Source organism: Delphinus delphis, chromosome 2 (genome assembly GCF_949987515.2).
Source record: "Delphinus delphis chromosome 2, mDelDel1.2, whole genome shotgun sequence".
Lineage (NCBI taxonomy): Eukaryota > Metazoa > Chordata > Mammalia > Artiodactyla > Delphinidae > Delphinus > Delphinus delphis.
In genome coordinates this window covers 129785779-129855665 of record NC_082684.1, presented here as the reverse complement: position 1 = coordinate 129855665, position 69887 = coordinate 129785779, and the positions used below count along the sequence as shown (strand labels likewise).

At 53.8% G+C, this 69887-nt stretch overlaps 2 protein-coding genes across 3 annotated transcripts in view; both read left to right on the top strand.

Annotated features, from left to right (window-relative positions):
- TBC1D21 (TBC1 domain family member 21) overlaps positions 1-10007 on the top strand; it is a 13009-nt gene extending 3002 nt beyond the window's left edge. Inside the window, exons 2-11 of one of the 2 annotated variants that reach the window (XM_060003693.1) lie at positions 3795-3902; positions 4041-4144; positions 5047-5141; positions 5659-5769; positions 5882-5982; positions 6877-6973; positions 7325-7425; positions 8704-8820; positions 9508-9591; positions 9975-10007. In XM_060003693.1, coding sequence (XP_059859676.1) covers positions 3795-3902; positions 4041-4144; positions 5047-5141; positions 5659-5769; positions 5882-5982; positions 6877-6973; positions 7325-7425; positions 8704-8820; positions 9508-9591; positions 9975-10007 — 951 coding nt within the window. The remainder of the gene's footprint in view (positions 1-3794; positions 3903-4040; positions 4145-5046; positions 5142-5658; positions 5770-5881; positions 5983-6876; positions 6974-7324; positions 7426-8703; positions 8821-9507; positions 9592-9974) is intronic. The other variant, XM_060003694.1, reaches the window with a different exon arrangement.
- Positions 10008-40500: 30493 nt separating this feature from the next.
- LOXL1 (lysyl oxidase like 1) lies at positions 40501-64026 on the top strand. The gene is made up of 7 exons (XM_060003692.1): positions 40501-41957; positions 55526-55634; positions 58410-58547; positions 59039-59195; positions 59785-59880; positions 61490-61605; positions 63696-64026. The coding sequence occupies exons 1-7, from the start codon at positions 40805-40807 to the stop codon at positions 63700-63702; spliced, it is 1776 nt and encodes a 591-aa protein (XP_059859675.1). The 5' UTR covers positions 40501-40804; the 3' UTR covers positions 63703-64026.
- The last annotated feature ends 5861 nt before the right edge of the window (positions 64027-69887 follow it).

The window sequence follows — 69887 nt, the reverse complement described above, 5'->3', positions numbered from 1 at the left end:
GCTTCCACTGCAGGGGGCATGGTTCGATCCCTGGTCGGGGAATTAAGATCCTGCATGCCTAAGATCCAACACGCAGTGCAGCGCAGCCAAAAAAATAAAATAAAAAATAATAAAGTGAATTAAAAGGATAACGTTCTATTCCTATAAATCTCTAATTTTAAAAGTAAAAAATAAAACAATTTCTTCTGACACTATCCTTCAATCTAATAAAAAATTGAATTTGTAGTTAATAATCTTTCCACAAAGAATACTCCAGGCCTAGATGGCTTCACTGGTGAGTTATACCAAATTCTGAAGAAAGAAATAATACTAACTCTATACAAACTATTCTAAAAAATTGAAAAGCCGGAATACATCCCTACTTATTCTATGAGGCCAACATTACCCTGATGCCAAAATCAAAGACATTACAAGAAAACAAAATTATAGACCAATATCTCTCATGAACAATGATGCAAAAATCCTAAATAAAACTGTAGTAAATAATAGCCAATGATGTCTAAAAAGGATAATACAGGGGCTTCCCTGGTGGCACAGTGGATAAGAATCTGCCTTCCAATGCAGGGGACACAGGTTCGAATCCTGGTTCGGAAGATCCCACATGCCATAGAGCAACTAAGCCCGTGCGTCACAACTACTGAGCCTGTGCTCAAGAGCCCGTGCTCTGCAACAAGAGAAGCCACCGCAATGAGAAGCCCACGTACCACAACGAAGAGTAGCCCCCGCTTGCCACAACTAGAGAAAGCCCGCGCTCAGCAACAAAGACCCAACACAGCAAAAAACAAATTAAATTAAAATTAATTAAAATTTAAAAAATTAAAAGGATAATACATCACCAGCGCGGTTTATCCAAGGAATGATTTAACATTCAGAATAATTCAATATAATTTACCATTTTAGCAAACTGCAGAAAGAAAAACCATATGATCATCTCAGTAAATGCAGAACATCCCTGATAAAAACTCTCAGCAAATTAGGAAGAGAAGGGAACTTCCTCAACCTGATAAAGGGCATCTACCAAAAGCCTATGGTTAACATCATACACAATCATGAAAGCCTGAATGCTTTTCCTCTAAGATTAGGAACAAAGCAAAGATGTCTGCTCTCACCACTTTTATTCGACATTGCCCTTGAAGTTCTAGCCAGTGCATAAAACATGAAAAAGAAATAAAAGGCATCCAGCCTGGAAAGGAAGAAGTGAAACTGCCTTTATTCACAGATAACATGATCATCTATGTCAGGGTTAGCAAACTTTTTCTGTAAAGGTCAAGATAGTAAGTACTTTAGTCTTTGTGTGCCATACATCTCTGTTGTAACTACTTAACTCTGCCATTGTAGCATGAAAGCAGCCATAGACAACAAATGAGTGAATGGGCATGGCTGTGTGCCAATAAAACTTTATTTAAAAAAACAGATTAGATGCCTGATTTGGCCCATGGGTTGTAGATTGCTGATCATTGGCCTATGTAACAAATCCTATGGATACACCAAAAAAGCTACTAGGACTAATAAGTGAGGTTAGCAAGGTCGTAGGATACAAGATCAATATATAAAAATCCACTGTATCTGTATATACTAGCAATGAAGAGTTGGAAGTTGAAAGTTTAAAAATAACACTTTTACAGTAGCATCCCCCAAAATGAGACATTTAGGGATAAATCTGACAAAATACATGAATAACCTACACGCCAAAAACCACAAAACACTGCTGAAAGAAATTAAAGAAGACCTAAATAAATGCAGAAATATACTGTGTTCATGGGTCAGAAGATTCAATAGCGTTATCAATTTTCCCAAATTGATCTATAGGTTCAATGCAATCCCCATCAAAATCACAACTGTCTTTATTGTAGAAATTGAGCGGGAGAGGCCACAGCAGTGAGAGGCCTGCGTACCACAAAAAGAAAAAAAAAAAAAAAAGAAATGTATTGTAGAAATTGATCAATTGACTAAAATTCATGAGGAAATGTATTCCTAAAGTTCATGCACTCCCTTTTACAATTAAGGATCCCAGGACACAGCCCAGCTCTGCCTGTTCCCTTCTGCTTCCTGCTGAGTGTTGCAGTCTCTGAGTATAGGTTGGGAGATCATGATGGCTGTCAGGGGGGCAGAAGCCTGGCTCTGCTCAGCTCAGGTGACAGTGCCTATGCAGTCGGGACATGGCATCAGGGCAGACCCTGCTTCTCAAGGTTAGGCGAAGGCCAAGATTTTTTGTACCTTCTAGGGCCCATATGTCCTATTTTGGTTCAGAAGATGGAACATGTATGAGTCATTAAAGTGTACTGCTCAATCCATCCCAATAGAACATGGAACTAGTGGAAATTATCCCCAATTTGGGCCTGTGGGCTCTAATTTTTAATTTCCAGGGCTGTTTTACTTCTAACACCTTTCTACACATGTGGTCAGTGGACCAGCCTCAGCAATCCCCTGGGAGCTTGTTAGAAATGTGTCATCTTGGGCCCCACTCCAAACCTTCTGAGTTAAAAACTGCGTTTAAAGAAGATCCTCGGGTGACTCGTAAGCAAATGTAAATTTGAGTCACACATGTGCACATTCAGGTATATATTAATGGGAAGTTGGGAGTTATACACATCAGATATGTCTAGTCACCTGCCAAGCTCTGTCCATCACCACACTTTCAAGTCTGCTATGTGGCATTTCAAGATATTCTCTCCAATACAAGACTCCTAGGAATCTTCCCCTGTTCCAACAGGAATTCAACTCCTAATTATTGTTTTATGAGCATTTTAAATTACTTTGTATGCATTGCACTCACTTTCCACACACACACACACACACACACACACACACACACACACACACACACACACACACACACACCCCTGATGTAAACCAGAAACCATTCCTTATGATGCATTGTTCTGCTCTTTTAGGAAAGCTAAAATGGAGCTCCTGGCTGTGTTTAATTAGTGCTTGTTTTATATTTTTCCATTATCAAAGCAGTATATATTATTATAGAAAAGTTTGAAAATATAAGAAAAAGGGGAAAATTACTTATAATCCTATCACTCAAAGATAATCACTGTTTTGTTTTTAGGTGGGTTTTCTCAGGGTTTTTTTCTAACAGGATTTTTTTTTTTTTTTTGCGGTACGCGGGCCTCTCACTGTTGTGGCCTCTCCCGCTGCGGAGCACAGGCTCCGGACGCGCAGGCTCAGCAACCATGGCCCACGGGCCCAGCCGCTCCACGGCATGTGGGATCCTCCCGGACCGGGGCACGAACCCGTGTCCCCTGCATCGGCAGGCGGACCCTCAACCACTGCGCCACCAGGGAAGCCCCCTAACAGGATTTTTATAGTGGTTAATTCGCTCTAAGACTATATAATGTGAAGCTTTTATAATATGTAACAGATGTATGGAGTATGGTACACAGAGAGAGTAGATACTGAATACACAGTTTTGTTTTCTGCTTTTTGTCCGTTAACATTTGTATTTTCTCAGATTATTATTCTTTCCTTGTAAGCATCAATTTAAATGCCTCACACTATTCCATTAAGCATATAAACCATAGTTTACTTAACTATTCCCTTATTGCACAACAGTTAGAGAGTGCTTGCATTTTTCATTTTGGTAAGTAGTGTGCAATGAAAATGACTGTGCATACAGCATTTTTCTATATATTTTCAGTAATTTCCTCAGGATAAATTTCCAGAAGTGAGTCAGAGGCTGTGAACTTTGATTCACATTGCAAAATCCAGAGTATATCACTTAAAAATCACACTTAAAGAAAAGCCAAAGGTTCCTAACAGAGGGCTGAGGTGGTTGTCCTTGGCAGGTGAAGAGAAAACCACCCATTGACAAGACGGAATGGGATGGCTTCTTTGACGAGAACGGTCACTTGGCCAAGTCACGAGACTCCATTTGTGTTAACATCCTGGAAAGGGTATGGTCCTCAGCTACCCTTGGCCTCACCCCGGAACTGGGGGACATGGGCAGGCAAGGGGACAAGCATGGCATTGGGAGGGGCCCTTTTGGCAAGCATCTGGAAGGCGCACGACCTCTCACCTCCACCCCTCCCCAGGGTCTGCACCCCTTCGTGAGGACGGAAGCCTGGAAATTCCTTACGGGCTACTACTCATGGCAGAGTTCCCAGGATGAGCGGCTCATGGTGGACAGCACAAGGAGGTAGAACGTTCCAGATCCTGTCAGGGGAGGGTGGCTGGCGGTGCAGGTGGGAGGGGGTGCCCACCCCAGCCTGGTAGGTTCAGGCTTCTTCCTTCAAATGGACTTCTCTTTCCAAGAGACAAAATCCCCACGGCTCTGCCGACTCGGGGCCCACATTCAGGGGGCATCGGTACCTTCCCCCATCCCCACTCCCGACCCCGCACCCCAGCCCGGCCATGTTTACCAGTCCTCACTCTGCTGACTTAAGCTGGATCCCAGCACCTCCCAGCTGTCCTCCCCACACCGCCCAGCTCAGCCCAGCCCAGCCATCCCTAGACCTGTGCAGCCTTCTTGAGGTGGAGAAAATTCAGTTAAAGATTTAACTTTAACACAGTATTTAACTGAAGATCCTTCGATTAAATACACCTGCAAAGACCCTTTTCCCAAATAAGGTCATATTCACAGGTTCCAGGGGTTAGGGCATGGACTTCCCTTTGGGGGTCACCATTCAACCCACGACACCACCTAAGCTCGTTCTAATGATGGGCACAAAACACTGCTTCATCCAGTCCTTCTAATTCTGAGGCATAGGTGCTAGTGTTAGCCCCATTCTACAGACAAGGAAACTGAGGCTTAGGGAGGGCTGGTGATATCCCCAAGTCTTGACCCTAGTGGCAGACACCCAGTACTTAAGTTGTAATCCAGGATTCAGGTGCAGTGGTCAGACTGCAGAGCCAGAGGTTAAACCTGTCACCCCGCTGCACTCCAGGCAGACATCAGATGATGGTTAGGGCTGGCAGAGGCGGGGAGAGGGGAGGCAGCACAGGTAGCAGGCACTGCCTGGGTGAGGGCACTGCTCAGGGTTACCCCGACTGGCCTGGAAGGGAAGGCTGCCTCGTTCAGCCTCAGTTCCGTTCTCACAGGAAGAACTACAAGGCCTTATGCCAGATGTACGAGAAGATTCAGCCCCTTCTGGAAAACCTGCACCGGAACTTCATAGAGACTCGGAATAACATCGGTGAGCCAAGGAGGGTGGGCTGTGCTGGGCAGAGGGGAGGGTTGGAGGTCATCCCTGCACCACCTCAGTCACATCTGTGCGCTGGTTCCTGGGAGCTGCCTTGACATATGCCAGGAATTTTGCCAGCTAAACCTCGGTTAGTCTGTCCGCCTGGCTCTACTGGCTGCCCCTAGATGCCCAGCACTGTGTATCCCTGGGTGTATGTTGTTTCTGCTGTTTGTCTACATCTCTTCCCGCCTTGGCCTTGAACTAGATTGAATTAGTTCAATGGGGGGGTGGGGGGGTGGGACATACCTGGCAAAGGGTACAGCCTGGTCAAAGATTTGGAGGTGGGAAAAAGCCCAGGCAGCTCAGGTTGTGGTGAGAGGCAAAGCCTGGTGGACTGATGTACCTTTTTCATGGCCCCCTTCCCAGGATGTCCTGGGTCCTAGCCTCTTGGAATGAGGGGAATAAACTCACCCATGGACCTTCTGCTGGAGGTGATCTGGTGCCTCACCATCCCTTGCCCCCCACCTAGCATACGACATCCAGAAACTCTATGACAAAGACCCCCTGGGCAATGTCCTTATTGATAAGAAGAGGCTGGAGAAGATTCTGCTCCTGAGTTACGTCTGCAACACCCAGGCAGGTGCGCCAGAGGGCTGGGTCTCCCTTCAGCCCCCTCTTCTCAACCCCTTCCTGGGATAAGGCCGGTCCAAGCCCAGGCTCCGCCCCTCCTCACTAGCTCCCCTCCACCCCAGAGTACCAGCAGGGCTTCCATGAGATGGTGATGCTTTTCCAGCTGATGGTGGAACATGACCATGAGACCTTCTGGCTTTTCCAGTTCTTCCTGCAGAAAACGGTGAGAGCTGAGCCTGGCTTAGGGACCACCCCCATTCCTCAAACGACCCCTTGAGGTTCGGCAGGCACTGGCAGCCCCAGCCATTTCCTCCAGCCCTGAAGCAGCCCTCTGGGTCCCAGAGGAGCTTCTCCCATGGAAAGACAATGCCAGCCCCGGTGGGGTGTGTTCTGGTTGGGGGGTGGCAAGCATTGGAACTGAGAAGGTGGGTAATGATGCTCTGGGTCCAGCTCTTGTCAAACCTTGAAAGGTTTGGCAAGGCCCAGTGAGGCCCACCTTTCTCCGGGCATTACCCTCCCAAAACATGGCTCTGCTCCTGCAAATCCTCTACGGCTCCCCACAGCCTCCAGAATAAAATCCAGAAACCGCAGCCAGACATTCAAGCTTCTGTCTTCAGTCTTGTCTCCCACAGTTACCTTCACACGACCTGCATCCGGCCCCCCAGGACGCCCCCCACACTGTGAGGTGGAGGGCTTTTGAAGGTGCTGCCCCCCATTACTCCCTTTCTGGAAAACCTTTCCTCATGAGCTGTGAGAAGCTACCCAGAACCCACCCCCATCCCTCTCTCCATCCCTGCAACAGTGTGCACACTGCTCTTTCCTTGTCCTGATTGGTCCAGACCCATGGCATGTGTCTGGAGGAATAACTGGTCTCACTGCATTGTGAGCCACTCCTGAGACATCTCCACATGCCCACCATACACACACACACACACCAGACACAGACATGATGTGTGTTTGCAAACACACATACACTGACACTCAGACTCACACAGAGACACGTGCCCGGCCCAGAGCCAGACACGCACAGGGCCTCCAGAATTGGGGAGCTGATGAAGCAAGACTGACTCTTCTGATGCTTTCAAGGGGTTCCCTCCCTCCCACCCATCTTCCCCAGGAGCACAGCTGTGTCATCAACATCGGGGTGGGCAAGAACCTCGACATGCTCAACAACGTGATCAACTTCCTGGACCCCGTGTTTGCTGAGCACTTAAGTGAGTGCGCCCCTCTGCCATCTTACACGTCCTCCAACCAGAGCAGGCGTGGGAGGGGGCCGGGACACAGTCCAAGGCAGTGGCGCCCAATCATGTGAGAGGGAGCAAGGTCATTTGGTCTTTTCTTTGGGCCCCAGCGAGAGGGTTCATCTGGATGGGGTTGAAATCTGGACAGTTGAAAATCCACCCCAAACAGTCTCCAAGGGCAGATGGAAAAGTGACAGCCCAGGTCTTTGTATTTTCCAGCGTGTTTATGTGCTCAGTTGTTTGGCCTCATCTGTCTGTCTTTGCTTTATCTCCTGTTCCCCTGACCATGGCCCCCTGGCTGGCACCCTGCTTCTCTCCCCACAGAAGGGAAGGGTGCGGGGGCCGTGCAGTCCCTCTTCCCCTGGTTCTGCCTCTACTTTCAACGTGCCTTCAAGTCCTTCGACGACGTCTGGAGGCTCTGGGAGGTGAGGCGCTCCTCTGGGGCAGAGGATAGACCCTACCCCTAGGGCAGGCGGCAGGGAAGCCCTTTTCCTTGCCTCCCTTGATTGCTGGCTTTGGATGGAGTTCACTGGGATATATTGGGCCACTGAGCCTGCTTCCGCCCTGTTGGGAGATGACAGAGCATCAGTTGGTCCCTCTGTTCATCTAATCCCACCACTGTACCTTCTCAGGGCAGCGCAGGCAGGAGGGGCCTCGTGGCCTGTGCGGTGGAAGCCTGGCCTGCGTTCAGCTTCCCTGCCACCCTGCCTGTGCAAGGGGCCTCACTCTGCTCTCACTTTCCCAGCCACCTCTTCCTCGGCCTTCCCCTCCACCTGAGCACCCACTTCTTCTGAGCCCTGACTTCTGGAGAAGGTGGGGCCCCCAAGGACAGGTCGCACCTGCAGTTATTTGACCCTAGTCTCCGGGGCATCAGCAGATGAACCTCCCCGCGAACAGGCCCACCGCCCATCACTGCCCTGCCCAGTGGCTGCCACTGCCTGCAGGATCCGGCCCACCGCTCAGTCTGACATTCAGTGCCTCAGAAATCAACTCCCCCCACCTCACCCCTCCCTCCTGGCCTGCTGGTCTCCATGCTCAAGTCCATGACCACTGCCAGGCCTTTGGTGACACCCCTGGATTGTTGACTTTCCATCAACTGTTGCTTTGCCAAAGCTCCACTCAAATGCTACAGAGAGGGCTTCCCTGGTGGTGCAGTGGTTGAGAGTCCGCCTGCTGATGCAGGGGACACGGGTTCGTGCCCCGGTCCGGGAAGATCCCACATGCCGCAGAGCGGCTGGGCCCGTGAGCCATGGCCGCTGAGCCTGCGTGTCCGGAGCCTGTGCTCCGCAGCGGGAGAGGCCACAACAGTGAGAGGCCCGCGTACCGCAAAAAAAAAAAAAAAAAAAAAAAAATGCTACAGAGAGTTACCCAGTCATTCTTGGCATTCTCCCTCTCTCTCTCTCCCTCTCCCACCTTCTGTCTTGCTCCCTCCCTCCTTCCCTTCTTCCCTCTCTCATTCTCTCTCCCTCCTCCTGCCCTCTCTCTAGTGAATTCCCTGAAGGCTTTTTCCCTGAGTCCCCCAACAGAAGCACCATGCCTAGAACCCCAGAGGTTGAATGAACGAATGACTGAATGAATGAGCACGTCGGCAGCAAGGCCCAGACATGATGGACGGGGCCACGTGGCTGGTGGGTACCGCACCATCCCATAGGCGTCTGCGGTGTCAGGCCACAGGCCAGGCTGAGGCTCGCCCACCTCTGCAGGTCCTGCTGACGGGAAAGCCCTGCAGGAACTTCCAGGTGCTGGTGGCCTACAGCATGCTGCAGATGGTGCGCACGCAGGTGCTGCAGGAGAGCATGACGGGCGACGACATCCTCCTGGTGAGAGCACCCTCGGGCCCGGCCCGGCCCCACCGGCTCCTGGAGGCCCGCGACACCCACTCCATCCCTGGGGAAGGCCCCTGGGTCGGGGGCCCTGGACTCCAGCAGCCCCTTTGCCCCTGGGCAGGAATAGTGACGAGACTGACGTACCCCGAACACTGTGCTGCATGCTTTTAGAGACCAGCTTGTTTAAGCCTCATGACACGCCTGGCACAGAGGGGCCATAACGCTCATCGTCATCATCACCCGTGTTCAGCAAATGGGGAAACTGAGGCCCTGAACAGTTCTTAAGCTTTAGGCTTGACAGACTGACAGTGAACTCTTTGGCCCTAGGGTCCTCCTGTGACAAAAGACCTGGAATTTTCCAACAATTCTAAAAAGCAGCGGAAGGCTTTGTCAAAAACATCTTAGAGAGCACCCCAATCAAAAAATGAGTCATCCTAGAAGCCCATGAGACGCTCGGTGGAACCCCAGGACTCCCTAGAGCCCAGAATGAAAACTGCATTTACCATCTTCCCAACAGAGAAAATTCCATTGGTACAATTTCAGGCAGTGTGCCAAGCTGGTGGTGGGGGAGATCAGCTGGCCCCAGTGACTGCCGTGAGCAGCGGTCTTGTCCCCTTGAAGCGTCAGGTCGCTGCCTGTGCCCGGGGAGACCTGATTCCGCCCCACCTTCTCCCGGCACAGGCGTGCAACAACCTCATAGACCTTGATGTTGCTGAGCTGGTCTCTGCTGCCTGCACAGCCTACGCGGAGCTCGTCCAAAAGGATGTAAGTTACCCCGATTACTTGTCCTCCTTCCCTTCCTCCTCCAAGAAGCCCTCCCCAGTCTCCCAAGCCCAGCCCATGGCAGGTGTATTCAACTTCAGGGACACAGCTTGTGCTATGTTCTCTGCCACCAACCCACAGGGCTTGCTCTGCATGGACTTCTTACAGGTTTGCCTGTGTAACTCCTGCCTCCCCAAGTAGATAGACTGTGCTTCCCGAGAACATGGCCCTCTTCCCTCGTTCCCTGCGTCCATCCCGGCAGATCTGGGCACAGGGCGGGGCACCCAGGGGCTCAGGAGAATGTCACTGGCTGAATGAAGCGAAGAATGAGAGCGACAGACCAATGTCTGTCTGCCTCTACCTGCCGGAACCTTCCTCTCCCCCAGGTTCCTCAGCCATTAAAGGATTTCTTTCTCTGAGGATACTCACAAGGAACAGACGCCCTCAACAGACAGAATGAGGTGGTGCTTCAGCCGCGCGGTCAGGATCAAGTCCGATGGGGCGTTCGGGTGAGGGTATAGGTAATACAGCTGTGACAGCAACAGCCTCCTGGAGTCATGGTTCATGGTAAGCAGTGTGTTTCCCGGGGGGGGGCGCATAAGAGCAGAGACAGGATTGTTTAACGAGACGAGAGATTGCGAGGGCTAGAGAGAGGGCACACACTGGGAGGAGACTGTGCTGGTCGGCCATCCCTCAGTGGCTGAGGGCTTTCCAAGGCTGCAGTGGTTCTGCACCAGGAAACAAATGGTTGAGGGTATAACCGACCTTGAGAGCTGGCTGCCTCCTGTGGAAGAAATGGACGTGTCTAACAGGCTTGCTCCATCCCTGGTCCAGAGAGGAGGGCCCAACCCCCTGGCTCCCCTTACTCCCAAGGTACCAGTCTCACGTGACATTGTTTTTCCAGAGCCTCCCCAGCAAACTGTGGAAGGTCACAGCCCAAATCTCTGGCTAGCAAGCGACTCCTCTCTTGGTTTCAAAGCCCCCTCACAATTGCACCTTCATTTCTCAGCCTGGATGCCGCCTCAAACTAAACTCTCTTTTGCAGACTTAATCTCTCCAGAGAATGCCATCTTTTCCCTGACCCGGGCAGTGCAGACTCTCCCTGGAGCAGCGGTGCCTGCCACCCGCTCTCCCCAGACTGTGCCCCAGCCCCGGGCCCCCCACTCTGCCTGCCCATGCTCTGAGGGGTACCCTGAGGACAGACATGAGGTTGGCCAGAAGGGGCTGAACCAACAGAGAGACAGGGGGCTGGCCAGGTGCCCCCATCCCCATAGCTGCTTGGCAAGTGTGTATACACGCACACACACACACACACACACACGCAGAGCCCTGCCCAGTGGCTACACTTTTTCAGAGGGGGCTGATGGATGCGGGGCGGGGGATCTGCTGTTTTGCTGTGGACCTGGCCCTTGGGGGCGAGGTACAACCATCCTTCTCACTCTCCTGCTCCCGCCCTGTCACTCTCAGTGACCATCACTGGAAAGGCACTATGTCCCCAGTTAGTGTCTGGTCTCCTTCCCCTCAGGTGACAATCTCCCACCCCTGGCTGACTCTGAATCTCTTGGCTGCTGTGTTTCTGCTGGAGGGGGTTACTCGGAAGAATGGGGTCCTGTTCCCCCCACCAGGGTCTTTTCTGCATGGCTAGAGAGCCAGCGTTTGCTGGGCAGGAAGGCACATGGGTGAATTCATATACTGTGCTTCTCCTTAGGCTTCCGTTCCCAAGACAGTTCATTTAAACAAGGGTTCCTGCATGGAATACAGTTCTCTGAGAACAAAATTGTGCTTCCAGTTTACCGAAGAACCAGAATAAAAGACATCTCGATGAGCTGTGGCCTTGGGAGGAGAAGCGTCCATAGAAACATCGGTGTGCATTTCCTAATGCTTCTTTTGGCCTGGTGGCATTAGTTGGCTTATGACTTTTGGTTGGAACATACACGCAATGCCAAACATCTATTCCAAAACTAAACAATTCAAACACTCGCCTTCTAGGCCAATGGTTTTCAAACCTGATTTTAAAATCATTGGAGCCTCGTTGTTACAAAATCTATACCAGGAGCCCAATGGTTGAAGTTTGGGTGGGAAGCCCAGCGCCCTCCTCTCTGTGACCCCCCTCAGACCCCTTCCTGAAGGTCATCATTTTCTCCAAGGTACCTCCAAGGAAGCTCTAGCCTACTGGGAGCATGTTTGCAAACCTCTGTTGCTCTTAAAGATGAACTGGATTAAGTCTTGACACTGAATTGATCCAGGTTCAGATAAATTCCAGGTGACACAGTGATGGAAATAAAGGTCTCAGAGGAGCTGAACATCTCTCAGCTCATCTGCTGTGCTCCCAGCTGGTGGACTGTAGATTAGGATCTTCCCACACTGCTGTTGTGTATCACAGAGCCAGCACAGACTTCTCCCCTCTTAGTTGATCACTTTTATCACCCAGTGTTATTTTTCTCTAGTGAGGTCCAGTCCTGAGATAGAACTATGGGAAGCATTCAAATCCTAGAGACTAAGTTCCCTTCAGTGTAGAGACTGTGCTGGTCTAAATAATTTGTTAATTCAATAGACATTTACGGAGTCCTTACTGTGAAGTTACCCACTGTCCAGGCACAGAGAATTCCACGGTGGAGGAAAGAGGGACACAATCCCTGCTTCCATGACACGTATAGTTGAGTGGGAACCAGGTAATCAGCTTAAAGAATGTATAATTGCACATTCCTTTTGTGCTCTGAAGGAAAGGAACATGGTTCTAGGAGAGAAGATAGAAATTAGTGGTGGTGGTGGTGATGCCAGTGACAATGGCGGGGATTCAAGCATGATGGTTGTGAGGACGATGGTGGGCGGGAGGAGTTGTGATGTTGCTAACGATGGTGGTGAATGACTGTGGTCATGATGTCAGTGAGGGCAATAGTGACAGTGGTGGTGGTGGTGGTGAAGGTGATATCAACGGTGCTGTAGTGTTGGTGGCAGAGGTGACAATATCAGTTTTGGTGATGATGGTGGGGATGTTGGTGATAACGGTGGTTGTTAGTGATGTTATTGGTGTCAGGGGTGGGGGGGGTTGGTGGTAGAGGTGCGATGTCACTGACGATGGTGGAGGCGGTGGTAGTGGTGATTCAGTTCCAGCAGTGGTGGAGATGAAGATGTCAGTGGTGGTGACAGTAGTGCTGGCTTTCATTCAGTTAACAAAAACTGCCTACAAAAACTGCCAATACAATCTCTGTATTGATATTGGTGATGGGGGTTGGTGGTGACGGCAGTCATGGTGGAGATGAAAATAGGGATAAATTCATTCTGGAAAGACTAGTGTCTACACACTTCCAATGAGCAAGACCTAAACATAATATTTTTAACTGAGCCATGGTGGTCATGAGCATAGAGATAAAGTAAATGGAAGCGCCCAGGCCCTATCCAAGCTTTCCAAAACTTGGCCCTCAGCCTGATATGAAAGTTTAGATTGGCTATATCTATTCTATGACCTCATCCCATCTCTCCTCCTTTCACTCTTGTTCCAAGCCTCTTCCCTGGAGGTCATTCATTTCCCTTCTCTGGCTACCTTGAATGACCCCAAGACAACTCTTTGTTCCTGGAGCCAGGATAATGGCTCTCTATCCACCTACAGCTTCACAGAGGTGGCACGTAAAAAGACCCAAGTTCTCTGGGCCCCAGAGTCTGTGTTTCTGACTCAGAGAGGGATCAAGGAAATGGGCTCTGCACCCACCCTCCAGCTGGCCAGCAGAGCCCAAGCCTGGGCTGAAGCCCCTGACCTCTGTCCAGTGAGGGGGAAGGGCTACAGCTACTGCAGGGGGAAGGACATAACTAGTGGGACATAGTGAGAGGGGCCTCCACTGCCCAGGACTCAACCCCATGGCTGTGATCAGACTTGAGTTTGGAACACTGGCCTCTCAAGGGTACAAGGGAGGAAGAAAGAGAAGGAGTAGGAATTGAAGGAAGAAAAAAGAGAAATTCTAGAAAATTGGGGGAGGTAGTGAAATAGGAGGGAATGTGGGGCTTCTTGCTCAACTAACTAAAGGTCATCTTAGTGACCATCAGCAGAGACATCAGTGCTGGCTGAACACAGCAGAGTGACAAATGGTACTTGTGTGCTGATCCCCAAGGCTGACGCTTTTCATGGATGTGCTTCCCAGGCCACTGCCCCATCCCAACCACAACACACACACACACACACACACACACACACACACACACACACACACACACACACTGCAGCCTTGCGGGTATCACTGGTGGTTTTGGTTTTCAATCTGATTGACATGCAACTATGTCGGAAACGTCTTTTTTGCCTGCCTTTCAGAGAAAGGATGTTCAGGTCCATTTAGACCAAAGGAACTCTCTAGTCCTTCTCCCTTACTGCACTTGCCACCCTCCCCTCCACACGCACACATACACACTTCGATCCATCACCAAGTCCTGACAGTTCTACTCCTACATAGACCAGTTCTCAGTTCTGTCACTGCTGGGGCGAGAGTGTGGCTTGACCGTGCTCTCTGACCCCTTTTCCTCTGGGTGGACTCCGGCCAGGGTCTGCAAGTCCAGAGCTCATTAGTGCTGGGGCCTGAGCTGCCTCCTTAGTGCCGTCGCCAGCTCACAGTCAGGAGGGGCTGCCCCAGCTCTGGGGCTCCTGGTCCGGTCACCACCAACCCCAATGGGAAGCCTCAGGCCCCAGAATGTGGAGCCGCAGCCCCCTTCCCAAAGGGCAAGGCAGCCAGTCCTCCCTAATCCCACCCTCCCACTAACCCCTTAGGGGCCTGAAGCCCCAGGGGGAGGGAACTGTGACAAGGGGAAATGGGCTGGAGCTCCAGGAGGTCAGGAAGGAGGGCACAATAGTCATAGCTGCACTTGCTGAGCAATTCCTATGTCCCAGGCCCTGTGCTAAACATGTCACAGGCTTCCTCTCCCATAATCCTCGAATCCAGAAGACAGATGCCATCATCACCCTCATCATCACGGCACAGTTAGAATGTGAACGCTGACAGCGAACACCAGAGCCCCCACTGTTGGCACCCCAGCCTTGGTCCTGGGGCAGGTCCCCATGTTCATGTCTTCACCTGCCCACAGCCTTACTCAGGGTCTGCCCTCTCCCACAAGGCGCACACCCGAGTGTCCTGTCTGGTCCTCCTCAAGGCAGACCCCCATCTCACAGGCCACCCTTCCCCTGGCAACCGAGGACCCACACGCGGGCCAAGACGTTCTGGGGCTGCACTACCTGGGGGGACGTGCAGGGGCTCTGTCCCACTTCCCTTATCCTGCCCTGGGCAGGATATGCCTCTTATGACCCCAGAAAGTTCGGGGAAGGCCGGATTACAACCGCGTTTACTACAGCTTGTTTGAAACAACATTCCTTCTCCAGGATGGGGGCTGGGCTGGGGCTCTGGGGCTGCAAGGACATCAGTGCGCAGGGCTGGAGCGTAAGGAGCCAAGAGGGGCTGCTGGGCCTCTCTGCCAGGCGTGGAAATGGCGGCCGCAAAGCCCGGGAGTCTGGAATGACCCGATGGGTGAGTCTGGGAGAGGAGGGGTGGAGCAGAGCTGCACAGGAGCAGCCCCTCCCCGTCCTGGCCCCTGCAGACTCCTCTCTGGATCAGCCAAGGGCAGGGGGATGCCACTGGGCAAGACCAAGGTGGAGACGGCGGGGGGGGGGGGGGGGGGGGGAGCGGAATTTCCAGCCACTGCCAAGTGCTATCCCGCCACGCATGAGCCATCAGCCACGTGGCTCAGGAGGGAAGGATTCATTTCTGAGGCCTCCAGCAAAAGCACTAGAATCCAAAGTGTCCTGCCAGATCCCGGGGCTAGGTGAGCCTTTAGTGAGGGAAAGATCAGCGGCAGCTGGAAATGAGGGAGGGAGGTCTCGGGAGGCCGCAGAGGCTGGGGGCAGGGTGGGAGGGTAGAGCCACAAGCAGCCCTTTTAATCTTGGCTGCACATTAAAGTCACCAGGAAGCTTTTAATAATAACCGTGCCCAGGGCCCACGGGGCGGGGAGGGGCCGGGGGGGGGGGCTGGGGGGGCGGGGCCAGGGCGCTGGTATTTTTAAAGAGCGCCTCCATGTGCAGTCAGGAGGAGAACCCACCCCCGCCCCCAGCACTCAGAGCAGGCATCGGATGCAGTGGGCTTAGTGGCTTAACGCCTTCCACACAGGATGGCGGAGGGACTTGCCCAAGGTCACACAGTGAAGGGATTACAGGAGGTGGGGGGGGGGGACAGGAGTGGCTGTGCAGGGTGCTATCCTGAACTGATACTAAGAACCAGAGCTTGTCTCTGCAGCCAACCCACCCCCACCCCCACCCCACCAGTTCCACCCTGGACCACACCAAAGCCTCCGGCTGCCCTCTCCCCTCTGGCTCTTAACTGGACCTCCCCACCTCCCCACCTCAGAGCCCTGCAGCTGACTGACTCTAGAATTAGGCATTCCAAGTTCTTTTCTGAACCAGCACATAAAAGAATAGGGAATTAATAAGTGCCCACGTCTCAAAGGCCTGACCCTCACCTGCACTGATATGCAAATGACACCTAAACACCCACAGGGCCGCACTCAGAAGCTGGGAGCAAATGGCACGCAAATGTATGCAGTCATTATGCAAACAAGGGCAGCCCCTGATTAATGGCCTTGATCCCTCATCCGGACAGCAGCTGTCTCTCTAGGTACAGGCATGGCTGACAGGGGGGGCTGAGCTGTCTCCTGTCAGAAGCATCCTGTGGAAGGGTCAAGAGGAGGGATTGTTCTGACACCCAGCTTGCTGAGGGTCTTCTCTGAGAAATCTGGGAGGGGGTGTTGGTCAGGCAGGAAGGTGTTCTTCTCTGCCAGGGCAAAGTCCTTGGTTCAATGTCAGGCACTCTCTCTGGGAGAGAGTGGGGTGGTGACAGGGATGGTGGAGGTGGCGGAGGTGATGGGAGAGATGGTGGTGGAAGGGATAGGGCTGGAAATAGCTGAGAAGATGACAGAGGTGGAGGGGAGGGTGGAGTTCCTGGTAATGGTGGGGATGACAGAGGTGAAGATGGGCCTGGAGGAGATGGTGGCCATGGCACTGGTGACAGTAAATATGATGGAGGTAATGGTAGTGGTTTCGGCGGTGACAGTAACGGCGAAGGTGATACAGGATGTGATGCTGTGGATGAAATGGAGATGCTAGAGGTAATGATGATGGTCGTGGTGGAAAGGATGGCAACAAGGAGGTGAGGGTGGTGCAAGCCACAAGGAGGAAGAGAATAGTGATAATGGCAATGCTGGCAATGGCAGGTGGTGGTGGTGATAGTGAAGATGCTGGTGGAGGTGCAGGTAACAGAGGCAGTGGGAGAGGGGTGGACGTGGTGAAAGTCACTGCAATGAGCAGCAAGAGATGAGGGTGATGGAGAAGTGACACAGAAGGTGATGAGGGGGACTTGGAGAAGATGGCTTCTCAAAACTCTTAAGTTCAGTAGAGGAGGATGTTAGAGAACCTGTCAGACCAAAGGCAGGAGGAAGGAGGGAAGGAATCTGAAGAAGAGACACAAGATCTGTTGTGATCAGGAGAGAAGGGGCGAGGCCCCCAAGCATAGACGTAGAGAAAGCTCAGAGACAACTCCTGACTTCTCTCTGCTTGGCGGACTCAGCTACACCACCCAGTCCCACTCAGTGAGGGTGGCAGGCCTGAGGTCTGCAAGTGACCAGTGGGGTGACCTGTGGCTGGAGAAAGCACACCCCCCAGAGCTGGGCCTCAGTTTCCCCCTCTGTGAAATGGGAGGAAGTATGAAAACCAAGTGAATGGGTGAGTTTGTTCTCTCCTTCCACAGGGACACTGTGGTGACCACAGAGGCACGTGGAGCGGAATGAAGCTGCCTTGTTGAGGGGTGGGGAAGGACAGCACATGTAGCTGGGGCTTGGGAGATTGACAAGTTCTTCTTAGGAGAACTCAGAAACGGCCTGGTGTCACTCCTACCCCAAGGCCCAGGTCCTCTCTGCTTCTCCATCACCCTTACCTCATCTTGGTCACTGCAATGACAGTCACCAGAGCTGTCTGCTCTATTTCCTTCCTGGGAGTCCACACCCTAAGCAGGATGCAGAGTGAACTGGTTTAGTCCATGAGCTCTGGAGTCAGACTCCAGGTAACAGTTGTGTGGCCCTGGACACTATACATAACCTCTTTGAGCCTCTGTTTTCTCATCTATAAATTAGGAATAAAAAGACCTACCTTACAGATTGAAACATGAATGACTATAAATGTGTTTAGCCCAGCAAACGTCAACTCAGAGAACTGGTAGCTGTTGGGCAGACACTGCAGGAGTCAGGTGCACCGTGATCATTTATTCTTTAACCCAAGAAGCAGTAGCCACAAGAGAGAAGGCCTCTCCAGGACCTGTGTCTTCCTACAGCCCCAAGGTACAGCCTCTAGAATGAGCCACCTCCTCCTTCCTGTGGAACCTGCACCTGCATGTGAGTCCTGCAGAGGGCGCACATCCTCCACGAGCCAGGACTCCCCTGGAAGGCCAGGCTGCCCCAGGGAAGAGGCACCCTGCCTGACCAGAGTCACTCTGCAGTCCCTGTGCTCTGGCTGGGGTGGAGGGGTGGCAGGGGAGGAAGCCTAGCCCCCCTGGGCCAGAGCTGTTTTGGGGGGCTGGAAGGGGGCGGCGGAAGGAATCTGTGGTTCATGGTTCTCAGAAGTCCTAAGCCTTCCCCTCCGGCTGCAGATTTGCCAGGAAGTGGTAATTAGCTTGGGACAGAAGAGCCATCGGGGTCCCCCTGGAAGCATCTCTTGACAGCTCCAGAGCCCCGCGGGTGGATGCAGTAAGCACCGTGCCCTCCTCCACGCCCCCTCTCTTGGCTGGGAATCCCCCCACACACTGCGGCTCAGCGTGATTCGCTGTGAGCGGCGATAATCATCCTAATGGCCCAGATGACGGCCTGCGTTTATGCAGGGTGGCCTGAGGAGAGCGAGATCTGGATGAGTCACCTCTTGGAATAGTGATGAGGGCTGCCTGGAGAGGATCTGTCTGTCAGCCTCCTCCCCAGGCCCACAGGTCTTCATCTGCGCACACCACGTGCTCAAACACCCGGGACTCTGCCGTTCCCACCAGCAGAAGCTCTGTTCTGAGATGCACCCAGCACAGGGAGCAGCTGCACCAGCCATGCTCCCCGGCCGCAGGGCAGCATCGGGGCCAGCACTCGGCACCTGCCGCGGTCAGGGCTCCATGTGTCAGAGACCCCCTCTGTTTTCTCTAGCCCACTCCTAGACATCACCTGTTGCGCAGTGTGACCGACCATTCGAGGACCTCGCCTGTGTTTTCTACCCCCAAGACCAGCAGCGTCCAATAGAAATATGATGTGACCCACAAATGTATTTTTTAATATTTTAATAGCCACATTAAAAAAGTAGAAAAGAGGGCTTCCCTGGTGGCGCCGTGGTTGAGAGTCCGCCTGCCGATGCAGGGGACGCGGGTTCGTGCCCCGATCCGGGAAGATCCCACATGCCGCGGAGCGGCTGCGCCCGTGAGCCATGGCCGCTGAGCCTGCGCGTCCGGAGCCTGTGCTCCGCAGCGGGAGAGGCCACAGCAGTGAGAGGCCCGCGTACCGCAAAAAAAAAAAAAAGTGAAAAAGAAACAAGTGAAAAGATTTACCTAACCCAATATAACCATGATATTACTATGTGCTATTATAATACACTTGCAGCCATCTTAACTGGAATGAGCCACATTTCAAGCGTCCAGCAGCCACACGTGGCCACTGAGTGGCTCCTGTGTGGGGCAGCATGTGTTAGACAGTCATTGCGCGTGTCACCTTCTGACGCCTGGTCTTGGTAAGTGCTGACTGCCTGGCTTACAGGCTGGGGGTCTCCTGGGGATCCTGCAGCAGCAGGGGCTGGGGCCCCATGAACTGCAGTTTCTCCACCTTTGATCCTCTCAGTTAGGAGGGCCCTGGGAGCCTCTGGGGGACCTGGAACCCACTCGCAGCTGGGTTGGGCCCCCAAGTCCTGCCCGGGGAGCCCCCATTGCACGGGAAGCTGCTGTCCGGTACAGGCCCCTCAGAGCACCTGCTTCAAACCCAGTCCTCAGGGCCCTCGAGGCACCAAGCTGTACCCCCAGAGCTGCTTGCCTTGCCCACAGCCTCACCTGGGGTCAATAGTCCTCTGCCCTCATGAGGGGGGCTTTGTGCAGCCCATAGGGGAAGTCATTATTTAAAGAGTGGAAAGGAGAGGGTGAGGATAGTGGTCCAGGAGGCAAAGGTCTAGGTGGGATCTGGGAACAGGAGATGACAGAAGACCAAAGGGAAATTAGGGAAGAGAAAGGAGCAGCTGTCAGCCTTGGAGGGATGTGTGTGTGTGTGTGTGTGTGTGTGTGTGTGCATGAGAGAGATCATGTGCGCTGAATGCCAGTCTGGACAGGGTGGAACCATGGAAGTTTCTGAGCCAGGGAAGGAAGGAATGCAGGGAAGTCTGGGTTTGAGGCACGTTAATCTGGAGCCCATACAGAACGGACTGCGAAGGGAGAGAGGAGTAAGGAAGTAACCACTCTGGGACAATTAAAAACGTGGACTGTGACCTTCTGTGGTTGTCTCCAGCCTGGGATGGCGGCCTCCATGCAGAGGTCCGCAGAGAGAAGTGGGCCAAAAGCTTTAAGACTCCCTCTGCGTGTGTCTGGGAGGTTGGGCAGCTCCCACAGAGGGATCCCAGTGGCTTCTGGCACTGCAGCTGTGAGTTAGGTGGGGTTTGCTTCACTCCCCTTCTCTACTCTGGATTCCAGGGTGTGAGGGCTGAGCTGCAAGCCCTGGGCTCCTGAAAAGCCGACACATTCCCAGCCCACTGCGATCCAATGTGTGGCTTTCGTAAGAATTTTAAAAGGCTATCGCCTCTGGGCAGATGCAGCCCCTTGGTAGATGGTACCTTTGTGCCAAGCAAGAGGTGCCCAGTGTGGGCTGCACTTCAACCACCATCTCCTCCTTGGCCAAGCCCCAGCACATACACCACATGACCATTCCCAGCGGTCCTGCATAATTCCCAGCATGAAGGGAAACTACAAAGGTGACAAGTCAATCTTGAAACCCACAAGCAGCCAGAGATGAGTCTCCCTCCTGCATCCCCCTCCTCTTCTGGATCAGGGGCCCAGAGCTACCAGGGACTGGACGGTGACGGGGAAGCACGGGGCGGGGGCAAGCTTGCCGGGCCTAGGGAGTCAGAGCAGCTGGCTCACAGGCCCAGGCACAAAGCCTGCTACATCCCGTCTCCTTGGAAGCTGGGTGAAAGCAACCCTAGGAGGGAGGCGCAACAGAGAGTAGAATTCATGTCCAAAAAAACTGAGGCCAAAAGAGGTTAAGTGACCTGGTCAAGATGACACAGCTAATAAGAAAATGGTGGATAGCGAGAGGCAATGTCACAGGGCAGTGAAGGTACCAGGCAGACCTAGGGTTCATCCTGGCCCTGACCTTGGCCATTCACTTCACCTTTCTATCAGTTTGTTCATCCATAAAATAAATAACAGCTACTGCTCCTCCTAGGATTAAAGTCGGCAGCACATGTAAAGTACTTAGTAACAGCTCTAGAAACTGGGACTAAAACCCCCATTTCTTGCTCAGGGAGAGATGTGGACACACTGCGGAGCTCCTCAAGAGATGAAAAAGTTCAGGATGTTAGAAAGCTGTACAAGTACCGGGCCCGCAGACCTTAGGAAGAAGGTTCAGAGAGGCGTGCCTTCCACAGCTGTAGGAGCCCTGCAGGACCAGAGGGAGTATGGCCTGCGGGGCTCACAGACCCTCCCCACGAGCTGCTCTTAGCCAAGGCCACGTCCCCTGCCCAGGGCAGCTCCACCCAAGAACTGCTCAACACGGGTCACGGGCCAGCTCTCTGCCACCTGGGGTGGCTCTACAGGGCCACCTGGAATCATCTGTGACTCCACAGCGGTTCGGCTGCCTGGTCTGCCCACCTCTGCTGCCTTTACTCCCTACAGGTGAGGGGCACTCCCCACTCAAACCCCTCCACGCAAACCTTTACTGCTAAGTCTGCTTCCCAGGTGTATTCATTTCCTCTGGTGCTGTAACGAATCACCGCAAACTTCGTGGCTTCAAACGACATCCATTTATTCTCTTACAGCTCGGGAGGCCAGAGGTCCAAAATCAGGTCTCACTGGGCTAAAGCCAAGGTGTCAGCAGTGTTGGTTCCTCTTGGAGACTCCAGGGGAGAATCTGTTTCCTTGTCTTTCCTAGCTTCTGGAGGCTGCCTGAATTCCTTGGCTGGTGGCCCCTTTCGCACATCACTCCAACCCCTGCGTCTGTTGTCATGTTTCCTACTTCCTCCTTTGACCTGCTTACCTCCCGCTCATAAGGACCCTTGGGATTACATCTGGGGTCCATTGGATAATCCAGGGTAATCTCTCCATCTCAAGAGCCCTAACTTAATCACAGCTGCAAAGTGCCTTTTGCCATGTAAGGTGACATTCACAGGTTCCGGGGATTAGGACGTAGATATCTTTTTTTTGGCGCAGGGTGGCGGGTCCAAACCTAAGAAAGCAGCCTTCTTCCCTTAAGCTGGAGGCCCACTGTGACACTCCTCCTCTCCTTCCCAGCATCCTCTGTGACACTCCCCGGCAAGGGCAGTCTGATCCACCAAAGGATGCTGGCAGGGGTCTGGCTATGAAAGGATTGCTTCTGGCGGCAGTGGATCCCTAGTCTTGAGGGCGTGTGATATCCAGTTACCAGGAAGGTGTAAGCAGGCTAGGAAGGCTTTGAAGTCCAGGAATGCCTGCCCCCTCTTTCCTCTACCTCTAAACATCCCTCATCGTTCCAGGCTTGGCTGCCTCAGCCCAGGCACCACAGCTGTCTCCTCTCTGACTCTACCACGCTTCCTGATGCCTCCACTGGTGTATGTCCCCAGCCTGCTCCCTGCATCTGTCATTGCACGGCTGCACTTCCCTAGACTATGCAGACAGGTCCTCCTTTTCTCACCTCCTTGATGCCTGATATGGGGTCTGTTCCCCTGGAGAGCAGAGCCCCGTCTGCTTCCAATCAATCAAATAAATGCTTGCAGAACTGGTCATGGCGAGCCAATCCGTGATGCCCAAGGAGAAATATGGAAGCGCAAGGTGTCAGCTAGGGCTCGGACTGTTCAGTCTGAGTCGGTGCAGGCTGGGCGGGCTGCTGCTGCTCCTGTAGACCCACCTGCTTGCTCTCCTGGGCTCTGAGCAACTCCGCAGTCTGCATGTAGCTCACCTTTTCCCCAGCCCCAGGGGCCTTGCAACAGTTCCCCTGTTGTCCCCGTACTTTTTGTAATAATTTATATTCTCTGTATCGTCTCTCATTCTTCCCATAAGTCAGTCCTCTCTGGCTTCTGCCCCTTTATTCCTCTGAAACTGCCCTCCCCAGAGTCACCAACGACCCCCGTGCTGCCCAATGCAAAGGCAGCCGTCGAAAGGCACTGGCCACATGGGCTTCTCTGCCACTTCCCAGCCTGGGATCCAGGTCCGAGGCATCTTGGTCTCTCTTCATAAGGGCATTTTCTGACCCTGGACTGAACTTGGCACCCACGTGGGTCAGATTGGAATGCCAGGGGCATTGACACCCCAAGAGCAACCCTCCACCAACAAGGAATGAACTGTGGTGGATGAATAACCCTGCTTCCCACCCTTGATTGGACAGTTCTGAGGCGCGTTCCATACGTCAGAGGGGCCCCATCGGGCCGGGGCTCCAAATGCCCACAGCAGTAGCCTGATCATTAACACATGCTTTCTCCGCTTTTCTCCATCCTGTCTAGCTCCCTACTCCCTCACCTGCTTCCTGGAATCACCTGGCAAACAAATGACTTCACCCAAGTCCTTGTCAAGAGGCCTGTTTTCACGGAAACCGAACTAAGGCAACAGATCACATTACCCTCCTCACTGCCTTCCAGAAAAGACCGGGCTCCTTCAAAGCCCTCCAGGACCCGGGCTCGTGTCTGCCTGCTCTGCACCACTCTCACCTTCCCCAGCCTCAAACTTCACACTCTGGTAACACTGAACTGCTCGTGGTCACCAGCACCACCCACAGCAGCTATGTCCCCCGCGACCCCATCCCCACACGTGGTCTGGCTCCTGCCCTCTGCTGGGAATGCGCTTCCGCCCTTTCTTGTACCTCGGCCTTCTGCTCAACGCAGGTATTTCATCTTGGAAGGCTTCCTTAGCGACTATGGAAGTCAATCCTCCGGCTCCCTGCCCCACCCTAAGGTGAGCATACTGTGAAGCCAGCTTCAAGGAAGTAGTAGCCAGGATGGAGTGAGGTGTTGGCCCAGAGCCGAGTCCCACCATGCCCAGGGAGACCTTGCCCTGGGGAGGCTGCAGTGGGCTGCTCTGTGGTCAGCCCTGTCAGCAGCCCCCTCCTAGGTCCTGCAGGCAGGAAGGAAGCCCCTTGCACCCCCTTGCCTGGAGGTGTGCTGAAATCAGCCGGCACTGACTCGGAAGAACCAAACTTGTGCATCTCTTCCCAATTCTGCATTCAGTGACATTGTGCTGGTAGCTTGGAATCAGCCATGGTGAGAGTATTAACACCATGGAAATTGGAAATGCTACAAGGCAAGGATTTCGTTTTCTTCAGAGAGCTACCACTGCCTTTGCCCCATCCCCACCCCCTGCCACCTGTGGCTCCCAGGTGTAATGGAATCCTGAGTGTGTTTGTGGGTTCATAGCACAGGTTCTGACTCTGAGTTCCCTCAACAGGCAGGGCAGAGTTAGCTAGATGGAGGGAGGTCAACTGGGCAGCATGGTGCCAAGGAGCCAGGGACCAGCGTACAGCTGGGAAAGCAGAGCAGGGAGGAACTGGGGCTGGAAGAAAAGGCCAGGGGTGTGTGTGTGTGTGTGTGTGTGTGTGTGTGTGTGTGTGAGAGAGAGAGAGAGAGAGAGACGCCAAGAGGAACAGAGAGACAGCAAAGGAGAGACAAGGAGGGGAGAGACATGGAGAGATAAAGCAAACACAGACAAAGCAAACAAAAAACACAAAAGAAGGGAAGAAGACAGAGTGGGACAAGGCGAATGGAGACAGAGGCAGAAAGGCGAGGAAGACAAACCGAAATGGGGAAAGCCAAGGGCCGAAATTGAAGAATCTGGGGACAGAGGTGAAAATTGGGAAGTGACGAGCAAAGACAGCAGCACGAGAGGACCCAGGAGGGCAAGCAGGCCCAGGCCTAGCTGACGATGAAAACTGCTCCCACCGTGTTGGGCTCCTGGTGCACGGGGTTGGGGGGGCAGCCTGCTACCGAGGCCCGGAGAACCAGGTTCCCACGCCGCCCACCCCAGCCAGGTATGAATACCTCCTCAGGTGTCAATCAGCTCCTCGATTCAAAGATGCAAATGTTTGGGCTTCGCTGGTGGCGCAGCGGTTGAGAGTCCACCTGCCGATGCAGGGGACGCGGGTTCGTGCCCCGGTCCAGGAGGATCCCACATGACGCGGAGCGGCTGGGCTCGTGAGCCATGGCCGCTGAGCCTGCGCGTCCGGAGCCTGTGCTCTGCAACGGGAGAGGCCACAACGGTGAGAGGCCCGCGTACCGCAAAAAAAAAAAAAAAAAAGATGCAAATCTTTGATTGCTTCTTCAATTTAGGCATTAAATCCCTCAGTAATTCAATAATACATTGCCCAATCACTCACAGGACACAGGACGGGACAGGCGATTTTTAAATTAGGTAAAAAAAATATTTAGGCAATTAAATTGCTAAGTGATCTGATCGTTGCTGAAAGAAATTCCCTCAGAAATGCACCCTGGAGTTTTTTATTCTCCCCTGTTAAACTGACCTGTGGAAGGGACGTGCAGATTTAGGGGTCTGCTTGCCGGCTCTTCCCAGCTGAAACCAGCACATCCTTGAGGTAGGGTCCCTGGATTCATGCCCTTCCCCTTGCTGGGTGGTGTGCTGAAGTCTGCTGGTGCTAGCTCAGGACAACAAATTTGCGCACCTCTTCCCAGTTCTGCATTCTGTGCAGGAGGTTGGGAGGCTGAAATTGGTCATGAGGCCGGGGGCGGGCGGGCAGTGGTACCATGGAAGTTGGCAGCTGCTACAGGCCAGGGCTTCCTCTTCTCCTCAGAAAGCCACCATTGCCTTCACCCACCTGCTCCACACCCAGCAATCTACGGCTCCCAGGGGAGCTGAACTGCGAGCCCTCCTGTGGGTTTAGAGCATTTGCCCCAGGTCCTGGCTGTGAGCCCCCTCGGGGGCAGAGCAGAAGCCCTGTGGAGGTGGTCAAAGAGGGCAGCTTGGTGTCTATGTGGACCTGCTGGGGCCTGTCCCAGGGCAGGCCTGTCCCCGAGCCTCCCCTCAAGGCAGTGCGGTCTAGAGGGAAGAGAACTCAGACAAGGAAATCCAGGCCCAGCAAGGGGAGTCCCTGGCCGTGTGTCACGTGCAATGTGGCTGGGTGTGGGTAGGTCACAGGCGGGTCTCCTGTGCTCCAGCTTCGGGGCCTCTCTTGCAGCCTCAGCTGCTCAGACTCAGAGTCCCAGAAGGGTCCTGGTGCTACTTCTACATAGAAAAGTATTGTTATTTATATCAGGAAGGTGTGCCCTGGTGCCTGGTGGCCCTTTGTGCTGCCCACCTTGAAGGATGTGGTGGGTAGGTAAACGGGGGGACCTAAGTGGGGAGAAGGGTGGAGAGAAATCTCAGAAAAGCATCCCAAGTGTTGCACTGGGGTGAGAGACCCTCCCTCTTCTAGGTCTTTCCACCCAAGTTGTCAGTAAACTCCAACTTGTTCTCTGAGTGAGTGAAACCTGAGGGGGAGGGGCAGTTTGAAGAGAAGGATGAGGGACCAGTCGCATCAGTTACACAAGGACGGGACAAAGTGGTTGAGGAGGAGGGCAGACGGGGACAGAACCGCAGACATGGGAGAAGAAGGCAGGAACTTCTCTCTCTAGTCTTCTGGGAAGCAGAGTGCTTGGGAAAACCAAGCCCAAGGCACATCCACAGCAAATGCCTCGATCTTCCCTTGTGAGAAAGAAGAGGGATGTCTGGGCCCATGAGGAGGGGCAACTGAGGTCACGTAACTCAAAGGGGCTAACCCCAACCATCCAGCAGGTGGCCGCAGTGCTTTGGATCTGAGCTTTGCCAAACGTTGGTCTACAGATCCCCCCTCACCCCCAAGCTGGAATGGCTCATAGGCCAATATCATGTATGTGGAGAAGACAATCGGAAAGGCCTGGAAGACTCTCCTCTGCAAGCCCTGTTCTCTGTCCCACCAGCCGCGATATAGTAGGGACTCCCCTTCAGAAAGAGACCCCCAACCGGCCATGGTTCCATGCAAAGCTGGCCACAGAGACCCAACTCTGAGGGCAAGAAGCCAGGCCAGTCAGGTGGGCACCTCATTCCCATTCATTCATATTCTCTCTCTCTCTCCCTCCTCCCAGCCAATCTGGGTCCTCACTCTCCATCAGCTAACTAGCCCATAGCAAACAGCTAAATATAGTCCCTTATTCCCTGAATCCCAGAAACCGCCACTGTCCATCAACATTCATTTCTCAGTCATTCCAGCCACGAGCCAGCTGCCGCTCCTGGAACCTCACTGGCTGCTCTCAAGCCCATTTTTTTAGGGGGGTGGGGGGTGGGGGGGAGTCTGCATGTAACGAAAACACAAGTTTGAGAGGGCAGCTTTAGAAGGTGTGAAACCGGCATGGACTTTGGAATCAGGGAGACAAGGGTTCGAATCTTACCTTCACCACTTCCTAGCTGTGTGACCTCAGGCAAGTTACTTAACCTCCCTGAGCTGCCTCATCCTCATCTGTATAATGGGACTAATACTGCCTGGCTCACAGCACCAGCTACCAGCACAATGTCACTGAATGCAGAATTGGGAAGAGATGCACAAGTTTGGTTCATCTGAGTCAGTGCCAGCTGATTTCAGCACACCTCCAGGTGTCCTGACTAGGACAGAAACTAGAATTATAATGCCTGCCCAGAAAATGGTGTTATTGAGGTCTGTAAAATCAGTGGCTTTGTTATGGACAGAGTATCTCTCCCTATGCCCTGACCTGGGACTTCCTCTTTGACACTGGGAGAACCAGACACACACACACACACACACACACACACACACACACCCCTACACACACACGAAGGCATGTGCACATTTATCGGCTCCGAGTACAGGCGCACAGAGGACGGGCTGACTGAGGCAACAGGAATGGTCAGGAAGCATGCGGTACCCACCACCCTGCCAACCTGTCTCTGCTCTCCCCTCCAGGGCCGGGCCTGGGCCCTGGATGTGTGAAGAAGCTTTGGCGCCCTCTGCTGACGACAGTGCTACCTGCAGCCCACTTCTGACCTAGCTAGAGCCCGGGTGCCTGGGGGAACTCCTCTCCCTCTAGTGCAGGAAGAGGGAAAACCAGAAACGAGGAGAGAGAAAGGCGATGCGGGACAAAAGAAGGGAAGAGTGGAGCCTGGGCTCCTTCTGTCCCCAGAGCCATCAGGATGGAGGATCAAGCTATGTGGCCCCTCCATCAACCACAGCAGTTGCTCATAGCAGAGTCACCTCTTCAGATGCTCATCACGACCTTCTGGAGACCTCATGGTGACACCACAAGTCCCCAGGGAGTTTCTCAGGCTCTGTCTGTGATGCCCGAAAGTCCATAACGGGCCAGGAAGACTTTTCTACTTTCTCTGGAAATGCCAAGGCTCAGACCTTCAGTCTTAGAGGCAGGAGAGCTGAATGGTAAAAACTTGTGGACTTGGGAACCAGACAGACCTGGGCAGAGTGCCAGTACTGGCCCTCACTAGCCACGTGCCCTTGGGTTCCTAATCTTTCCCACTTAACCTCTGCACCGTCATCCTCGAAATGGATGGAAATAATACAGCTGCTGTGATGATTCAATGAAAACTCATAGAGAGCACAGCCCACGGCCTGGCACATAGTAAGTGGGCAATAAATGCGAGCTATTATGATTTCTGTGATTGTTCCCCTTGCCAAGGGCTTCCTGAGGGGTGAAGGCCACAGTGTCATCAGAACTTCTGCAGCTTGTGTGGCACCCTGGCAGGTGGAGGGATGGTGGGGTCGTCAGAGCCCCATCCTTACACAAGACCACAGTGTCGAAAGGTCAGATGCCTGCCGGGAACACCAGCTGTGAATGCCTGATGGTACCGATCCTCTTCTTCCTGGGATGGGCCTTCCCTGCTCCTCTGCGGAGCTGCCCTCCCCAACCAGGCTGACTGTCCATGGTGTGTATCTGGCCTGACCCGACCAGTGAAGCCGTCCTCTGGGATTTTTAGACTTGGGACCACTGAGAGTCAGTTCTCTCTTGGGACACAACCTCCACGTTACAACACCTGGAAGCCGTCAGTGGCCATATTTTCTGTCTTCTGGACAAAACCTGTGTACAGTGAGAGGAAAGAACGAGGCTGACCTGCAGCAGGAAGGAAAAACGAGGGCTGGGAGAGGGCTGGTTCCAGATGTCACTCGTGCCCACCTGCATCACCAGCACTCCCCTGACTCAACTACTGAACTCTTACTTAGATTCTGTGAGATGCTCCAGGATCCCTCCAATAAGTCCTCACTTCTACATAAGCTAACATGAGTTGGGCTCCTGTCCCTTGCAAGCAAAAGGACAAGACATGCTCCTTGACCCCCTCGGTCCCCGGCCGATGGGCCTCCCCTCTCTGTCTCCACTCACAGAAGCTCCCATCCCCTTTTATACATTCCTTACCCCCAAAATGTTCCAAAGCTGTTTTTTCCCCTTTTGCTTTTAAGAAAGAGTTTTTCAAGTGTAACACATTCATTGCAGAGTCTCGATTTGTTGGGGTATAAACATGAAATTGTTTTCTAACAACTAACCCCCCCCCTCACCCAGCTGTGTCCTGCTGAAAGCCCCTTTCCCGCTGGGTGCCAGGGCTCTTAATGACATCTTGGTTGCATCGCACAACTCCCCTACCATTTTCATCTATTGGAACAGTCTCATTTCAGCAATCAACACTCAGTCCTGTTCATCTCCCCCGGCAGAGCTGAGACCCCAGAGTGAGAGGGAATCCGGCTCTAGAGCCGTCTTCCTCCTCTCTCTTCTAGGGATCTCTGGGACTGGGGGGCCAGGAGAGGGGTGCGGAAGCAAATCTCACAAGCCTGTCCTCTCCTGGCTGCATTGCCACTGCTTCTCTGGCTACTCCGACCCATCCTCTGTTCAAAAGCTGACTCTCTAGGAGGGCCCGTGCATTTCTTGAAGCCTTAGAGCAAGGCCCTCCTGGGTGAGGCACCAGCATGTCAGCTTGAGCCCAGCTACCTCCCACAGTGCTCTGTCTCCCCGCCCTGCCATCTGTCTCCTATTTCCCTTTCCCCTCCCCAGGCAGTCTGGAGGTATATCACAGAGTCCACAGATGAAGCAGACACCCACCTGGGGATGACAAGCTTGTCTCGCCTTACAAGAAATTCCCTGTGGCTTCAGGGAGGAAAAGCACCCGGCCATCACCCCGCAAGAGGGGAGAGAGTAGCCTCGGCCACATGCGCTGCACTCCCCACGTGGCAAATGACTCTCTCCCACCTGGCTCCTCTTCCAGGCACTGTGGGCCGTCACGGTGCTGAGGAGAGAAGAGCCAGTCCAGCCCCCTTGCGAGCCCTGTGGAAGAGAGATGGTGTGAGCTCCCGGCACTCCCTGGTGACTCTCTGAATGTAGGGACACAGGGTCCCTGGTATCTTTTGTTCTCAGTTTGGGGTCTTAGCTGCATCCGGAATAAGACAAGTCCCACACAGCGGCGTGTTGCAGGGCTCTCCTCCCTCCCAGAGCCCAGCTGAATTGATCAAAAGAATATAAAAGAAGGGAAAGCCCAAATAAATAAATATATAAATACATTATTTTAAATTGAATTTAAAAAAAGAAGGGCAAGGCCGAGTCGGCTTGGAAGCCGGGGGAAGCACATTCCCGTGACAGGAATGCTGAGGATGTGCGGGAAATATGCCCGATCCGGATTGAAGGGAGACCCCGAGGGCCGCTTCACAACTCCGGTTTCTGAGAAACTGGAGAAACTTCCTTCATGAGAAATAAGCAGATGAGATCCTGGCAGCATTTGCCAACTGCCTCTGAACTTGGAGGGCAGGTGGTGGGACGTGGGGCTTGCAGAGAATATGTCATTCGGAAGCCCTTTCAGTGCTGCGGATCAACAGCGTTTGGGAGGAGCTGACTGGGAGGCCTTGGGGTGCATGTGGTTGCTAGGCCAAGTGGACAACCGGGGGGAAGCTCTGAATCAGTGTCTCCCTCATACCACGTTTCTCCTTCCCTGACGGGGTGGGCGCAAGTCTTATCATGGCTGCATCAATTACCTAGAGGAGTAGCCTAGCGTATAGCTGGCCCCCGGTGCAAAAGCAAGATTCCCCACTGGGTCAGCCCCCAACCAACTCCCATTCTTCCCCCCAGCTAGATCCCTGAGCTGGTAATGGCCCTTGGAAGGCTCTGCTCGAGTGGAGAAAGAATAGGACACACACACACACACACACACACACACACACACTACAGCCAACAAGACCCACAGGTCAACTCTGGAGATGAGTGGGGGGACATATGACACGGGGACATATGACACAACTCTGGAGATGAGTGGGGGGACATATGACACGGGCAATTTGTCTTCACAGCCAGTTGGTGACGTGAGTTTGCATTTGCCTAAAAGATGACCGGACAGCTGGGAAAACATCCAGGTGGATGGTGAGCTCAAGAGAATCCATTTCTTTCCCTCTTGTTTTGGGGAAAATAATAAGATTTGACACAACATTCATTTTTTAAGGAGGAGTAAAAGCAAACACCCACCCATACGCGCACACATACGCTTGCAAACACACAGAGTCTTTGCAAAGATTCTGTATCATGAAGGGAAAAGAACGAGTCCCTCAAAGGGCAGAGGAAAATAATTCCTTTGAAAAAGATTTATCACAGACACATAAATAACTTTCAGACCACATCTGCTTTGTGTGCGCTTCATTTAAATAAAATGTGAACTCTAAGAAAGGAGAGTGGAAAAACAAGACGGGAAGAATGAAATGAGAAGGCTGCTGGCTGAGAGGTAGGTGCAAATCAGAAGCAAACCGTATAGGAGAAAGAAAGAAAGGCTGTAAAGAGACTACAAAGGCAGCAGCAGGATTTAAAATTGCATTACGATGGTAAAGAACAGAACTGAAACTACAGAAGATTGAATCTGTAAACGTGGAGACAGACATGAGTCCTCTGACAAGGCAGAGGAAAAGCCCAAAGGGATAAAAACAAAGGGAGAGACCACAGTAGACATCGAGACCAAAAGAAGAAACCAAACAGATGAAACAAAAGCAAGAATCACAAAAGAAGAGGATACTCATGAGCTGGCGGGAAGTCTGAGCCTATACGTTCAAATGGTTCCTTCTTATCTAAGTCAAATTAATTTTAAAAAAACAAAACAAAACTTAGAAATACCATGCAGGATTTTGTCCATTTTAAGGGTAAAGAAATAATCCTATAAGCACCCATGCAGAGGGGAAAATGGGAGAAACGTCTACAACATTCCTGAATAATGTTTAATTGGAAGAGAGTTTCCATTCCATGGAATGTTGGGAGGTACTTATGTTGGAGAAAAAAACTTCTGTCATAAAACAAACTTGGGAGATGCAGCGTGAAGCAAAACAAGACAAGATCCTATACTGAAGCTTTCTCAGGGCTTTTAAAGCCTTTGTGAAATTAGTGATATTAGCAAGCACAGTTTTCCAAGCTTATTTAACGATAAAACCCATTTCCATTGACTCTGTGGAAAGACGGGTGCTCTGTGGAACACACTTTGGGAACCGCGCTTCCACAGAATTTTGAGAGATCACAATGTTGTAGCCTAAAATTCCAACGCTCTGCCAGGGGCACTCATGCACGAAGACAACAAAAAAAGACTTTGCTGCACTCCAGAGCTTAGGATACATGCCACGTGTTGTTCTACCTTTCACGGGGGAGAATCCTCAGGGATGCCCTCTTAGCAAGCAGGAAAGAATCAAAATAAGCAAAATCATAGTAAACAAACAAACAAAAAATCAGTATGGGGAAGCTGTCGTATAAAGACGTGGAAGTGAATATTAAAAACTTGTCAGACATATGATTATGGATGTATCCGTCAGAGCCCAGTCACGAGACAGAAACCACAGTAGAAGCCACATCCTTCCCTGTCTAGTCCCAGGCCCCAGGGGGCTGACCCCACAAACCACATTCATCCCCCAGGCTTCCTGATCCTCCAGCTTCTGGTTGGATTCTGACAACAGGGCGCAGGGCAGGAGCCTGGAGGGCGGAAGGCGAGAAGCATTGCTATATTCTTCCTGCTCCCTCCCCACTTTAGTGCCCTCTCTCTGGCAATAGCAGTGTCCCCAACCTCAGCTTTTGCCTGGACCTATTCTCCAAGGTGCCAGCTCTCTCTGGGTTCCTCCCTCGTCCCCGCAGCCCTGGGGATGGTGGTGTCTCCCCACTAGTGCTAATTTCTGGGTGCCTCACTGTACCTTGTTTGTTTCCTTCACCTTATCCACACTTCTATAGGGAGTTCCTTCATTGAAGTCTCTCTCTTTAAACCATTTGGGGGGAATGTTTCTTGCCAGGACCCTGACTCACACACTTCGCAACTCTTTTGTAAACCCGGAATAACCCTAATACTAAAACCTGACAAATGGCACAAAGAAAAACAGAACGAATGAACGAGTCATACACTAGTCTCTTTTATATAGATATAAAGTCCTAATAAAAATTTAATCAAAGTCCAAAGCAGTCCAAGAATGTATCAAAAGAGTGTGTCCAATGCTTTCACCATAAGCATCTTTGTCACAGAAATCTTTGCCGAAAGCATTTTTGCTGTATAACTAATGGGCCGTAAGGCGATTTTGCTGAGAAAGATCAAATAACTGGTTGACAGTTTTTGGTTTGACAGTTTGCTTTCCACGGGTTGAAATGTGTTAGCATTTCTTCCACTTAGCTACGTTATTGACAGCTTTATGGAGCTGACAGATGACGATGATCTGCACCAAGAGTTGGTTTCTTATTCTGAAACACACTACACTGGAGGAGAAAGAGGGCTCGAGGGCCTTTGAAGGTGCAGAGTTGAGCCCACTTTTCCCACACAAGCCTGGAAGGATGATCAATGGACAGGGGACATTATGGCAAGAACTAACGACAGGGTAGAGGCTTTCACGGCTCAATACAGGGCTCAGGTACAAATACGACTTGGAAACGGATACCTCTCCTAGTGAAGGAAGAAATTTTAGCCAGAAGGAAAAAGAGCGATGCCAAATGAGAAGTCAACAAGTGAAAGTATAAAATATTATGAATGGGGCTTCCCTGGTGGCGCAGTGGTTGACAGTCCGCCTGCCGATGTAGGGGACACGGGTCTGTGCCCCGGTCCGGGAAGATCCCACATGCCGCGGAGCGGCTGGGCCCGTGAGCCATGGCCGCTGAGCCTGCGCGTCCGGAGCCTGTGCTCCGCAACGGGAGAGGCCACAACAGTGAGAGGCCCGCGTACTGCAAAAAAAAAAAAAAAAAAAAAAGCTTAGTGGTTTAAAACAACAGCATTTATTATCTCACAGTTTCTGTGGGCCGGGAATCTGGGTATGGCTGAGCTGAGTTCTCTGTCTCCGGGTCTGTCACAAAGCTATGATCAAATAGTTAGCCAAGACTGTGGTCTCATCTGAAGGTTCAGATGGGTGAGCTCACTCACATGGCTGTTGGGCTGAGGGCCTCAGTTCCTTGTTGCACAGGCTTCCCATAAGGCAGCTCACAACATGGCAGCTGGTTTTATTAGAGCAGGCAAGTGAGAGAGCCCGAGAGAGAAAGAGAGCTCCAGCAGGACAGAAGTCACAGTCTTTCACAACCTAATCTCAGAATTGACATCCCATCACCTTTTTCCACATTCTGTTCACTAGAAGCGAGTCATTAGGTCCAACCCACGCATAAAGGGAGGGGATTATACAAGGGAGTGACTACCAGGGATCGTTGGGAACCATTCCAGAAGCTGCCTACCACAGATGCCATTGCCATGTTTCATGAAAAGAAGCACCAAACACATATATTCATCTATAAAACTTGACTGAAGAACAACAATTAAAAAGACCTTAATAATAGAAAGATACACCGTTACTGAATGGAAACACTCAGTGTTGCGAAGAAGTTAATTATCACTACATTAATCTATAAATTTAATCCAATTCCAATTCCCAGAGGGATATTTTGTTTTATTTTTGTTTAACTTGGCAACAAAAAAAAATCTAGAATTCACCTAAATGACAAGCGCAAAAAGTAATTTTTGGCAGTCCAGTGGTTAAGATACCATGCTTCCATTGCACGGGGCACGGGTTCAATCCCTGGTCTGGAAACTAAGATCCCACATGCTGCACGGTGCGGCCAATAAATAAATAAGTAAATAAATAAATAAATAAATAAATAGGACTTGTACTCTCAGTTAATAACCCTTGTTCAAAAGTCACAATTACTAATATAGGGCATATCAGTGTAAAAATGATCTGATAAGCCAATGGGACGGAATAGAAAGCCCAGTCAAACAGAAGAATATTCAGTATGTGATAAAATGGACTTTCAGGTCACTAGGAATTCATTTATGGATTAATTTATGATTCATGTTGGGACAGTGGCTTAATTTGTTTTAAAGTTGTGTTCTTACCTCTCACCACATATGAAGATAAAATAGATTAAAGAGTTAGATAAAAAAGTGAAATGAAATTATAAAATCTTGAAATTTAATCGAAAATGTATACATTCTTGATGAAGGCAAAGGTCATACAACGATAAAGTCTGAGATCATAAAGGAAAAATCAATAATTTGACAGCTTAAAAATGAAGCACTTCAGTATATCAGGAAAGTATTAAAAATACTGATGCAAATGACAAACTTCAAAAATTACTTGCACAATATGTGACAAAGTGATACACAAAAGGATGCTAAATATACTACATTTTATAAATCAATACTAAGCAGATGAACATTACAACAGAAAATAGTCAAAGAATAAGAACAGGAAATTCACCATTTATTCATTTATTCAACAAATGTTTATTGAGTGACTCGAAGGTCACAGAGTCAGCACAATGATTCACCTTTATTCAGGACAGTCACTCTGTTCTTGTCTGTTTACGTGTATCACTCTCACTAGACTGTGAGCTCTTTGGGGATCCCGCAGCCAGCACGGGGCCTGCAGGCAGCAGGCACCCAGGGAACATGCTGACTTGAATGAGTGGACAAATGGAGGAATAATTGGGAGAAACAGATGAGGTGGAGTAAGAGAGATGTGAAAGAACAGAAACGAATAGCAGAGACTGCAAGCCACTGTAACGGAGGGAGATGGAGAAAATGAATGAATGAAAGAATGAATGAGAAAATGGGGAGTATTGAAAAAAGAAACAAAAAAAGGTAGAGTAACCCAGAAAGACCCAAATGGAAGTTGAAGATATAGAGGCAGGAAAACAAAAGGAGAGAGACAGAGAGAGAAAAGGGCCTCCCTTAACCTTGCCAGGCTGCTACTAGAAGCACTGGGTTCCTGCCTCAGTTTCTCTGCCAGTTCTCCAGAGTTTGCCACGCAGCAGCCCAAAGGACTGGCATCCTGCTTGGTCTCACCAGGTCTCTCCTTCGGGCTGGGGGCTCTGTTAGCTCCTCCCTACCGCATGCTGGCTGAGTGCTACCCACCCCCCAACCTTGACATAAGGGGCTCTCCTACCCAGCAGGCCACACCCAACATCTTCGGCAAAATCCCTCCCTGCAAGGAAGGCCCCTGGGATGATATCCCCTCTCCTGTTCCTGTAATAATGATCTTCCCTGCCTCTGCCAGCTCTGGACCCTGGGATGGAGGGATGGGGGGTGGGGGTGGGGTGGAGTGGGGTGGACAGGGAATGTTACCATTCAGCAGGCCCCAGAGCCCCGCCTGCCTCTCCCGAGGGGGAGAAAGTCAGGAAGGGGAGAAGCTGGCTGGGCTGGTGGCCGAGGGGATCAGGGGATCGAGGAGGCTTCCTGCCTCACAGAGCTTTGCCTTGATGCCCAGACGATTTTATCAACGCTGGTATTTCCAATTCCCCAGGGAACCTTGGAAGCTACAAGGAAAAACAGAGTAGGAGGTGGCCAGAGCCACCGAATTCCCCTGGGTCCTAGAAAAGGGAGGGTTCCTTCCTTCCCCCCTCTCCCCTCACCCCATTTGTCCCTCAAAAGACTCTGACCTCACCTCCCCCATTTCCGGGCTTCTCCAGAGTTCCAGCCCTGAAGAGAGGCGCTTCCAAACCAAACGCCCCCAGCCCCCTCCGAGGGCCCTTCCACGGATGCCTTCCTTGGTTCTGGGGACCAAAGCCCCCCTGCCTCCCCGACCATTGCACCAGATGTGGCTTCGGGGGAGGGGTGGGCACAGGGCCCAGCTGGCAGTGGTCACTTGGTGGTCCTTTCCCTGCAGAGTCAGCGTGTTCTGGGCCAGCTCGCCAGGCCTCCTCACTCAGCACTTCCTCCAGCCCAATTCCTAGAGGCAGCGGCTGGGGCCTGCACAGGCCAGTGCTGGCTGGGCTGGGGCTTCCATCCCCAGTTCAGCACAAATCCCGTCCATGGCCTTTCCTGAGCTGCCCACCCAGGTGCCGGGTACTGGACTCAGCAGCCAGGGATCAGGGCGGGTGGAGGAGACCCAGGCCTGTCCCATGTGGGGGACAGAGGGCAGGGGCTCCTCGGAGCTTGTCTCATCGTTTTCCCCCAGCCATAGAAACATTCTGACCCACGGTGGGCCTCCTGGTCCTTTCCTCTGCAAAGCAATAAGGCATCCCACTGCTCCTGTCCTTTCTCGGCTTCCCAAACCCTCTGCTGATCGGGTCTAAGGCCTCCTCATTCCCCCACAGACTTTCCAGAGCCTAGAGTTCTAGCACAGGGCCAAAGGACACTGGCTGTCCCATGGGAAGCCCAGCAGCAGAGCAGCCCGGTCCAGAACATATTAGATTCTTAATAAAGTCACACGCTACCAACAAGCTCTTTCAGCCCTATACCCCAGCCCTCCAAGAACGCCTGAACCTGGTTCCTAGTGCCAGGGACTGGCAACAGGCCTCAACCACATGGCTAGGTCTTAAAACTGTGGGTGTGAACACAGCCTGTAGGGACTGGGCCTAGTAAGGAGCTGCCCACCGCCCCATCACCTCCAGACAGCTCAGGCCCAGCCTAGCCTGGTGACTGGAAGCCCTCATTTGATCTTAGCTCTGCATCCTTTGCACCCTGCCCAGGTCTCTCTCAGACCCCCACTCTGCAGCTTCCAATCAAAGGATGCCAGGACACCTCCAGCTCCTTGGGCAAGGCCTTGCCCTGTGTGTGGAGAGGTGGAACCAGGCAGGCTCCCCTGGGCTCAGAGATCTGAGCGGGTGTTGCCAGCAACTTTGGGAGACCCAGACTGGAAGAGAGAAGGAGGACGAGGGAGGGAGTGGAGAGGAGGGAAGAGGACAGGTCCCAGGGGTTCACCCTGAGCTGGGCACAACGAAGGATGCTGAATACAGATAAAACATATGAAAGGGGGCTTCCCTGGTGGCACAGTGGTTGAGAGTCCGCCCGCCGATGAAGGAGACACAGGTTCGTGCCCCGGTCTAGGAAGATCCCACATGCTGCAGAGTGGCTGGGCCCGTGAGCCATGGCCACTGAGCCTGTGCATCCGGAGCCTGTGCTCCGCAACGGGAGAGGCCACAGCAGTGAGAGGCCTGCATACCACAAAAAAAAAAAAAAAAATGAAAGGGACAGAGAAAATGGGGAAGGGGGGAACACCTTTGGGGATGAACCCCTCCCTTCTCTCACCAGTCCAGAGGAAAGAAAAAATAGTGGCCACATGCCTGGTACTGTGCTGGGTACTTTTCATAAAACCTCTTATTTCATCCTCCCAAATATACCACAAGAAAGGTATTATTACCCCCAAGTTATAGATGAAGACTGTAGCTCCGAGAGCCTAACGGGCTTCCCCGGGGAGCATCTGGAGGCCAGGCCAAGACCCCAGGTCTCCAGTCTCAGCAGAGATGGCTGGCAGGGCCGCAGCCCTGGCCCCAGGAGCCTGCGCAGAGGCCCAAGCTATGCTCAGAGCAGAGTTTATTCAAACAGAGCCTAACAGGAAACTTGGCTCCTCTGACTCACTCTGATTCGACCTTATTAAGAAACAAGAAAGAGCAGCAGGAGCCAGCACTGGGTAGGGTTTCACGCCAAGAGCTGGCTCCCAGGCAGAGGCCGGCTGAGCACAACAGCCCGTGCCCTGATCTCCCCACAGCTCCAAAGCCCTGAGGCAGCCCCTGTCCCCTGCCTGGCTCAGGAAGAAGGGTTCTGCCTGCTCCACTCTGCCAGTGGGGCTCCCCTACCTCACAGCCATCCCATATCCTTCCTCTGTTCCTCCTCTTCCCTTCCCCTCCCTGCCTGGGGGTACCCTGAGGCCTGTTTCCACTGCTCCTCCTCCTTTCCTGGCGCTGCTGCCCATCTGGCTGGCGGGAGGGCCCTACAGGACCCCAGGGATTCCAAGCAGCTGAGGCCAGCCCTGCAGGGGGCAGGCGGGCGGGAGGGAAAGCTTAACCCTCCTGGTCCCGGCCCTCAGCATCTGGTTCAATGTCCTGAACCAAACCAGTTGCTCTTTGCAGGATTCCTGTCTGGAGTCTGAGATCAAACCCCATACCGGGGAACCGAGGGGCTTGTGTTGAACGGGTGCTGGCTGGACTATGAGGGTAGACAGAGGCACTGAGTCACCTGAACCGAGCCGCATCCTGAAGCACAGTGGGATGGGGGAACAAATGCCGGCTGGCAAGGATGAGGAGCCAGGGGTCCAGGGTGTCTGAGGAATGTCCACTCTGGCTGTCCCCTCCCAAGGTGGTCTCCAGGCATTTCCAAAGTAGAAGGGGAATCTGGAGAGACCAAGTTAAGGGCCGGTTCTTCCTCCTTAGTGTATAAGCACAGGAGGGAAATTTCCGTCCTCCAGTTCCCATGACCAAGGTTGGAGAAGGCAGTCCAGGGGAGGCATTCAGAGTGATTTCTTGGATGCCAAAGTGTTCAAACTTCTGAGGCCCCTCTTATTTCTGCTGAGAGAATAGAGAACCTGCCAAAGCACTCTTGGGGACCATCTGGTCTGATCTTCCACTGATCAGATGTGACTGGATCAGAATGGGGAAAGGACTTGCCCAAGGTCACCCAGCAACCTAATCACAGCAACTGGACTAGTCCCGTTCTCCTGACTCCCCCTTTCTGCTATGTGCTCATAGCACATAGTGCCTCCCAATGATGCCTATCCCATGTCAAAGGCAGCCCCTGAGTTTCACTTTATCCATGTGCACACTCAGGTTATTTCTAGGTTATACAGGACAGAAACCACACAGGATGGGCAGGAAGTTGATCTCTCCCATGATTTCACAAGTTCTGTTCAGCACAGGGGCATACTTCCGTTCTACAGACTGGGAGAGTTAAGGCCCAGGGATGTGCCAAGAGGGAAAAAGCTGAAGGTCCATATGCTTTGTGCTCAGGCCCAGTGAACTAAGGTACACCCGAGGTCCAGAATTAGAGAACGGCTCAGCTGGGAGTCAGCATCTTGCCCAAGAAGGCCCACCAACAAGGAGGGTGTCTGATCACTGGCTTTGGAGAATGGGAGCCCAGGAATCCTGGGGAGAGGCTGGAGTGGACACGAGTCAGGGGCTTATTCAAGCCCGAACAAGAAGCCAGTAAGGTGAGACCAAGGATGCTGGGTCCAAAGCAGAGAGAAATGGTCAGAATGGTGCTGACACCTCAGCCCCGTTATACCTGCCAGGGCCCCACTCACCGGGTCTGAGTCCCCAGAGGCCCCGTCCTACTCCCTTCTTCATTCCCTTCCTCAGAGGCAGGTCTGGGGCTTGGCTGGGAGCTCCAGAGACTGAGGGAGCACAGCAGCTGTGGGACAGGCCACATAGCTAAAACCCGGCGGGCCATAGGGCCCCGCGGAGGAGGCCCCAGCAGGCGGACCAGGCTGCCCGAAACCTCCCTACGCTCCCAGCCTGTTGCTTATTCATTCAGAGTGGGAAAGCGCCAGCCCAGCGGCCAGCCAGTGCCGGGCTGGCCATGTAAGGCCCCCAGGCGGTCCTGCCTGCCCGGTGCCCTGCAGAGAGCCTCGTGCAGCCCTGGGCACCGCCCCTGCCCTGCCCTGACCCCTTGGCCTCGAAATGCTGTCATCGGAGGAGCCGTCCCGCTCGGGACAAGGCCAGGATGGACAAAGCTAGAGCTGGGGCAGGCAAGGAGCCGTCCTGTCCTCGAGGCCGTGGGAAGAGAAGCACGCACAGGGGGCCACTCCTGAGAGCCTCTCAGTCCACCAGGCCTCTGCAGAAGGGCCACCATGGCTCTGGCCCCAGCCGGTTGGCAGCTGGGGGCCCTGGTGTGGGGCGCCTGCGTCTGCGTCCTGGTGCACGGGCAGCAGGCGCAGCCAGGGCAGGGCTCGGACCAGGGACGCTGGCGGCAGCTGATCCAGTGGGAGAACAACGGGCAGGTGTACAGCCTGCTCAACTCGGGCTCAGAGTACTTGCCTGCGGGGACTCAGCGCTCCGAGAGTAACTCCCGGGTGCTGCTGGCGGGCGCCCCCCAGGCCCCGCATCGGCGCAGCCACGGGGGCCTCCGGCGTCGGCAGGCCCCGTCGCTGCCCCTGCCCGGGCGCATCGGCTCGGACACCGTGCGCGGCCAAGCGCGGCACCCATTCGGCTTCGGCCAGGTGCCCGACAACTGGCGCGAGGTGGCCGTCGGGGACAGCACGGCCATGGCCCGGGCCCGCACCTCCGTCTCCCAGCAACGGCACGGGGGCTCCGCCTCCTCGGCCTCGGCCTCGGCCTCGGCCTTCGCCACCACCTACCGCCAGCCGTCCTCCTTTCCGCAGCAGTTCCCCTATCCGCAGGCGCCCTTCGTCAGCCAGTACGAGACATACGACCCCGCGTCGCGGACCTACGACCAGGGCTACGTGTACTACCGCGGCGTGGGCGGCGGTCTGGGCGCAGGGACGGCGGCCGTGGCCGCGGCGGGGGTCATCTACCCCTTCCAGCCCCGGGCGCGCTACGAGGAGTACGGCGGCGGCGAGGAGCAGCCCGAGTACCCGCCGCAGGGCTTCTATCCGGCCCCGGAGAGGCCGTACGCGCCGCAGCCGCCGCAGCCGCAGCCAGCCGACGGCCTGGACCGCCGCTACTCGCACAGCCTGTACAACGAGGGCACCGCGGGCCTCGAGCAGGCCTACCCCGACCCGGCCCCCGACGCTGCGCAGTCCAACGGTGGCGCCTACGGCGGCGACCCCCGCCTCGGCTGGTACCCGCCCTACGGCAACATGCCACCCGAGGCCTATAGCCCGCCGCGGGCCGTGGAGCCGCAGCCCCCCTTCCGCGTGGTGGAGCCTCCCTACCTGCCGGTGCGCAGCTCCGACGCGCCCTCGCCGGGTTCGGAGCGCAATGGCGCGCAGCAGGGCCGCCTGAGTGTGGGCAGCGTGTACCGGCCCAGCCAAAACGGTAGAGGTGAGTACGTCCCGACGCCCAGGCCCTCCTCCATCCTTTACCGAAGGCCTCCCCCAGCTGCTAAGTAAGGACCCCCACCCTCCTCCCCATAGGCAGCCCCAGTGTTTCCCACCTCCCGGCCTTCGCCCTGTCCACTCATCATCATCGGTGCCAGGATTTGGCCAGGCAGGCCGGGGCTCTGACTTGGGGGGATAAGGGGGTGGAGGGACTGGACAGGTTTTGTAAAGAGACGCCTTCCAGACGTGGCTTGGGTCATCTGAGGACAAAGTAAAGGAGCCCCCTCCCCGCCTCTCCCTCATTCCCATCAGGGCATGTCCTCCACGCTTGGAGGTGCCCCTCTGCCAGCCTCACAGGGTGAAGCAGGGAGCATCAGGGTCAGAAAGGCCTCTGGAGGTGTGGCAAGTTCCCGGTCACTGGGCATCTGTGAGCTTGGCCTGAATGAACAGGAGGTTAGAAGAGAGAATCTGGGCTGACAGGAGTGCAGACTAGATAACCCAGAGTTCCTTCAGGGGCACACTGCAAGGCCCAGACTAGAGAGGCGAGTGGGGCACCAGCCTGGGCACCGAAAAACTTACTAATCGAGATAAGTAATATTTTAATGCATTTTTAAATCAAGAATAATGCAAAAAAAATGAAAAAAATTTTAAATAGAATCAGTTATGGTGGCATGCCAAACTGTATTCAAGCCTGAGGCAAACTGAAAAATCAGCAATACTGATCATCTTTATTTGAAATTTTGATGTTTTGTTCATCACAGATTTTTTTGTGTGTTAATTTTGATTTTTAAAAATATTGCCTGAAATGTTACTTCTCTTAGCTACTGAGTTTTTAGGCGCCCTCTTAAATTTTGCTCCCCAGGCCAGGGCCTCAGTCACTTCACTCAGTTCACCCTAGTCCTGGCCCTGGGGGAGAGTCCCAGGAGGCAGCTGTGGACAGGGGTGCAGGGGGTGTTGAAGATATGACCTAGTTTTGGGAAAGCCCAAGCCATCTACACACGAGGACTCAGTGGAAGGGGCAGCCTTCCTTCTTCAGATGAGCAACTCCACATATGCTGATAGCAGGCGGAGTACCTTGGCAAGGGCCCGCTAGTGGTCTGGCCAGGGCTGAACGGCCATTGGTCCTGCTGTCCTAGAATTCCCCTTCCTGCTTCTGTCTCTGCAAGTCCAAAGTCAGCTTTGGTCAAGGTTTTCCATTCAGTCCCCAATGCATATGCGTTCCACCCCAGCCTTGCCTCTTTCAGGCTGCGATTAATACCATGATTCTTTACTCCTGACTCTCTGCTCCACAACAATGTTTCTGTGCCGGGTGCACCAGGTGAGGGCTGAACACTGCAGGGCTCAGGGGCACAGGTAGTGTACCCCCAGCCTTTGCTCCTCTGCCTCTGTCCACACGGGGACGCTTCCTTGTCTCCAGCCATAATGACCTTGGGTGAGAGAGGCTGCCGCTGGGGTGCAGGGGTGGGGACTCCCGTCTCTCTAGGGGCTGCTGGAGCCCAAGGCTAGGGGAGAGGAGTGTCCACACTGGCAGTATTTACTCCCTCATATTCAAGGCGTAGCACTCAAGTTGGGTGCTGAATCCCACTTTGAGAACCTGCAGGAGCTAGAACAGGAGCTAGATGGAAGGCCCTTCTGTGATGTGATGAAGGATGCATCCTCCTGCCACCGTGGCCTCACCCGGATCTGATCCGCACCAGGGCTTGCGGCATCCCTGCAGCAGGGTGTGTTACAGCTCTGCATCAACTGCTCCCAGAGCTCCGTGGAGGAGAGCGTGTTTTACCTATAAGCTAAACTTCTGTGGTAGCTTTTCTTAGAATGCGAGACCACAGAGTGGGGCTCAGCCAGAAGCACTCCACCTCTGGGCAGAGGAGAAAACCGACGGCTCAAATAGCAGTGCTGGCAGAGCCAGGCCTGGGACTTGACATCTACGCCCCAAGCCAGTGGGTTTTCTAAGGTCCTTCTTTAGCCTCTCAGTTCTTAAGGTTCAGAGGGGGATTGGCCAGAGCAAGGCTATGTTTGGAGCGGGGGGTGCTTGGCGCTTAGCAGGGCCTCTGGCCATTGTCCCTGAGCCCCAGTGTTCAATTGGGATTAAATACATTTCTCCCCGGAACGCAGTATACTAGATGCCAAGCTGAATCCAGGCCCTGCCCTGAGGAAGGAATAGAAAAGGGGGCACCTCAGTGCTGTGATTGGGCAGGCACTGGGGGGATGGGTTAGGGGACCCAGGGGAGGGGCCTCCCCAGTCGGGGGGCACTAGGAACTCAGGGAGGACTTCCGAGAGGAGGAGGTGCCCAAGCACTGCCGCAAGCTGTCAGCACCCTCCAAGTGCCCCTTCCCTCGTCATGGGGGGGAAGGTGTGTGTGGGGCGGTGCAGGCTAAATCGGGGCTCACAGAGAGGCCAGAGAGGGAGCAGTACCTTCTCCCCCATCACTTGTTCCCCTTCCCACCCTGCTAGGCTGGGACCATGGAAAATCCCGGTTTGGGGAAGGCCAAGCCTTGTGCTTGAGATCAGACCCCCAGGCCTGGTGTGGGAGTCCAGAGTAGATTCTCCGAGACTGACCTCATTCCTCCTGGCCGCACACCCAGGGGTCTGAGGCTGGGCGCTGGCAGCCCGCGTGCATGTGGGCGTGGACGCGGACATGTCTTCACAACACCAAACACATGTGCGCACCACCCACGTCCTCCACGTTTGGGCAGTTTCCAAGCGCCTGTCCAGAGCCTGGTTTCTTCCTTGGGTGCCTGCACCCCCTTCCCTCCCACCCCGGGGAGGGGGGCTGCCCAAGGCCTCCTGCAGTACTGTTGTCTCTGAAATGTGTAACGGGAGGGAAGGCGAGGAAACAGAGGCCCAGGTCACATACCTGGTCTGCCTGTCACAGCAGATCCATGCAGAGGCCTGGAGGGTGGCTGCCTGCTTCCCAGGCCCCTGTGCTGTGCCCCTCCCTCTCCCAAGCCGGGCCCTCTTCTCCTAGCCTCCTTGTCCCTGTTCCTGCCTCCTCGCAGCCTCAGCTTCTCTGAGCTGGTGGTACCGGTGCAGACTAAGATGACTTCTGGCCCTAGAAGACCACGGCTTTTCTCTCAGGGCCCCCCCCTTACACCCTCGGCCTGATTCACTGCCTCTGGCCACCCTATGAAAGTATCATGGAGCAGCCACCCTGGCTGTCCTCCCAGGGCATCTCTGATGGCTATGCCCACCTTGCCTGGCGTGGGTCCTCCTTCCCTGTCCTTACACAACCAATCGGAGCTGTGACTGCCTCCTCCCTGGTCCCTTCCAGTCCATCCTACGCATGGGGCAGATACACCCTTTCATTGCTGACCATATTACTCTCCTGCTCAAGAAGGCTCTGTGGCTCCCAAGGCCTTCAGGACAAAATCTCAGCGCCTTAGCCTTTTGCATCAGAACCTGAGGCACCTCCTTCCTCTCCTCTCCTCCTTCTCCCTCTCTCAGGCCTCCACAGCCCCCACGAGGATCGTGCTGCTCCTAGGCCCAGGTGTTTCATGTCCCTGCACTCACACAGGGGTGTTTCTAGGGTACGTCCCTCTCCATCCAGCCTCCTGCACCCAAGAGGCCAGACGGGGCCGCTTAGTCCCTGAGAGCAGCCCTGGCTCCCTGCTGCACCCCCTACTTCCTGCCCCCCTGACTCAGGTCACCCACCCACCTCCACAAGGCTTGGAGTCGATGCAGGAGGCCTGACCACCCAGAGCATCCCGAGTTAGAGCCCCCAGGCGAGGATGATGATGACAAGTTCAGCCATTGCAGAGGAGCCCTTGCTGAGCTTTGTGGCTGGAATGTGTAACTTCATTCACCCGCACAGCCTCCTAGAGAGGGGGGGATTACGGTCCTCTGGTACAGATGAGAAAACGGAGACCTGGGGAGGTCTCACCGCTGGATGCAGCCGAGCCAGAATTCAAACTGAGCCTGTCATCTCTGCATTGCACTCAGTTGACCCGGGAGGACCCTCACACCACCTGCAAGCCAGCTGGGGCAGGACTTGAACCTGGACCTCAGTTCCCCCAGCCACCTCCAGAGGGATAATTCTGTTTACATCATCTCTTAATTCCCACAGCAACCCCAGCAGCCAGATGCTGTTATCCATCCCGTTTCATAGATACGGTGACAGGCTCACTTGCTGACTGTCACACGACCTCTTAGTAGTGAAACCAGAATTTGAGTCTGCATGGCTCTCCATCCTGAGTTTTTAACCCACATGCATTATTTTTTTTTCTACATTTTCATGTATTAAGGCTTACCTTGCACATCCATTTGGTCATTCAGCAGATGCTTGACTCCTACCATGTTCTGGGCACTGGTTGCGACAGAGTGAGATGAAACAGAGAGACTGCACAGCTTCGAGCACCTCCCCAGTGAGGTGTTAGCGTGAAGCCTTGTCATTCCCACTCTATAGACTCCAGAACATTTGTTTAACAAGCACATCTACAGCACCTGACACTGTTCTTGGAGCTTTACAATTAGTCGCTTAATTCTCATAACAACCCTCGGTATTGTTATTACCCCCATTTTGCAGATGAGGAAACTGAGGCCCTCGGAGGTTAAGCCCAAGGTTGCATAACTGGTGACTGGTGGAGGCAGAATCACAGCTCAGCATCCCTCCTTCCTTCCCAGAAGTTGTCTCAAGTTGCTCCTTCAGAAAGAAATGGAGTCTTCAGGCCGAGGAACTTGGGGTAAAGGGTCAGACAACTATGGAGATAGAGGGACCTGGGTCCTCTTGTTACTCCCCTGTTTGGCAATGGAAGGTCACTAGTGTCAGAACAAACAAATCGTGTCCGAAGCAACCTCATCGCAGGCAGATTTCCCGTCTCCTCTCGTGTCATTCAGTTGCAAGGCCACATCCTCTCTCCCCTGTTCTCAAACTGGACCATCCCTGCAAGAAGAGACAGCTCCCATTTTAAATAATCATAATAGCCACTGCTGTTATTGAACCCTTAATATGCACCAGACACTATGCCAAGCATTTTGTTTTTATTTCCTCGTTTAGCACCCCCAGCAAGCTTGTGAGGTAGATGATATTATACCCCCATTTTACAGAGGAGGCAACTGAGGCTAGAGAAGTTCAGTGACTCATCCAAGGTCTCAGAATTCAGCAGCAGCCAAGCTCGGACCGAGGCTGACTCTCTCCCCCACTGAACCATCCCAGCCTTCCCTCTGCTTCTGCCCCTCAGGGAAGGGTATGTCTCTGCGTTCATTGCTTCTCTCAGGTCTAAACCCCCTAGGACACAAAAAGTTGGATTTTTTTTTTGCCTTGAGTTCACAGGCCCCACAGAGCCTTTTGGGATGGTGGCTGAGCAGGGTGGGGAGTCCTTCGGGACTTACAGGCACCAGGCTACTGCCGCACTTGGCCCGGGAATTCTGGCCTTTCATCCCGGCCTTTCGTCTCCTCTCCTCCCTCTCTCCCCTCCCCAGGGACCCCCATCTCAATCTCCTGTCACCTCCAAAGGGGCACTTCTCCCTAGTAGTCCCAGCCCAAGTCCACCCCACTCCTGTCCAAGCCAAGAGCACATGGAAAACTCCCCAGGGCAGTGGCTGGAGCGGCAGGACAGGAAGGCGGGGGCGAGGAGCGGGTGGTCCGCCCAGGCAGCCCACACCTGCTTCCAATTCTGTGCCCGGCATTCCTGCGGAGTAGCAGTCCGCTTGGGAGGAGGCTGGAAGGAGAGGCTGGGTCTCGTGCCTCCCCTGCCCTGACCTAACAGCCTCCTCACCACAGGCGGTTGGACCCAGAGGGCCTTTTTGTCTGGATTCAGGATTACAGGGCTGGGGCTGCACCTGGGTCCCTCCCCCCCTTACTCATGGACACCCAGAAACTGGGCATTTAGGTATCACCTGAAAATGGGAAGAGGGTGTCAGAACACCAGAGCAGGAAGGTCCACAAATGCGGAAGTCGGGGCCTGAGGGGGCTTTGCCACCAGAGTCTCAGGAGACAACCCACCCTTCCTCCCCCTTGTGGGCCAACTGGAACCATGGGTTTTCCAACCCCAAAGCTAATCCTTTTTCAAAAGAAAGGGCTTTTGGAGTCTGTCCCAGCCTCTGCCTGATAATGAAGGCTGTGCTCACACAGGCAGTGCCAACAGACCCTTTATGGGGTGCCAGTATTTGTGCTTGCGCTCGCTGAGGGCTTACAGGTGCCAGGCCCTGAGCTGGGTACAGGGAATTCAGGGGCGCCCTGGACCCATCCCTGTTCTCACTGAGGTCTCAACCCAGCAGCAAGAGACCAGGCAGGCAGGATGCCGCGGCCCAGACCCACTTCCATCTCACCCAACTCGCCAGCTCTCAGAACACGCTGTGCAGCTGGGCGGCAGGCAAAGGACAATCCCACCCTCCCCTTCCCCCAGGGGCTCTCGCCTGGCTGAGGAGAGCAGATATCATCTCATGAGGAAATTCAGCCATTCAACAAATATTCATGGAGTTCCTTACTTTGTGCTGATGCTGGTCTAGAGCTGGGTATTCATTAGTTTTAGAAAAGAGACAAAATTCTTGTCCTTGTGGATCTTGTATTTTCATGGGTAAACATAATAAGTAAATAATAGAAGGGGTAAGTACTGTGGAAAAAATAGAGATAAGTCAGGGAGATCTGGAGTGTTGGGAGAGGTTGCAAAGGTAGTCAGGGTGGGCCTCATGAAGGTGGCATTTGAGCAAAGACTTGAAGGAGGCACAGAGCGATTCATGCAGCTATCTGCAGGTGGAGCATTCCAGACGGAAGAAACAGCCAGTGCAAAGGCCCCAAGGCAGGAATTCCCTGGGGCTTTCAAGTGTGCTCCAGTGTGGTTAGAGCAGCATGGCATGGGTGTGGGTGCATTATGGGAGACAGGTCAGAGAGGCAACTGGGTTCAGACCATGGAGAGCCTGTAGGCCACTGTGAGGACTTTGGCTTTTGCTCTCCATGCATTGGGGAGCTCCTGCAGTGACATTTAAACAGGGTCTCTGACTGCTATGCTGGGAATGGACAGTGCGGGGGCAGGCAGGGGGAGTCCGAGAGGAGGCCTGTACAGAAATCCAGGTGGAGATATCGGTGGCCGGGCCAGGGGTAACAACAGAGGTGGTGGGCAGTCAGTTTCGGGCTATATTTTGGAGGTAGAGCTGATGGGATTTCCTGATGGATTGGATGTGGGGTGGAAGAGAAAGAGAGGAGTCAGGCATAACAGGAAGGGTTATGTCCTGTGCAGCTGAAAGGATGAAGTTGCCATAAGCTGAGATGAGAAGGCCATGGGTCGAGTGGGTTTTGTAAGAAGGATAAAAAGTTCAGGTCACTGTGAAGGGTCTGAGGGGCAGGGAGGGAACCCAGGAGACCATACGATCCTCAGGGGCTTCTGGAGGTGGAGAGAGGGGCACTAAGCAGGGCCTGCAAGGGTGGGCTGGCAGGAAGGTAGGGGCTGTCTTCACATTGGGAAGAGTGTGAGTGAGTGAGGTGTGCAAGGAGGTGGCAGAAGGCTTGAACAGAGAGGAAGGTAGCTTACCTCCGCAAAGGTGAGCGGCAGCCTCCTCCCAGCCCAGCCCCGGCTACTTCCTGGGCAGTTTGCTCAATTGAACAAACACACATCCCCTCCTCTGACTCTGGTCCTGCCACTCAGAGGAGCAAGGCCATCGCTGCCCGTGAACTGCCTCTCCCAGCCTGGTGGGGGCAGCAGGCCCTTGCTGGAAGAGGGAAGAGGGAGGAGCACCGGGTGGTGGCAGAGGAGGGCCTACCAGGTAGGCTTTGGGGCCTAAAGACTGTACCCGATAAGGGTGTGTGGGGGGGGCGCAAGGAATTCCAGGACAAGGGCACTAGGGGTCAGAGGCCAGGGGCAGAAAATGTCAGTTGTGTTAGGAGCTGCCCACTGATCCTTAGGGTTAAGAGATCTGGAAGGCCAGACCACAGAAGGCCTTAGCTGCCACTCTGAGAAGTCTGGGCTTGATTCCGTAGGTGATGGGGAGCCAATGAAGGTTCCGGGCCAGGCTTTATGACCATCCTAGCTCCTTTGCCTGGGCTGTATTGCCCTTCACGGTGGACCGCAGCAGATCCTGCAGCCACCTTGCCTGCCTGCTCGTCACTCAGGTGTGGCACTGCCAGGCTGATGCTGGCAATTTAATGTCCTGATTATTAGATAATAATTTCTCAGGACCCAGCGCGCTGGCTCCCGCCCTGGAGGCCCTCCCAGCTCGTCTTTATTCAGGCCGTGTTGTGCGAGCCTTCCGCTTTCCCCACCTAGGGGCTCCTCTGGAGTCTGGCCGCTGGAGCCGAAATATCCCTCTCTGTGCATATTTCACAACCCACTGACCGGTTCCTGCTGGACATTGTTTATCCTCCAGCCCCGGGCTCAAGAGATTAGGGCTCTTTTGCATTCTGTTTTCCTTCATCTGCTTCTTGTGAGCAGGAGGCCTGGGGAGGAAAGATTTCAAAGGAGACGAGGTTTAAGGAACCCACAGGAAAAGGGAAGCCAAAGGGAAAACAGGTGAGGTGTGGGCAAAGCAGCAGGAATGTAACCTCAGACCCTCCACTCCGGGCAGCTGCCAGGAACGGCTGAGCAGAAAGGAACAGATTCCTCCTAAAGCAGGAAGGATTTAGGTCAGACGGTGGGAGAATTTCCTGGCAGCGAAAGTATCGTCTGCAGAGGTTGTGAGAGGTCTTGGGCTCTTGCCCAAGGCTGGGGAATGGACTGAATAGCTCCTGAAAGTATTTTAATCTCCAAGTGTTTATGGAGCCATCAAAACTGCGCTCAAGGGGCAGTTAGGCTGATCTCCCCATCGTCCACATGGGAGACTGAGCCTAAGAAAGGGAAGGGACCTGGACAGTAGGGCGTTGGGCGAGATGGCACAATGGCCTGCTGGAGTCTTTCCCCACAAGAAGGCCCCGGCTGAGTCCTGCCAGGACTGAGATGGGAAGGACAGCTGAGATGGGAAGGCTTTTGCTCTCCATGCATTGGGGAGGACAGTCCTCGGCTTCCCACGGGCTGGCACGTGGGCCAGCTGGCAGCTCCAGGCCCAGCCTGGGTGAGGTGGGAGGACATCGGCCTTGGGAGGGGGCCCTGGATCCCCCACAGAGGAAGCTCCAGGGGCAGAGCGGGAATGCAGAGTGCTGGTCCTTGTCCCGCAGCTCAGTGTCTTCACTGCCCTGGAGGGTCTGATGGGGCCCCCCCAAGGCTGAAGGGCTTCCTCCAGACCAGAGGCTGCCTGCAGAATGGCCTTGGGACCCGATTCACTCACATCCAGCCCCTCCCCAGCCAAATAGCCTGGCTTTTGTCATCCCAGGGGTCTTTGCTACCCTCTGACTCAGTGTGCCCCCAATCCTGGTCCAGGCTCTGTGCAGCCTAAACCCCCGTGGTCAGCACATTGCTTCTGGGGAACAGTTCTCACAGCGGGCCGGCCCCAGGCTCTAGGGCATGAGTGAGGTGGAGAACACTCAGTCTGCATCGATGGAAGCAGTGAGGCCTAGAGGGGGGCCAGGCCAACCCAGGTCCACGCAGAAGGTCCGTGACAGCAGGGTAAGAAGTATGGCTCCTGCCTACCTCCTGGGCATGGAAGGCAGGATGCTGATGGTGACCAGGCCTCCCTGGGTAGCCTGAGCAAGACCGTCCACCCAGCCTTTGAGTGGTCGGCCCCATCCGCAGGGGTCCATCCCCAGGAGACTGGCTAGATGGGCCATGGAGGTTGCATACTGTGGAATCCCACTAGCAATGACAAGCAATGAACTTGACATATCTTAAAAGTTTACATTGGAAATCAAGAAACAGAATGAGACTATAAGACAATGTCATTTATATACTTCAAGGATACATACCCACTTCCAGCACACTGCAGATTCTACACAGAGACACAGATGTTCAAAGATATGTCTGAGGGTCAGGGTAAGGATAAAGGTTCAAAAAAAATAATGACAAGAGGGGCCTTGCATAGACCAGTTTAGTTGGTTAGTTTGCTCTGAAATGAGAATTATGATAAATTCAGTTCTCTGCATTTATGAAAACAGGAGTCTCTGGGAAAACTGCCCACTGGAACCTACTTTATAATGTCTCCAGTGCCAGGTCCAAGGGCTGCATGACTCCGTATATTCTGGATAAGAGATCGCAGCCCCCCAACACACAAAATGATATCCCATGACTGATGGTTCTCCCTGCCTTTGAGTAAGCTTTATCCTCTCTCCAGGATCTTCCTTTAAAATGCACCCTTCTTGGGATGGTGGGGAGGGGAGGGGAGCACGGGTCTGGTTGTAACCAGACTTCACTCAACATTGGCCACCCTGCCTGGAGGGCCTGGTTGTACCCCACAAGCCAGAGACAGCAAACTGGTACCCTACATCCACAAGCCCCCACTCAAGCCTTCCCTTATCCTCCTTCCAACATCACACAACCCACCCACACACCCAAGCCCCTATGGAGGGGCTGAAAGCCCAAGCCTGCAGGCCTGGCTGCTAATGGAATGCCTCCTGGGAGAGCAGTGGAGAAGGAGGCATTGTTCCTTCCTGGGAAAACATACCAGCTGAGGGAGGGGGTCTGCTGTTCCCAGGGACCTCTGCAGGGGTCCTGAAGTGGGTGGGGGGGACCCAGCCTGAACTCCCAAGGCTGCTCTCTTTTCCAGCAGCTTATCCCAGGGCAGTGAGGGTGTGACAGGGAGGGGTGGAGGGCGGGCCAGGGGGAGCTGGTTAGGGGAGTCACAGGACCTCTGTGATGGTCAGAGGTGCAGAACAAAGAACATAAAATAATGATCAGGGTGATTCCATTCAAGTTCTGGAAAAGACATAGCATCTAAAGTGATTAAAAAAAAGATGAGTGGTTACCTGGGAAGGAGGGAGGGGGGATTTACTGGGAAGGGGTTGGAGGGAACTTTCAGGGAGGATGGAAACAATCCATAGCTTGATTGTGGTGGTAGCTACACCGTGTATACATTTGTCGAAACTTATCAAACTGTATGCCTAAAATCTGTGCATTTGACTGTATGTAAATTATAACTAAAAGAAATTATTTTTATAAAAAGAAGAATAACAAGTAGAGTCCTGGAAGGAGGTTGGGACCTAAGAGCTCCTCCTGGGGCTTCCCTGACTTGCTGTGTGACTGTGGGCAAATTCGTTGCCCTCTCTGAGCCTCCGTTCCCTCCAGCACCTCTGTGTGCCCTGGTATCCTGAGGGAGACAGGGTGAGGAGCATGCTTATGGATGATTGGAACAGTAAAGTATGAAGCACTAATCATTAAAGAAGCCTGCCTGACAGAGACTGACTGCCTAACGGTCAGTCAGCCCTGAAGCACGGTGGGTTGCCCCACTGAGGGGGTGAGTGGGGCCCAGGCCCTGCCCTCAGAGAGTGCATAGTCTGGAGGGGAGTAGACACAGGTAAATACGATAGAATCTAATTATAGATCAATACAGATCTAGTAATGAGAAGTGTGTGCAGCTTGGAATGTCACTGCCAATCAGGGAAGACTTCCTGGAGCAGGAGGCACCTGCCTGAACCTGAGATTCCTCCACAGTAGAAGGAAGATGGTCATCTTTGGCTCAGTATAGGACCAGGATCAGGACTCAGTATGTGATCATAGCCGGGCTGCAGTCAGAGGCCAGGAGTGGTACCAGCCCTTGCTGGCCCTGAATACCCCTGGCCTCTTAGCTGGCTCTTCCAGCTTCCCTGGACTGCAGAGCCAACTCATGAAATGGCCTAGAGAGGAAGGGTCGGGCCAGAAAAGCTTTGTAGAGCCATCTGTGCAGTGTTTATTGAAACCGGGCCTGGGGTGGGGGGTGGTAGGCCATCTGGTGCCAAATGCTGGGTGTCATGAAGCTTCAGGCCCAGCTGACCCACCACCACATGTTGCTGAGGGAAAGGCTCTCTGGTAATGGGAAAGGGGACCATTCCTGTCTTCTTCACCTCCCCCCTCCCTGCAACACAAGCTTCTAGGGACCAGAGGGTGAGAAACAGCTCAATACGGAGGTGGTCCTTGCTTTCAAGGCCGGAGGATCCCTTGGGAAATGACTACAGGCATTCCTGGGGGCTTGAGTAATGGGGCCTAGGCTGGCCAGGACAGCCCCCATCAGCCAGGAGCCACCTCATCCTCACCCACCCTTGTGTTCCAAGCTTCCTCTTCATTCCGAGTAGGTGAGATCACACCGGCTGCTCCTGCATGAGGCCGGAGCCCCAGGGCGAGCAGGGGTAGGGTCTGAGAACCCCAGGCATGTGTTTGTGAGGGGTGGCGTGTAGCAGACACCTCTGGGAAAGGCTTAGAAGCCAGAGTTCCCCTCCTCTGCCTCATCTTCTGGACCTATAAGCTGACAAGAGGGTTTTGGCAGCAAGAAGGGGCTAGAAGCCTGTCTGCATGACTCAAGCCCCTTCACTGTGCCTGCCCCCCCAAGAACAGAGGGCTTGAAAGAAGCTAAGAGGAACCTACAGCTTCATTTTATCATTTATCTGCCAGAATCCCTGCAGCCTGAGAGGGGAGGGTACATGGAGGTCCAGGCCCATTCCCGTTTAAGCTGGTGGCTGAGCTGAGATGGAGCCCAGGGCTCTGGAGTCCCCCTGCCCACCTCCTACCCCACCACGTGCCCCACCCCTTCCACACACCCAACATCAAGATCTTTCCTTCTTTATTCCATGTGGATAGAGTCTGGACACCTGAGTTCGGTTTCTGCTTATTCCTAATCATTCTCACTGGGACTAAGTTATGTACAGGGACGGGGTCGGAGTGGGAGGTCGGAGTGGGAGGCAGAATGGACAGACCCCTGGCTCTAGCATAACCTGGGGAACAAGTGATCCAGGGGCTGGAGCAGACTCCAGACTTCCCCTGGGCACTGGGCCCTAGGCCCTGCAGGGCAGGGAGCCAGGCCCTCCTCAGATTGGAGGCCTGAGGCTGCAGACAGGGGAAGGTGTGGTCAGGTCTGGGGGCCAATGACAGGATGAAAGGAATCCTGAGAAGGGCGGGCTGGGCGCCCAGGCTGAGAATCCTGCCCGGTCAGCAGCCTGCTCTGGGGACATGTTTTCCTGTGAGCCCCTCCCTTCCTCGTCACCCCCACTTCTGCCAACCAGCGTTCACCTGGCTCTGCCCAGGAGCCTCTGGGACCCACTCGGGGTCAGAAGCCCAGGGTTCTCTCTTGGCGGCTCACAAAGAATGCCAGCTGCAGGAGTGAGAGGAGCAGAGGGTGTGTGGGGTCTGGTGACCAGAGGCCTGGGAAATAAGGACACCAAGGGGAGTGTCTCTGTCAGGAAATTACTTGGGTCCCTCAGTCCTCCCTCCAGGCCCTTGTTCATGCTACTCCTCCTGCCGAGAATACCCTTTTGTCTTCTCCTGCTCTCCAAATTCCACCCAGTCTCCCAGGTCTGGCTCATGTCCCAGGAGACTCAGCGGTCCCAACAGCACGGAATTCCAGAGGTGAGCCCCTGCCCCCCGACCTCCCTGACCCCACACCTGAGCCTAGGGAGAACGGTTCAAATCACACACCTTGCTCACGCTGGGAGGTTTCCAGGAGGAAGTGACAGCCTGTGTAGAGGAAGGAGAACAGCACAGGGCGTTCGGGGTTGGAGAGGTCTCTGGGCTTTACACCTGACCAGCCTGACCCTCCTCAATGCCAACCATTCCTCCCTCCTCCCTCTCTCCCTCTCCCCACTCCAGGTCTCCCTGACTTGGTCCCGGACCCCAACTACGTGCAAGCGTCCACTTATGTCCAGAGAGCCCATCTGTACTCCCTGCGCTGTGCTGCAGAGGAGAAGTGTCTGGCCAGGTAAGGAGATGAGGATGAAGTGTGGACAGTCCCCGGAACCTGTGTTCGTGGCGGCCAGGCTGCCTGAAGGCTGCACGACCCTGGCCTCTTCATCGGTGGGCCTTGCCTGCCCCAAGGCAGTCAGGTGTGGAGGGGAATGAGAGTGATCCAGCACTTCTGTATATATCCCTATATGAGGAACTTAATGGTATTTAATCTTCACACCTGCCCCAAAGGTCTGTGTTGCCCTGTCAGTAACTGAGGAGCAGTGAGAGGAGCTAAAACCTTCAGATCTGAGGTGTCTCATGAGAAGATTCCTCGTGGGGAGCCCAGGGAAGTCTTATAGACGCCTTCAGGATAGAGGGCAGGATGATGGAGTCATCTCCACAGAGGACAGGTGTGGGTTGTCCAGCAGGGGCTGTGGGCATGGGTAACAATGAGGCCTCAGTTATGTGTTGCACTAGAGAGAAGGGAAGGACGCCAGTTTACTTGAACCCGGGAGGTGAGCACAGCCAGCTCTCCATTATTCCTGGGTTCTTCTGCCTCTTGCAGAGCTTGCTTCGGAATTTATTGACAGTGAATGTTCTGTTCAAATATGTATGCTTTGGGGACATCTCCCTGTGCTAAAAGAACTAGTTAAAGATTATATTGACGTACTTCTTTTATTGACAGCTGTCTATGTTGAAAGCTCCTATTTTTCTTAATTATTTGCTTTTTTTAAACAGTTGAACTCTATTTACTTTCACTTTTGAGTATCTGGGAAGCCCGTTAGAACCTCAACATTTTCTCACTAATGAGACCTCGTTCACTGCCACTCAGAATAGCTGCCCACAAATTGTTATCCATCTGGAACAAGACAAGGAGCTTGCACTGGAATGTAACTCAACTTACTGCTTCCTTCATCGAGAAAGTCTTGCTTCAAAAAAAGGAAGTATCAGCTGAACTAGACAGTGTGATTCGTGATGTAGTTGGTTTACATGCTGGTGCAAATTCCTTATCTCACAACAGACTGGCAACAGACAGTGTACGAACTGGCACCAGTCCAGGGACCACACGTGAGTTCCACTGAGTCGGCCTGCCCACTCAGGTCTCGTCTCTGGGAAGAGAGCATAATGTGCTTACTGCTCCTGCTACAGCTCCTCCAGTGGGGAGGAACTCAGCCTCCATGGCCGTCCGTTGAGGCTGAGTTTTGAGGAGTTTGAGTCAAAACCAAACTGTTATTCCGTCTTCATGGAATACCCCGTGTGCCCACATCTGAGCTCCCAGATGGGCTGGGGCGGAGGCAGTGGGGCTCCATCCCAGGGCTATCCTGGTCTAGCTGGAGAAAGTGGCCTCTTACCCAGAACCAAGTGACAGGGAGTGGAAGGAGAGCTAGAAGGAGCAGTTGGCAAGCTGGAACTGTGGGCGGCCAGAGGAGGGAGAGGTTGGCAAGGGCTGAGGCATCAGCGGAGGTTGGGTGTGGGATACAGACCTAGAAAATGCAGCAGAACTGAAGCCCTGGAGCAGCAGGGCCCTCGGAGATTATCGAAAGTGTGGGCTGCGGACCGGTGCCAGTTCACAGACAGCAGGCAGAACTCAGATGAGGAAAGGAACTTGCTCCAAGTCTCACCACGAGTTTGTGGCCAAGCTGGGCCTAGAACCCAGACCCTAATGGTTTCCCACGGTGTGCTGAGCCCAGCAGAGGGGTAGGACTTAACTGAACAGAGGGAAGGAGGATGTCTAGTTCCAACACAGACAAAGACAGATTCCAAGCCTCCCTCAGACAAGGCCAAGGGCCTTACGTCCTGGCAGACAGGAGCCTACACTGCCTGTTGTCCAGACATCCTCTCAGAGAGAGCTAATCCCCATGACTGGCCACCTCCTGCCTCAAGCCTTAGGGCCCAGACCTTAATGATTGCCAGGGAAGTGCCCCAGAGCCTGGCCGAGACAGCTGTCCACAGTCAGCTGAAGAGGAAGGAGCCTTCAGCTAGCCCTCGTTCCGACCTATGTGATGTGTGATGTGTGTCCCCTCACTGCTGCCCCTCAGTTTCCTCTCTTTTCCCTTCTCACCTCACAAGGCCCATCTCAGCTGGCAATTGGGGGTCAGCAAGTGAATTGTGAACAGGCAATCTACACCAGACCAGTGCTTCCTGAGCAAAAAAGGGCAGGTTGCTGGCCCTGAAGCCACACAATCAGGGAGAGGTGGTCTGCTTACACTGACCCAGCTCAGGTTGTGTATGGTATCAGGGTGTGTTGTAGGCAGCACTGTTAGATCTCACAGGCAGTCACGATTCCTCTAAGTGGGGCAATCAAGGCAGACTTCCTGGAGGAGGGGACCTGAGTTGGGTCAAGGAGGCTGGGCGAGTTCTGGGTCAAGTGAACGGCACAGGCAAAAGTACGGATCAGTGAAAGCGTTAAGTCTGTTTGGGAGACAGTGTTTGAAGCTGGAACCCAGGTGTAGGGGGAGGGAGAAGGTCAGAATCTCCTGGATAGGGCTATTTTATAAAAGCCCTCCGAAGATTTTGATTTGCCCCCACCCTCAGGGGCTGTCCCCAGCTGAGAGTCACCTGCAGGCATCAGGGACCCTCAGAGGGTCATTATCAAGCCAAATGCTTCTTTAGAAAGACTCCTTTGGCAGCTGCCAGCCACGTGGCAGAGGCCAGAAAGGAGGGGATGGCCCGCAGAGAGGAACAGAGGCCTGAGCCTCGGCCGCAGGGCAGGGGTCAGATGTGAGAATCTTCAGGAACAAGCCGACCTATGCTGGGTGTTTGCGTCTGGTACCCAAGCCCACTCTGGTCTCCCCGCCTGTCCCCACAGCACAGCCTACGCCCCTGAGGCCACCGACTATGACGTGCGGGTGCTGCTGCGTTTCCCCCAGCGCGTGAAGAACCAGGGCACCGCAGACTTTCTTCCGAACCGGCCGCGGCACACCTGGGAGTGGCACAGCTGCCACCAGTGAGTGGGCTACCTGGCCCGCCCCCCCTTCTGGGCCAGGGCCCTGGGCCTGAGTGCCCCTCCCCAGGAGCACTCCGGAGGGGCAGTGCTGGTGGGAGGGCCCCGTACGTTGTTTTCTGCCAAGGATCCATCACTGGGGCAAGGATTTCTCAGAGGAGCCTTAGCAAAAGCCGCAATGGAAGATGGGACACAGAAGGATCGGTCTTGATAGGGGACAGAAGTATCTAGAATACAGGGCATCACCCAAGGGAGGCCGGTACAGGTGGGAGCCCAAGAGGAAGTGAGGGGTCCTGAGGAGGTGCCCTCCTAGGGTGACTGGCTCAGTGAGGACACCAGAGATGCTGCCTGTGGGACACAGTGACCAAGGAGCCCCAGGAGCCCTCAGGAGGTGGTGTCACAGCAGGGTCACCTGGGCCCGTCTCAGGAGGGGAACAGGCTGGGAAGCCAGGGGTGACTAGGCCCTCTTCTCCCTCTTCTTCTCCTGCCCCCAGGCACTACCACAGCATGGACGAGTTCAGCCACTACGACCTGCTGGACGCAGTCACGGGCAAGAAGGTAGCCGAGGGCCACAAGGCCAGCTTCTGCCTGGAGGACAGCACCTGCGACTTCGGCAACCTCAAGCGCTACGCGTGCACCTCTCACACACAGGTTGGGCTGGAGAGGCAGGGCAGGGGCTCTGAAGGACGGGGGGAAGCCCGCCAGGGATGGGGAGGCCAGGCCAAGCTAAAGATGGGCTAGTGCCAAGGCTCCTGGCCGCTCAGCTCAGAGAGTGCAGGTCTTCTTGCCAGTCCTGAAGCCACCAGAGAACCCCTCGGGGTACCCTCCACCTCCATTCCCAGGGGTGTCTGCTCATGGAAGGAGCGGAACATTCCAGCGAATTCTGGATGGCATGATACTCCATTTGCCTAGCTGTCCACCCGAATCCATCTTTCTGTCCAAACATCCAGAGAGTGTCCATCTATCCTGCCTGCCTGTCTCTCTATCCATTCCTCCATCCATCTCTCCCAGGCATCCCCCCACTTTCATTTCATCCTTCCATCTGACTATTATATCTATCATCTCTCTGGTCCATCCACCCAGTGGGCTTAGGACGGGGCAGACCCACTCTGAGCAGCTACCCCAGGCCAGGGTCAGGACGAATCACAGAGGAAGGAGGGCCCCTGGCTGCTGAAGTGGGCATGGGGTGGCTCTGAGGAGTGCACAGCACCCCAACCTCTCTTCCTGTCCCTTTTCCTAGGGCCTGAGCCCAGGCTGCTATGACACGTACAATGCGGACATTGACTGCCAGTGGATTGACATAACCGATGTGCAGCCCGGGAACTACATCCTCAAGGTGGGGCCCCTGGTTGGAGGCACTCCTCCAACCTGATGCTCACCCTCGGTGTCCCCGCCTCTGACATAAGCTTCACCGGCTGGGCGTATCAGCTGATGAGGTCCCTGAGGTCTGCACTTCCCACCTGAAGGTTTTAGCCTCAGGCAGACACAGCCTCTTCCCGTAAAAACACCGAGGAACCTTGGCCCAAGTGTGGTGATCCTAGAGGAGGCGGTGACTCTGTCTTCCCTAAGTGGCAGAGGACTTGGAGAGCCATGGGGTCCATTCCCCTGTCTGTGAGCAGGGCAGGCCCTGTGCCATCTGGGAGAGGACACTGCCCTCCCTGAGAGAGACCCTCAGCTCCTCATAGGACCCCTGCAAAGCCAAGGGCACTTGTGACCAATAGTTCCATGTGGCCCGAACCCCTCCTCCATGTACACTCGCTCCAGTGCCCCGTCCCTTGCGGAGACAAGTAGAAGAGCACGTTAAGGACACACAGCCCAACTTGGAACATCCATGCAGGCTGAGCGGGGGCCGGGTCATCATGACCTCACCTGGGGAAGACAAATCTTCGCCTCCTCTTTGCAGGTGCAAAGCGAGGGTAGGGCTCACTCTAGGAGGCCCCCTGGGCCCACCGCTCTATGCTGGAGTAAAGGAAGAGCAGGGAAGGTGGGCCTGGGAGGCGGCTTTAACCTGCATGAGGACGGGCCGCTGGGTGGCCGCATTCAGAACACGGCAACCTGGAAGCAGTTGGTCGCGCCCCATCCTGGGCACCTCTCCACGGGCTCGGTGAGGCCTCTGCTCAGCCTCGCCCAAGGGCCAAGGTTGTCAAGCGTGTTCTTTTCCTTTCCTCATTCATCGACTCTCAACAAACTCGTACAAAGGCCTTTCTGAGTTCTAGGTTCCGAGGATTCAAGGCACATAAGTAATGCACAGTTCCTGCCCCTAAGGAATGTAACTTAAATATAACATCGTTTCCTCTCTTCTTAAAATGTTCTGCAAATAAGGCTGGGTGTAGCCCACCCCAGCGAAGCCCTCCCCTATCAATCCAGCATTTAAAGGATTTCCTTGTGTCCGGACAGCTCCTCTTCAGATAGGTTATGCTTGGGTCATCATCTCAATGAGTGTCAGGTACCTTGGGCTCCAGGGCAGGAGATGCTACCTGGCATCAGACAGGCCTTCCACAGGTCACCTAGACAGGCATGCGAGGTGAAAGGGTGCGAGCCTCGGAGTCAGGGAGACCAGGCGTGGGATCCCTGCTCGGCCCCTCACTCACTGCTGGGTTCCCTGGGGCAGTGGCTCTGAATGCCCCGTGCGAGGCCCCCCGGCCTGGGCTCTGACTCTGGGGAAACCTGTCTTCCAAGAAGGATGACCCAGCGATGCTTCCTTGGACTGTAAGCTGCCTCTCTCTTCATTCCTCTCTCTGTCTCTCCGCATCTTCCCCCGTCTCTCCATCCGTGTGTCTCTGTCTCTGTGTCTCTTGGTCTCTCATGGTCTTTCTCCATCTCCCTGTCTCCCTCTCTCTGGCTCCTCTGTGTCTGCCTGTCTGCCTCTCCACCTTCCCTGGTGACCAAGTGAAGCACAGCCTCATGACCAGATCCCTTTTCCTTCTGTTCCTTTCCTTCTTCAGGTGCACGTGAACCCAAAGTACATTGTTTTGGAGTCTGACTTCACCAACAATGTGGTGAGATGCAACATCCACTATACAGGTCGCTATGTTTCTACAACAAACTGCAAAATTGTCCAGTAAGTGCCCTTCCTCCAACTCTCCGTACCCCAGCCCCTCTCCTACCTGAGGAGCAGGCAGGGCCACATGAAACACGTAGGATACCTGCCCTGTGGGTCACCTTGATGGCCGCACACAGCTGCGGCTGGACCGGCCACCCCAAGCGGAGTGCTCAGGCTGCGGGCATTGACCCGGGGCATGATCTCTCCTGAGGTGGAGACCAGCAGCAGGCAGTGTCGTTGGGTGGAGGTGCACGGGCTCTGCATTCCTGCTTCTGTGACTCCCTCACTCTGTGACATCGGGCAGTTCACCTCACCTCTCTGGACTACTCTTCTCTTCAGCACTTCCCACGCAGACTTGTGAAGAGAATTTAAAGGCCTGCCATCTGTGTGTGTTCCAGGACCCTTCACACGGGTGCTCGGTGAATGGCAGCTGTGTGATCATTAGCGTCCGTATCAGGTGGATTGAATTAAGCAGTCTCAGGTTAGAACTGATTCTGGTTGGAATCACTTCTAACAGTCATCAGTCCCTGGGCCCAGATGTGGAGGGAGTCGATAAACTCCCAGGCCTTCGGCACGTGGCGCCTCAGCTGTTGCTGCCCTGCGCTGGCTGTCCTCAGCCTCTCTCCTGATTCCTCACATGAAGTACTTTGCAGAGGGACCCCCTGCTTACGAACTCATTAAAAACCCCATCCCACTCCATGTGAATTTTAAATGCTTGAACAGGTCAAAGCAACTCTTTTCCATTTACAAAGTAAAGAGAAAAAGACTAGTCTCCTAGAGCTTTAGTCCATCAGCTGAGGAACAAATGGCAGGGATCCCAAGGCCCAGAGAAGCATCTTTCCCCAAACGTGTCTGCTTATTAATGGTTGATAGGTATGAGAGGTTTAGGCTATCACCAGGGTCAGGGCTCAGTGTGTGACCAGGATTAGGGCTCAGTGTGTGACCGGGATTAAGGCTCAGCGTGCGACCAGGGTCAGGGCTCAGCACGTGACCGGGCTCAGGGCTTGGTGTGTGAGGGCTCAGCGTGTGTTTGGAGATAGCCCTTGCGCCCTTGGCTGCTACCGCTAAGCTAGTGTTCACAGCCCTCCACCACACCGTGAGGACAGTAGCCTCTGGTTCAATTCAGAGACTAGGTTCCTCATTCGCAGAATTCGATCAGAATTATCCAGGTCACAGAGCGTGTTGGAAACGACTGACTCCCGCCCCATCCCTGGCAACTTAGCCCTTCGGCAGGCCTGGGTTTGCAGCACCTTCTCACTCAGGACTTGTCTTGTTCAGCCATTAAAAATCCAGGAGTCACCTAAACGGTAGAGGTTTTCTGGGAAGCAGTTCTAGGGAAGGAGAAGGATGGCAGGAGGAAGGGAGGCAGGGGCATACAAGGGCTGAGGGGTGCAAGGGAGGTGGGGAGCCTACATGCCCTCTTGTACCCCCTGCTGCTGGGAAAGGTACATCCAAATAGCCTCCCGCTTCCCCAGGTGGCACCATGAGCTGGGCCCCTCAGCAGGGCAGACAGAGAAGTCGCCCTGCGCCCCCCTCCAGCTACCCTGGGGCCTGTGAGTGCAGGGCATGCCGAGGCCCTTCCTCCCGAGCCCTTTACATAAGTGCTTGGAGAGGCTCAGGTCTCATTAGTGCGTCTCCTCGACCCTGACCACAGGCGGGCAGCTGGGCCAGCGCGCAGGAAGCCGGACGGAGCGTTTCCAGAAAGGCCACGGGACTGACGCCTGTGGGTTTCAATCATGTTTCTGAAGAGGAAAAAGGAGGCCTTTTTTTTTTTTTTCAAAAGTACTGAGTTAGAGAAAACAAGAAAGTATTTCCAGACAGTAGCAGCTCTGCTAATGGTCTAGAAAAGAATCTGGAACTCAGGGCCTGGGGAGGGGTGGTGCCGAGACCGTGCCCTGCATGGGAGTCCATGAAACCCCTCTTTATGGAGCCCCCTTTCCTGAGCCCAGATTACTGACGGAAATGGAGGCCCACGCCTGCCCTCGCACTTGGGATCCAGGCTGTGGAAGGGAAGCGCTCAGCTGGGGAGGCAGTGGGCGCCTTGCTGACAGTTGAACGAGGGGCCCACGCCTCAGCCTGCCTTTGACCTCCTCTCTTTCTTTCCTTAGATCCTGATCTAGGAGAGGGTGTGCAGATGGCCAACCTCCCCACCTCCCAAAGCAGGCCCTGCTCCCCAGGCAGCCTCCCGCCAGGACAAGCCCGGCTCAAGGGGCCCAGCCACCACCCACAGGCAGGGGCAGCTGGACGCTGGGAGCATCCTTCCCTGCCCGCCTCAGGGAGCGAACGTGGACCAAAACCACAGGGATTCCGGATGCCAGGCCCAACTGTGTACTTAACTTTCCCCTACAACGTGATTTTGTTGGTTGTTGGTTTTTATTTTTTATATTTTGGCCATACCACAGAGCAAGATTGCCCAGGCCTGGGCTGAATAAAACAAGGTTTTTCTACTCTGTGGTTCTGCACGTAGCCTGCCGGCCGGGTTGACCAAAGCTAAGTTGGGCTCAGAGGACGTCCTTGGGCTTCGTCCTTCCCTAGCAGAATGTGGAAAGGGCAGCCACCACCGTCTGAGGACCACAGCTTGACCAAGAGGGCATCAAACCCACTGTGGAAACCCCACAGGGTTTATCTCAGGGCCCAGCCTGCTGCGTGGGAAGAAGCCCACATCCTGCTGGGGGAGGGGCCCTGGGTATCTTACCCTCCACTACTACCCACCCTGCAGCCTCCCACTCCCACCCCCCTGCTCACTCACAGTCACCAACTCCACCTGCCACTTGCTCCCTTACTCTCCTATTGAGCACCTACTGAATGCCAGGCCTGTGGTGGGACTGAGCACACACAGGAGAATCAGACACATTTCCTGCTCACAGCGGGGCGGGTGCACCCACCAGTGTGAACCCCATACCTAGTGAGACAGCCCCTGGGGGCAACCGTGGAGCCTTCATCTGGGAGGCAGCGTCTCCCAGGAAAGGAAGGGAGAACAGTTTACTTGGGAGAGGCTGATGGGGGCGGTGGCCCTCTAGCCCCTGTCCTGGCAGTGGTACCCCGAGCTCCTGGACACTGGATCGGGGCAGGGAGAAGAAGAAGGAAGGCACCTCTCCTGTTCCTTCCCCTCCCAGATGCCCTCAGGACACCTTTGCACCCACCTGCCTCCTGCCAGCTCCCTTCCTTCCCAGGGGAGTAACACTAGTGAGAAAGGCAGAGAAACTTGGTCCAAGAACCAGGGCTCTGGGTTCCAGGGCCAGTTCTCCTGCTCACTGTGTGAGCTGTGTGACTTTGGCCAAGGCATACTACACCTCCGGGCCTCAGTTTCCCCATCAGTAAGACAGGAATGCTCTCCTGCCTGGCCCACATGCTGACCTGGAGAGCCGGTAAGCTACTCCTGCAGAGTCAGGTACTGGGTGAGCTGCAGGGTGTTGGACCCACCCCTCCACATCACTGTGGTCTCCCCAGCCCATTGCACTCAGCACTCAGAATCCTCCAAGGAGAAGGGGGTCCCCCTTTCGGCTCTCACACGATTCATGCCTCAGGGTCCCTGGCAGCAAGTAGGTACTCTGCCAGGGTGGAGAAGGAGGGCTTCTTGGAGCCGGGCTGTGCCTCCAGAAGGACCTGGCCCCAGCCTACTGGAGCCCCTGAGCCCCTCACCAGCCCAGGCAGGGGATGGAGTGGAATGTGGCTGCAGCCCCTCTAGCCTTCCCTCACTGAGTCTGTGCTGGCATGGGGTGAGTGCTGTGGCTCTGCCCCTCTCCATCTGGGGCCGGGTTGCAGGACTGAGAAGGGGTGGGGGCAGAAGCCTGTCATCCAGAGGTCCCCGTTCTGCTGCACCCTGTACCCATGTGTGCCTCAGAGGTGCTGTCCTGATTCCAGCCCCACCTCTCTCCTTTCTAGGTGCCCCCAGGAGGGAAGGGGAGGGCTGAGACAAGGTCCCCAAATTCCAGACTGTCTACCTAGGAGGTAGGGTCAAAAGTCCCCATTTCCCACGTCAGAAAGCTGAGGCCTAGAATGGGAGCCTATCCCACTGAGGCCACAGGCGTCAGCAGATGCTCAAGGGAGGCTCCTGGGGAGGCACAGGGCTCTTGGTTCGGGGAGGAGGTGCTCTGGCTCTGGAAGGGCTAGAGGGTGAGGATGAGCGAGACCACAGCAGGAGGAACAGAAGGGGAGGAGAAGCAGACCACCTTCGTGCCTGAACCAAAAAAGGGTTGTTCCTTGGAAGCTGTATTCCAAGAAAACAGTACGGGGCTTTCCTGGGCGGCGGGGGGCTGGGTGCCAAAGAGGCTCTCTCTTGGTCCACGGCAGTGCCTGTGCGCCCAGCCCCTCCCCTCTGCGCTGGAGGTCCCTCAGCCTGCTTCCACGGCCCCTGCAGCGGCCCCACACCTGATGCCCACCCCTTGGGCCAGCCTCCTGAGGAAGGTTCCTGCTTGCCCTGCTGAATCAGGCTGAGTGAGCTTAACAACATCCGCCCTTCCAGCTTGGGGCAGGGGGATCACTCCCCAGCTCCCACCGGGCATCTCCCCTCCATGGTCAAGATACCAAGGCCGTCCTCCAAAGCCTCTGCTGGTCATGCCCAGGGATGGGGCCTCCCCAGCTGCTCCGCACTGTGGCTGCATCAGGTACACACCCAACCACAGCATTTGTTGGGAAGCCCTGCGCGCCTCCCCACCAACCCCTGCCGTCCCCCAGAGTTAGTCTTACAGGCAGTGTCTGCGGGCAGGGCTGGCACCAGCTGGCCAAGGAGAATGAGAGGCAGTGCCCACACCCTGGAAACCTCACTGAAGTCCGGGGATTTGGGTGAGGAGAGCAGCCAGAACCGGGGACCCAAGGGTGCACCTGACACACATCACCCTGGAAATAGCAGTAGAACTTTCTAAGAGTGAGAAAGTCCTGAAAAAGCTTTAACAAAGAAACTCAGGTATGGAAGGCAGGGGAAGCAGGCATGGATTTTGGTTCCCATACGCCCTGGCTATGTGAAATCACTTAGTTAAAAAAAATTTCTAAGTGAAATTTAATCCACTTTGAGCCACTGGCTACCAGGTGGGAAATTCAATGTGCTGAGTAATTTTACTCCCACCCTGGAGGCCTCAAAAGGCCCAGAACATCAGAGAGGTGCCCTGCGGTCTTCGGTCCCATCTAGTCACTGCATGCAGGCTTGTTGACTGAACCCCCGAGGGCGGGTGTCTCCACTTCCTGCAAAGCTTGGGCACAAGGACACCCAAGCAGCGTGTCCCTCAAGGTTCATACCTGCTCAGGGCACGACCAGGAGCAGGACACCCTCCTTGCTACTAGCAGAGCCATGGCCCCCATGTCCCAAGTCTGGGGGAAGCTGTCTCGACCTCCTTCCTCTGCCTGCTTCCACCACAACCTCCCTAACTCCTCACTCCTTTCCTCCTCCTAGTTGGGGCAACCTTCCATCACCCCACAGTGTGCCTTGGCTCACCAAAGCCACCTCAGATCTGGCCCTTGGCGTGGGGAAGCACAAGTACGTCCTGGGGGTGGAGGGAGAAAAAGAGCCAGCAGGAGATACCACTAATGATGATGATGAGGACGCTTAACTTCCTGAACAGTTAGCCATGTGCCAGGCTCTGCCCTAAATGCTATACAAAGGTTATCCTATTTAATCCTCACAGTGACCCTACGAGGAAGGCACTGTTATTATTCCCATTTTGCAGATGGGGAAGCTGAGGCATAGAGAGTCATGTAACTTGCCCCAGGTCCCTCAGCTAAGTAAATAGGAGAGCCAGGGTTCAAACGCAGGCAAATTTCTGGAGACAGGGGCGTGGCTTCCACCAGATCCTCAAAGGCATCAGAAACCAGACAAAAAGCCACATGCCGGTGCCTTGAAGCACAGCCAGGTCACTGTTCAAACTTTCATCTCCTTCCTCCTCAGCTCTCTGGATTCATGACTCCTGGAAACAGCAGCTCAAAAAGTGGCTGGGCAAGGAGAAGCATAATTCCTCCTAGAAGTAGTGGAATTCATATTCAGAGTGTTCTTTATGGGAAGAAGCAAATTAAAATAGACAACCCATCAACTGGTCTAATCAAGAAAAATACTACAAAATGTAAGGTTAAAAAGGAAATATTAACACAGCTGTGGAGATGACTTTTGTTAATGCACTTTTTAAAAAATATTTATTTATTTGGCTGCGTCGGGTCTTAGTTGCAGCACGCGGGATCTTATTTGCCCCGCGGCATGTGGGATCTTAGTTCCCCGACCAGGGATCGAACCCGTGTTCCCTGCATTGGAAGATGGATTCTTAACCACTGGATCACCAGGGAAGTCCCTGACTTTTGAACTTTAAGAGAATAGTACATACATTCTCCATGCTTATTAATCAGTGTTTCAACATTAAATAAAAATATTCTAGGAATATATTTGTAAATTGCCAAAATTGACTCAGTGAGTGAAACACCTATAACTACAGAAGAAATTTTACAGGTCATCTCTAAAATAGATCCGAGATGCAGAGAGTATTCGCATGAATTCTTTCAAACTGGAAAAACAGGTCATTTCTACTTCTCTATTTAAACTTTTCCCAAGCATATGGAGGAAATGATAGATGGATTTTATGCTTCCGAATTGATTTTACGAAGCTCACGTAATCCTGACACTCAAATCTGACAAAGATAAGCATGCTACCCTACCCACCTTCGTGTTGATAACCACAGACCAGTTTTACTTTGGCAATGGATACAAAACCCTGGATAAAAGGCCAGCAAATGGAACCCCGTGTTATGGTGTTGCCTAGTGCAGTCAGCGTTGCCCACAATTGTCCAGCACCCAGTGTTTGGCACGCTTCCCCGTGCCCCAGATCTGTGCTGGGGCAAAACTGGACCCGATATTTGGATCCAGGCAATTTGGACACAACATTCCCTTTTTATGGTCCTAGGTGCCCCTCTCAGGAAGCAGAGAAAATAAAATGGAGCAGGAGTGCAAAGCTTGCAAAAATACAAAAAGGCTACAGCTTGAATACTTGCCACTTGTTGGAAACTTGCGGTCAGCTAGAATACTCTGTTAGGTTGATAATTTGTCATTTCTTTTCCTTTTTGAGAAGTTCTTAAGTGTTTGTTTGTTTTTAAATGTTACATTCTCTGCTTTCTCCCTGCTGGGCTTGGCAACGTCTGATTAAATAGTTAAGTCCTGGCGGAATTCCCTCTTGGCTGTATCAATATGCATCCCCCCAAAAAACTTGGGGACATTGACTGTGGGGACCTGGGCAACAGAACCCTGGGCCCAAGGGGCTTGATCCAGCTGGCAGCGCACCCCTGGCAGACAAGAGAGGTGGGTCCTTGGCCTCTGTCTGGGGTCCCAGTAGCCTGGGAGTTTCTCAGCCAGCAAATAGGACTGCCACTGCCCCTGGAGGCCACCAGATAGCACAGGACTCTATTTCCAGAATATGTGACATCAAAGGCCATCTTATTTCTTTTTTTTGTAGAAATATTTCTTTAGGATAATTTTTTTAAATTACTTTATTTATTCATTTATTTTTGGCTGCGTTGGGTCTTTGTTGCTGCACGCGGGCTTTCTCTAGTTGCGACGAGCAGGGGCTACTCTTCGTTGCGCTGCGCGGGCTTCTCACTGCAGTGGCTTCTCTTGTCGTGGAGCACGGGCTCTAGGTGCACGGGCTTCAGCAGTTGTGGCTCGCGGGCTCTAGAGCACAGGCTCAGTAGTTGTGGCACAGGGGCTTAGTTGCTCCGTGGTATGTGGGATCTTCTCGGACCAGGGATCGAACCCGTGTCCCCTGCTTTGGCAGGCAGATTCTTAACCACTGCGCCACCAGGGAAGCCCCAGGCCATCTTATTTCTGATTCACAGCTATTGTCTCTTTCACTTTTGCAATATAATTCAGGCATTTTAAGGAATAATCCGCATCCAGTAAAATTCACCTATTTTAGGCATACATTTTGATGGGTTTTGACAAGTATGTGCAGTTGTAGAAAACACCCCACAATCAAGATGTAAAATATTCCATCACCTGTTTTCTTATGCCTCTTTGTAGTCAATTTTCTCCCCTCACCCACCATCCCCTGGCAACCATTAATCTGCTCTCTGTCCCTACAGTTTTGTCTTTTCCAGCATCTCATATAAATGGAATCATTCAGCATGTGGCCTTTTGTATCTGTCTTCTTTTTCTTAACATAATGCTTTTGAAACTCCTCCATGTTGTTGTATGTACCAATAGTTTGTTCCTTTTTATTGCTAAGTAGTATTCCACTGTGTGGACCACAATTTGTTTTTCCATTTATCAGAAGATATGTCTTTGGGTTGTTTCCGGTTTGGGGCCATTATGAAAAAAAAAACTGCTGTCA

Bases quoted from the DNA above. Each gene is read 5' to 3' on its own strand.
- LOXL1 (XM_060003692.1), top strand. From the start codon at position 40,805: ATGGCTCTGGCCCCAGCCGGTTGGCAGCTGGGGGCCCTGGTGTGGGGC. The intron at 55,635-58,409 runs GTAAGGAGATGA...CTGTCCCCACAG, and splicing joins GAGGAGAAGTGTCTGGCCAG to CACAGCCTACGCCCCTGAGG. The intron at 58,548-59,038 runs GTGAGTGGGCTA...TCCTGCCCCCAG, and splicing joins GAGTGGCACAGCTGCCACCA to GCACTACCACAGCATGGACG.